Genomic DNA, 72,089 nt, shown 5'->3' with positions numbered 1-72,089 from the left:
TAATAATAATAAATGAAATTGCAAATGTATACCTTACTCAACTTTCTGTCATAACTTTGAAGTGTTGGTCTATCTGTTGGGTCTTGTCAGCCTGTAAAGGAGGTGAGGTGTCCGTAGCTTTGGTGTGAGACGTGCTGCCTGCCGAAGCACAGATGCCCGTCAACGCCGTGACCGCCAAAGCCGTGAACGGGTGCTGGAGAAAGCAGGAGCAGAATGGAAGATGACGGCGTGGGAAGGAGGTGTGGTGTCCATAGGTTCGGGGTCTGAGGTGCTGCCTGCTGAAGCACCGATGCCCGCCAAAGCCGTAAATGGGGTGCTGGAGAAAACAGGAGCAGAACGGAAGATGACGGCGTGGGAAGGAGGCGTGGTGTCCATAGGTTCGGGGTCAGACGTGCTGCCTGCTGAAGCACCGATGCCCGGCAAAGGCGTAAATGGGGTGCTGGGGATAACAGGAGCAGAATGGTAGATGATGGTGTGGGAAGGAGGTGTGGTGTCCATGGGTTCCATATCAGAGCTGCTGCGTGCCTGATCTGAGAGCAGAGAGTGACAGTGGGACAGCTTCTCACTCCTTTTATATCTGACGGCTCCGCCTGCCTCTGTGACATGTCCATTGTACGTGTCACAGAGAAAGGGCGGGCGGGGCAGGGGGTGAGTCAGGGGGCACATGCGAGCCCAGCTGGTGGAGAAACCCCAGCCCAGAGGCAAAAGGCGGGGCCCCTTCTGGACTTTCTAGTGGCTGGGTCTTCTCGCTGTGGGTGGCAGGTGTTTGGCACGGGATGGGCCAGCATGCAGAGACTGTTGGGGACTGTGGAAGCCTTCTCCTTCAGAGCTCACCCTGCCTGGGCACCGGCTCTGCAGGCCCCTCAGCTGCGCGTATGTATCGGCCAGCCCTTCCCCACTACGGGGCCCAGAGGCCAGAGGCTGCTCAGAGCTGAGGGCAGGAGGCACCCAGAGCTTGCCAGGGTGTGGGCCACCTCCTCCGGGGACCTCCCCAGCTTCTCTGCGAGGCCTGGAGACAGGATCGCCTTCTCCAGGGCTGCTCAGCTGCCAGCATCACCGTGAGCCAGGTGGCGAAGGTTTCTGAGCAGGAGATGCAGAGCCCTGATCCGACTGCATGCTGCACCCCACGATGTCCCTTCCTGGCAGGTAGGTTCTTTCTTCACTTCTTTGTTGAAATTTTGTCAGACAACATTTAAACCTTGCACTGTTCTTCAGGGTATACAGATGGTAGTGGCTTAGCTGGGATTCGAAGCAAGCCTGTGTGATTCCAGAGCTCGTGTTCTGGACTGTGGTGCCCCCTTATCATATATGCTTCATGTGTTCCTTGTTTTTCATTTTTTCTTGTAGTCCTTATGGTACTTAGCCCTAAGTGCCATAGCCGTAACGAACAGCTACACTGCCCTGTGGGAGGTCTTCTTCTGTTCAACACATGAATTGGTCATCCACCGCACTGTGTTCTAATCTCAGAAGATACAGGTCAGGGACCACCGGTTGTCAGCTGGTGCTACCATTGGTGCTGCCATTCCACATGTCTAACTGAGGCTTGAAGGCCGGATTTTCCCTTTGTCTGGTTTGAAGGATCCAGATATGTAAAGATTATAGTCTAGATAAATCATGGGCTATCCTGAAAGAAATTCACCAGTGAATTGTTCCGTATGGATTAGAAGCCAGTTTCTCTGGCCTTCCTGGAGTATATCCAGCAAGGCGTCTCATTCATGTCTAGAAAGCCAATATATCCTTTATTGCAACTTCAGCGTGGAGCGATGTATTGGTTTAAAGTACGATCAACACAATTTGGTCATTGTGAGTATGCCAGCTGGGTCCACTCTTTATTACACATATGTAACTCGAGAGATTCTTATGCCCAAGAGAGGAGACGTACTCTTGGGTGTCTAGGACGAGGGAAACATGTGTTGTTATTCAGGAGCTGGAAGCTGATGGTCTACACATCACTTGACCTTGTTTAAAACTTGTGTCTTTGGCTTGCTTCATTGGAGTGTTTTCTCTCTCCTGGGGCTGACATTGTGTGTTATGTATCACACAGGTGACATGTAGAAGTTTCAGAACCCAGAATCGTATAGATCAGTCAAAATGTATTTCTATAGTTTTGTTCAAAGTGTATGGAAAATAACACTGGGCATAATTCATATATTCCAGAATTAGTTGGACCCTCTGCTCATGAGATTCTTTTTATGGTATGTCACAGCAAATTTGGACTTCCATCCCCAATAAACTTTGGGGTTGGAGGACACAAAAAGCTTTTGCTCACACCTAAATTATGTCTGAAAGAAAAGGGTAAATCTTATAAGCCCTTTCTAACCTCTCCAAGAGCAGAAATGATTTACAGCTGTGGCATTGAACCCTAATTCCTCGATCTCATTTGAGGAGAGTTCAGTAAGAAACAATGTCTTGATTTTTGTTTGTTTGGTTTCTTCCCTGTTTTCTCATCTTGCTTACCAACAATCCATTGTAATTCATGAGTTAGTATGGCAGCAGGCTGAGTGTTCCCTGGAGCTCATTAAATGATCTTTTTTTCCTAAAATAACTTTTGTGTCCTTGTTTTCAGCCCCTCTTCTTTCCTCTGCCCTTTACTACAACCAGAGCTCAGCCAAAGCTGACTGGCTTTGTGCAGACCTTACTTAGGGTTAGTCTTTTCTTCATTATTTTATTCATGGCTCCTCCATTTCATTGTTTGCCTTCTCGAAATGTGTTGAAATCTTTCTGTGGTGGATGACTTCCAAAATGTCTTGGCTTTGATTGGTTGATTAAGTTTGGTATTTCTACAGTATTGTTTAAATATGGTTTCAGGAGGAACAGAAAGTGAATATGTTTCCTTGTCTGCCATCTTGAGCTGAAAATCCCTGTGGATTTTAGCATCCAATGTTCCCATGGGAAAAAAACCCAACCTTGGCATTAATAGCTGTGACACTCAAGATTTCAGCTTTTCGTGGGCAATCACTGAGGATTGGAATATGTGGTCATTTCTAAAGGGAAAATAATAACTACCTCATGGAGTAGATTTGAGGATTAAATTAGAGAATGAACATGAAACTGCTTTGTAAGGCTTAAAAATCTATAAAAATGTTTTTTGTTATTATTTGATTTGTTGCTATTTCAACTTTACTCAACAGTTGCTTATGACCTTACTTATGTGATAAAATGGCCCCTGGTTTATTGTTTTGAAAGCCAGAATATATTTTTCAATAGCTCGATGGAAATGGCATCATTTGTGAAGGTTAAGGGTGAAGGGATAAATGTTTCTTGACACCTATCACTTTACAGTGTTTTCAGGAACTAATTGACACTTGTATTCCTCTTCCAAATTTTGTTGAGCACCTCCTACGAGCCACATGCTTTACATCAGGTGTTGCAAAGCATTTTCTGGATTTTAAATATCTTAGGCTTTGTGGGCCATATACAGCTTCTGTAGCTTCTCCTCTTTCTTCTTCAACAAGCTTTCTAAACGTCAGAACCATTATTAGCTCACAGTCCCACAGATCCAGGCTGAGAGCCTGATTTGATTTGTGGCCATGATTTGCCGATTCCTGCTCTGCATCCTCACTGAGGAGGGGGACCATGTTTGAGTAATCACTTCTTTGTATCAACTCTTGGTCTTCTGAGGCTTGTCCTTACTCTCCTACACTCTCTAATCAACATGGCACCCAGAGAGATCCTGTTAAAACATGTCAGATCATGTCACTGAAATCTCTTCAATGGCTTCTTCACAGAAGAATCAAAGTCCTCAAAGTGCCTCCAGAGCCCTAGAAATGTGGACCTCTGTTTCGTGTCTGACTGTTTCCTTCTCCTCTCCACTTTGCTTGCTCTGTTGTCCACACACTGCCATCCTTTCTGCTCCTTGGGTACTCCAGCCTACTCTAGCCTCATTGACTTTCCATCGGACTGTTCCCTCTACCTGTACTATTCACTTCCCAGATATGCTCCTTGCTCCCTCTTAAATTTTATCTTCCCCAGAAAGTCCTCAGGGATCACTTAGTTTCAGCTAGCAGCCTCCTCCTAGCATCTAACCATCTCCATCTCCCTTCCCTGCTTGCTGTTTTTCTCCAGCACTTCCCTTATATATTCCCGCACTGTCACGGCTCAGATTCAGCAAGTGATCATTGCCGCAGCATGGCCTCGGGGACCCTGGCTGCGGACACGATGTCCACACCTGCCTGGTGGCCCCTGCTCGCCTCACGGCCCCTCAGGTGCAGCATGCGCAGGACCCGCATTGCAGGCAGAAGACACAGGGCCACTGGCCCCACCTAGGCAGGCCCTTCGATGCCGTGCTCATGTTGGCTCAGACCTCTTCGCTCTCCGTGCTGCGGTTCAAACCTGTGGGCAGCGCTGTGTGGGCGGGGATCAAAGACCTCTGCCCGCTCCTCAGTGTGTCAGCATGCAGCCCCGCCTCCCATGGGGACCCAGCCTGAGGAGCAGGGGCAGGAGATTCGAGACTAGGGTGGCGCGAAAGGTAGGAGGTGTGGAGAGTATGGGGTTTACAAAATGTGTTTGCTGACTGATCCAAACAAAAGTGAGACATGGTTGTATCAACGCATTTAAAAAGTCATTAAACTGCCGCTAAGTGTCTGTGATCACCCCGCCTAGGAGAGAGCGTGCACTCCGTGAGGGACACATGAAAGGCTGAGTGAACGTCTACCTGTGGTCCGTTACCTGGTGCACGGGTGTGTGAATTTTTGCGGAGAGCTCTTAATTTCTGTTGTCTCTGCTGACTTAACACAGTGGTTGGCAAACAGTGACGTGTTCAGTGTATTCAGGACATGATCATGGTTACTAATAATCACTTTGTTTTGTGCTGACACCTCCACAGAGAATTTACAGAAGAGAAACTGAGGCGTAGGAAGTGAAGTGACTGAGTAAGAGGAATGACTCAGACAATTGGTGTTAGTAAATTAACCCTGCAGGGGGCCGTTAGACTGTGGTGGCTCTAGTGATGCGGCCGCCTATGTAAAGCAAGGAAAATCTAAGCCCGTCCACGGCTCAGGGTGACGGACACCGCTGAGGACAGCCAGTCACAAACCACCAACTAGGCTTTAAAGCTATAGCAAATCAGTCATTTCCTTGCTTTGCTTCTGCTCTTTTAAAATAAACATCTCTGCAGCTCCTGTGGCTGGAGTGCTCCTCACCACTTCCACTTTGGTGGTGCCTGAATTGAATCTAATTTTGCTCACATAAAGTCTTAAAATTTTAAATATGCCTCAGTTTGTCTTTTAGGGCTGGCCGTAGAAGTTGGATTTGTGTCCAGTTTCTAGAACAGTGGTTGTCCTCTAGTCAGGCCTTAGGCGTTCTGTGTACAACGTTCCTCTTCTACCACCACCTTCTGGATGCCTCCACCCTCTACCATCTCCCGCGCATCAGATCCCCTAGATGCTCACATTATAACATCGCAGACACTCCTCTGTCTTCCAGCCAGCGTGTGAACTGAAACATTTCCATTCCTGTTGAAGAGTCTGGTGTGACCACTTTCCCAAACACAGCCACTCCCCAGCTGACCCTGGGTAACCACTCTTCTGAACTTGGTCTCCATCACTGACATGGACGTCTTTCTCTTTATGCTACATTTTTAAGTATTCATAAACCGCATATAGTATTCTATATTTTGTCTTCTTACTTGCTTTATTTAGTGTTATCTTTGCTAGGTTCATCCATGCTGACACGTAAAGATCTGTCTAGTTCACGTACTTTCCTCGCTATGTAGGATTCCCATGTACGGAAATACAATAATTTATATGTGCTTTTTCCTGTTGATGGATATTTAAATTGTTTCCAATTTTCAGTATGATTTCTTTTGAAAACATGTTTATATACTTTTTAAAGGTTACTTTACATTTACAGTTATTACAAAATATTGCCTATATTCCCTGTGTTGTACAATACATCCTTGAGCCTATTGTGGACCTAGTAGTTTACATCTCTCACTTCCCGACCCCTGTATTGCCCCCTCCTCCCCCTCTGCGCTGGCAACCATTAGTTTGTTCTCTATATCTGTAACTCTCCTTCTGTTTTGTTATATTTGCTAGATAGTTGTATTTTTGAGATTCCATATATAGGTGATATCCTACAGTATTTGTTTCTGTTTGACTTATTTCACTTACCACAATGCCCTCCAAGGCCGTCTATGTTGCTGCAAATGGCAAAATTTTGTTCTTTTGTAAGGCTGAGTAGTATGCCATTGGTTATATGTACCACATCTTCTTTATCTGTTCATCTCTTGATGACACTTAGGTTGCTTCCATATCTTGGTAATTGTACACAAGGATGCTGCGAACATTGGGGTGCATGTATCTTTTCCAGTACATGTTATTGAGAACACGTGTTTTTGGTTTTTTCAGATTTATACCTAAGAGTGGAGTTGCGAGGTCATATAGTAGTTCTCTTTTTAGGTCTTGGAGAACCCTCCATACTGTTTTCCACAGTGGCTGCACCAGTTTACATCCCTACCAACAGTGTACCAGGGTTCCCTTTTCTCTCAAAAATTGTAAATTTTCTTCCTAGTGGTAATTGAGATGATAGTTCAATAATAACATAAGATCAGGTGAAGTCTAAAGAAATTTTAGAAAACCTGGATAAAGTAAGAACACATGTGTTCTCTGGCATCTGAATGTTGGAGAGACACCAAGACATGTGGGCCAAGTTGTGGAGAGAAGGGAAACACAGACGCAAGCTTGACATTTGCTGCAGCTTTTCTCCTTGGGGCATTTGCTGATTCAAACGTTACAGCCTAGGAGCTGAAAAGCCAAAGAGTTCAAAAGACTCTAACCACAGAAGCCAAAGAGCAAGAGCCGATTTACATGGATAAAAAGCATTTTAACTATGCCAAAGCAGAAAATGAAAAGAAAGAACTTTGCATTGCATTTAATAAAAGTTTAGGGAGATCTTTGTGGTATATTAGTGAACTTACTGGCGGAAATTTAGCCATGTACATTGTGTTGGAGAGGCACCAAGAGTTCAAGAATTCTCACATTTTGAGTACACAATTACCTTACATGTAGGCCTGGTGGCAGCCACTTACATAACAATGATTTGGAGGATGTGGTGTTAGTCAGCTCTTGCTGTGATAATGCTTTGGAAGAAATCGCCCCAAAACTCAGTTACATAAACAAGAATTTATTTTCCTTGGACCTATGGGCGAGTAGCTGCAGTGGCTCTCTTTTAGACCTCTAGATGGCTGGTTTTGCTCCGTGTTTTGGGTCAGTTTGAGGTGTGTCACACACATCTTCCTCTGGAGCCCGAGTGTGAGGCCGCAGCTCCCAGGCCCTGCCTTCTCACAAAGTTCAGTGAAACATAAGAGGTGCATGCAAATAGCAACCATAAGCATGCTGAAGTGGCTATACTAATACCAGAAAATATAGACTTTAAAACAAACAAAAGAGTTACTAGATATGAAAAGGGACATTTTATGATAAAAAAGGGAAGATACCAAAATTTTTAACATATTTGCCCTGAATAAGATAAAACCAAAGTACATGAAGAAGAAAATACCAACACCCATGAAGAATTGAAGGAAGAAATAGATAATTGCACAATATTAGGTAGAGGCTTCAGTACTCCACGGTCAATAATGGATAGAACAATTAGGCAGAAGATCAACAACGATATAGAAGACTTGGACAAGACTATGAATTAACAAGACCTACTAAATGTCTAGAGAATACTCAACCGAACAGTAAAATGCTCACCCTGCTCAACTACATGTGAAACGTTTCCCAGCATAGACGACATGCTAGGCTGTAAGAAAAGAGATTAAAAGCCACATACATTGCTGGTGGGAATGTAAAATGGCGCGGCCATTTTACAAAACAGCTTGAGAGTTCCTGCAAGTGTTAAACATCGAGTTACCCTATGACCCAGCAGTTCCATTACTAAATATATACCTAAGAGAAATGAAAACTTATGTCTGCACAAAAGCTGGTACGTGAATGTTCAGGGAAACATATTTCTAAAAACAAAAGGTGGAAATAATTCAAATGTCAATCTGATAAATGAAGAAACAAAATGTGGAATAGCCGTACAATAGAATAGCATTCAGCTCTAAAAAGGAATGAAATATTGATCCATGTTACAACATGAATGAACCATGAAAGCATTATGTAAAGTTAAAGCAGCCAATCACAAAAGATCACATATTGTATGGTGCCATTTATATGAAGTGCCCAGAATAGCCACTCTGTAGAGACAGGAAGTCGATTAGTGGTTGCCTAGGGCTGAGAGGGTTGAGGAGAATGACAAAACCTTGTTAATGTGTAATGGGTTTTTTGTGAGGGGACAAAAATCTACAATTGGACTGTCGTGATGGTTCCACAAGTCTTTTAGTGGTTACACTAAGAACCACTGAATTGTATACATAAAAGAGTTGAAATTATGGTATGTAAATTACATCCCAATAAAGCTGTCAAAATTATGATAATTTTATAGTTATAAATTTGAAAATTCATCCAAAATTACACATTCTTAACAAATGCAAACTAACAAGACTAACCCAACAAAGAAAAAATATCTAAAACACCTGTATCTACTCAAAAAGTTGTTTGTATAGTTAAGTACCTTTACAGAAAATGATTTCCAGGGATAAATGGGTTTCCACGTAACTTCTTCCAAATATTTAGGGAAGAAGTATTGGTAATCTTACATAAAAATCTTCCAGGAAACAGAAAACTATATATTGCTCAAAGTATTTATAAGGCCAACATAAGCTTCAGATCAAAACTAAAAAGAAGGGCTTCCCTGATGGTGCAGTGGTTAAGAATCCACCTCCCAATGCAGGGGACACGGGTTCGAGCCCTTGTGGGGGAAGATCCCACATGCCGTGGAGCAGCTACGCCCACGTGCCACAACTGCAGAGCCTGCGAGCCACAACTGCTGAGCCCGTGTGCCGCAACTACTGAAGCCTGCATGCCTAGGCAGGCCACCGCAAGGAGAAGCCTACCCACCACAACAAAGAATAGCCCCCCGCTCACCACAACTACAGAAAGCTCGCGTGCAACAATGAAGACCCAATGCAGCCACAAATAAATAAATAAAAAATAAAGTATAGAATCTTAAAAACAAAACAAAACAAAATCTATAAAGAATATTACAAGAATAGAATCACAGGCCAGTTTCTCTTTTGAAAATGCATGCAAAATGTGTAAACAGAAGCACAAACTGTACCCATGGTATGTAAAACAATCATATATCAGAATCAAAGTAGCTTTATTTTGGTAATGCCAGGTTGCTTTAATGTTCAAACATGAAATCCATCCCAGGAATGAATTAGAGTGGGAAAAGAAGTCATTTTAAACGAAGCCTTGGGAATTCCCTGGTTTTCCAGTGGTTAGAACTTGGCGCTTTCACTGCTGGGGCCCTGGGGTCCAATCCCAGGTCAGGGAAATAAGATCCTCCAAGACATGAGGCAGGGCCCAGAAAAAAAAAATAATGAAGTCTTAACCAGGAGAAGCACAAGATCGAATAAACATAACAGATAACACCTTATGAAAAGTAGGTGAAGATTATGGAATATTCTAAAATTTAAAACAAAAATAAACTTTTAAAGATTCAAAAGGATGTGACTAATATTGTACATAGGCAAAAAATAAAATGAAATAAAATATACAAATGATGGGAGCCCCAGAATCCAGAAGCCCAAGTCCCGTCTCTGAAGATTCTCATTCAGTGGGTTCTGGATTTCCTCTGTGTGTCAAAACCTACCGGTGATTCTGATACGACTCACAGACACAATGTAAAGCTTCTGCTTTGCAGGAGAGAATACCAGATTATTCTGTTATTTTATAGTTATACTAACAGGTTGTACTATTGACGGATAAGTCTGATGTCAAAATGCACTCCCCACTAGGGATAAAAAAGGAACTAGTAGTCTCTACTGCTACTTGGTGGCAGCATGCATGTATTGCAAGAGCAATTATTGTAGGAATCCAAATTAGTGGAACATTTTAGAATTGGAAAACTACATACAGATCATCTAGTCAAGCTTCCAACTGTTATAGTTGTAAAAACGAAGGCCCATATAAATGAAATGATATATCTCCAAAGAGTGTTAGTGAAAGAGTATGAAATAAAAAATATCTCTGAACTTTTAATTTAGTGCTGTTTTTATTAATCTCAAGTACTAGCTTAAACTTCAGTGTGACAGATTTGGGATTGAATTCTTGCTCAGATTGACTGATTGTGTGCCTTTTAGTAAGTTACTAAAACACGCTTTATTTTTTAACAGGTTTATTTATTTATTTATTTTTGGCTGCATAGGCTCTTCATTGCTGTGTGCGGGCTTTCTCTAGTTGCAGTGAGCGGGGGCTACTCTTTGTTGCAGTGCGCAGGCTTCTCATTGGGGTGGCTTCTCGTTGTTGCTGAGCATGGAGTGTAGGTGTGTGGGCTTCAGTAGTTTTGGATCACGGGCTCTAGAGCCCAGGCTCGGTAGTTGTGGCGCACGGTCTTAGTTGCTCCGTGGCATGTGCAGTCTCATTTGCAGGTTCTGGGGAGGATTAAATGAGCTCATATGATATCCAATTGACTGAGGCAGAGTAGGCTTGGGATGAATCTTTGCTTGGTTTTCATTAGCTGCGGAGAAGAGGATGACAGCTTGGTGCCTCTCCAAATTTCACATGGGTGTGCCTCCCTTGGGGATCTTGTTAAATGCAGGCTGGTATTCAGTAGTTCTGGGTGGGGCCTGGATTCTGTCCTGCTAAGAAGCTCCTAGGTGACGGTGATGCTGAGGGCAAGGGTCCAGCTCCTGCATTTCTCCCTTTCCGGAAGAGCAGGACGTCTGCCCCCCGGGAGGAGAAAACATCCACAAAGTGACTACTAGGCCCTACCAGCTTCCCTTACAGGCAAGGGACCTTTACCACTGCTCCCAACCATTGTGTCTGAGGCGCAGCAAGCCAAAACACTGAGATGCTGAGGTTTGCAGCAAAGAGGAGGTTTATTCACAGGGCAGCCATGCGAGGAAGTGACGTGAAAATAGGTCTCCAATCCTCCTTCCCGAAAGCAAGGGGCTTGGGGTATCTGTGGGATAAAGAATAAAGAAGCAGGGCAGTATGGGTCATGGGGAGCTTGAGGCAAGGTGATTGGACAAAGATGTGCTCCTCATTGTTCTGAGCTGGTGTAATAGGCTACAGGGCTCAGCACATTCTCAGGCTGGAGTTTTTGGCCCTCTGATGGCAGAAGGCCAAAAGGCACTTGCCCAGGTGGAAGATCGGTGGTCCTCTCCACTCTAAACCAGCTCCGCCTACCTAGGCACAGCTGATTCCAAGTTCCTGGACAATACCGGGGCAAACATCTTTTTGCTTATGCTACGTGCTACTTGGAGGACGTGCAAGTGTTCAAGGTACCTTGATGAGTGAAGACAGGATTTCACTAATCATGACACATGGTTTCACTTCCAGGTGAGCAGAAGAGACCTGTAGGCTGAGTCTGGCTCCTGGCACCTGGAATTGGAGGCAGATGGTTTAAAAACGGGCTCCCCCACCCTCTGTGTGATCTGAGGTAGATAGACTATTGATCCTTTTCTCCAATTAAAATGTGTGACTGGAAACACACTTAGTGGCATGTCTGACACACAGTAGTTATGCTACCGTAGGTCATTCTTGGAAACTGAAGCCGTGGTTTTGAGGGATCATCAAAACGAGTACAATGCTTGCCATGTTTCTCCTTGTTCATCCTGGTGACAAACCTGGTAGAGAGAGCTCCATCCTTTCCCACAGGACCACACCCCTAGTACTTAGAGTGAAGTGGTTATGTCTCACTTAAGGCACCTTTTCCTTTTCCTTCCTTCTTTTTTCTTCATTAATCTTCATCCAACTGGCCTTTCTAAATTTTACACAAAACAAAACCATTTCTCAATGGATTCAGATACTACCCCAAGTTAGTATTCCAACCAAGTTCTTGATCTTCCGGGTCTCATCATCAGAAATTTCTGAGCCTAAATCTTCTCTAGTTTCTAGGATCACTCATTGTCTCATTTCTCCCTTCTCCTTTGAGTTCAGAGTCTTGCCAATTTAGTCCCTTCCCTAACCACAACTTATAATAAGGTGACACAGCAAAGTGATGAAAGTCTAGACGGTCTGGTTTTACTCCTGGGTTTTTGCCACCTACTTACTGTGTGGCATTAGGCAAGCTATTCAACGTCTCTGGGCCTCAGTTTCCCCCCAAAAGTGAATATTACGAATATGACCTGCCGGGCTTCCATAGTGGTGCAGTGGTTGGGAGTCCGCCTGCTGATGCAGGGGGCACGGGTTCATGCCCCGGTCCGGGAGGATCCCACATGCCGTGGAGCAGTTGGGCCCGTGAGCCATGGCCGCTGAGCCCGCACATCCAGAGCCTGTGATCAGCAGCGGGAGAGGCCACGACAGTGAGAGGCCTGCGTACCACAAAAAAAAAAGAACATTACCTGCCTATAGGGTTGCCATTATGAGGAATATGTGGGTTAATATTTGGTAAGAACTTAGAATAGTACTTGTTATAGTCTAAGCACTACAGTTGTGCTTTTTAATAATAATAAATGAAATTGCAAATGTATACCTTACTCAACTTTCTGTCATAACTTTGAAGTGTTGGTCTATCTGTTGGGTCTTGTCAGCCTGTAAAGGAGGTGAGGTGTCCGTAGCTTTGGTGTGAGACGTGCTGCCTGCCGAAGCACCGATGCCCGTCAACGCCGTGACCGCCAAAGCCGTGAACGGGTGCTGGAGAAAGCAGGAGCAGAATGGAAGATGACGGCGTGGGAAGGAGGTGTGGTGTCCATAGGTTCGGGGTCTGAGGTGCTGCCTGCTGAAGCACCGATGCCCGCCAAAGCCGTAAATGGGGTGCTGGAGAAAACAGGAGCAGAACGGAAGATGACGGCGTGGGAAGGAGGCGTGGTGTCCATAGGTTCGGGGTCAGACGTGCTGCCTGCTGAAGCACCGATGCCCGGCAAAGGCGTAAATGGGGTGCTGGGGAAAACAGGAGCAGAATGGTAGATGATGGCGTGGGAAGGAGGTGTGGTGTCCATGGGTTCCATATCAGAGCTGCTGCGTGCCTGATCTGAGGGCAGAGAGTGACAGTGGGACAGCTTCTCACTCCTTTTATATCTGATGGCTCCGCCTGCCTCTGTGACATGTCCATTGTACGTGTCACAGAGAAAGGGCGGGCGGGGCAGGGGGTGAGTCAGGGGGCACATGCGAGCCCAGCTGGTGGAGAAACCCCAGCCCAGAGGCAAAAGGCGGGGCCCCTTCTGGACTTTCTAGTGGCTGGGTCTTCTCGCTGTGGGTGGCAGGTGTTTGGCACGGGATGGGCCACCATGCAGAGACTGTTGGGGACTGTGGAAGCCTTCTCCTTCAGAGCTCACCCTGCCTGGGCACCGGCTCTGCAGGCCCCTCAGCTGCGCGTATGTATCTGCCAGCCCTTCCCCACTACGGAGCCCAGAGGCCAGAGGCTGCTCAGAGCTGAGGGCAGGAGGCACCCAGAGCTTGCCGGGGTGTGGGCCACCTGTCCTGGGACCTCCCCAGCTTCTCTGCGAGGCCTGGAGACAGGATCGTCTTCTCCAGGGCTGCTCAGCTGCCAGCATCACCGTGAGCCAGGTGGTGAAGGTTTCTGAGCAGGAGATGCAGAGCCCTGATCCGACTGCATGCTGTACCCCACGATGTCCCTTCCTGGCAGGTAGGTTCTTTCTTCACTTCTTTGTTGAAATTTGGTCAGACAACATTTAAACCTTGCACTGTTCTTCAGGGTATACAGATGGTAGTGGTTTAGCCGGGATTCGAAGCAAGCCTGTGTGATTCCAGAGCTCGTGTTCTGGACTGTGGTGCCCCCTTATCATATATGCTTCATGTGTTCCTTGTTTTTCATTTTTTCTTGTAGTCCTTATGGTACTTAGCCCTAAGTGCCATAGCCGTAACGAACAGCTACACTGCCCTGTGGGAGGTCTTCTTCTGTTCAACACATGAATTGGTCATCCACCGCACTGTGTTCTAATCTCAGAAGATACAGGTCAGGGACCACCGGTTGTCAGCTGGTGCTACCATTGGTGCTGCCATTCCACATGTCTAACTGAGGCTTGAAGGCCGGATTTTCCCTTTGTCTGGTTTGAAGGATCCAGATATGTAAAGATTATAGTCTAGATAAAACATGGGCTATCCTGAAAGAAATTCACCAGTGAATTGTTCCATATGGATTAGAAGCCAGTTTCTCTGGCCTTCCTGGAATATATCCAGCAAGGCGTCTCATTCATGTCTAGAAAGCCAATATATCCTTTATTGCAACTTCAGCGTGGAGCGATGTATTGGTTTAAAGTACGATCAACACAATTTGGTCATTGTGAGTATGCCAGCTGGGTCCACTCTTTATTACACATATGTAACTCGAGAGATTCTTATGCCCAAGAGAGGAGACGTACTCTTGGGTGTCTAGGACGAGGGAAACATGTGTTGTTATTCAGGAGCTGGAAGCTGATGGTCTACACATCACTTGACCTTGTTTAAAACTTGTGTCTTTGGCTTGCTTCATTGGAGTGTTTTCTCTCTCCTGGGGCTGACATTGTGTGTTATGTATCACACAGGTGACATGTAGAAGTTTCAGAACCCAGAATCGTATAGATCAGTCAAAATGTATTTCTATAGTTTTGTTCAAAGTGTATAGAAAATAACACTGGGCATAATTCATATATTCCAGAATTAGTTGGACCCTCTGCTCGTGAGATTCTTTTTATGGTATGTCACAGCAAATTTGGACTTCCATCCCCAATAAACTTTGGGGTTGGAGGACACAAAAAGCTTTTGCTCACATCTAAATTATGTCTGAATGAAAAGGGTAAATATTATAAGCCCCTTCTAACATCTCCAAGAGCAGAAATGATTTACAGCTGTGGCATTGAACCCTAATTCCTCGATCTCATTTGAGGAGAGTTCAGTAAGAAACAATGTCTTGATTTTTGTTTGTTTGGTTTCTTCCCTGTTTTCTCATCTTGCTTACCAACAATCCATTGTAATTCATGAGTTAGTATGGCAGCAGGCTGAGTGTTCCCTGGAGCTCATTAAATGATCTTTTTTTCCTAAAATAACTTTTGTGTCCTTGTTTTCAGCCCCTCTTCTTTCCTCTGCCCTTTACTACAACCAGAGCTCAGCCAAAGCTGACTGGCTTTGTGCAGACCTTACTTAGGGTTAGTCTTTTCTTCATTATTTTATTCATGGCTCCTCCATTTCATTGTTTGCCTTCTCGAAATGTGTTGAAATCTTTCTGTGGTGGATGACTTCCAAAATGTCTTGGCTTTGATTGGTTGATTAAGTTTGGTATTTCTACAGTATTGTTTAAATATGGTTTCAGGAGGAACAGAAAGTGAATATGTTTCCTTGTCTGCCATCTTGAGCTGAAAATCCCTGTGGATTTTAGCATCCAATGTTCCCATGGTAAAAAAACCCAACCTTGGCATTAATAGATGTGACACTCAAGATTTCAGCTTTTCGTGGGCAATCACTGAGGATTGGAATATGTGGTCATTTCTAAAGGGAAAATAATAACTACCTCATGGAGTAGATTTGAGGATTAAATTAGAGAATGAACATGAAAATGCTTTGTAAGGCTTAAAAATCTATAAAAATGTTTTTTGTTATTATTTGATTTGTTGCTATTTCAACTTTACTCAACAGTTGCTTATGACCTTACTTATGTGATAAAATGGCCCCTGGTTTATTGTTTTGAAAGCCAGAATATATTTTTCAATAGCTCGATGGAAATGGCATCATTTGTGAAGGTTAAGGGTGAAGGGATAAATGTTTCTTGACACCTATCACTTTACAGTGTTTTCAGGAACTAATTGACACTTGTATTCCTCTTCCAAATTTTGTTGAGCACCTCCTACGAGCCACATGCTTTACATCAGGTGTTGCAAAGCATTTTCTGGATTTTAAATATCTTAGGCTTTGTGGGCCATATACAGCTTCTGTAGCTTCTCCTCTTTCTTCTTCAACAAGCTTTCTAAACGTGAGAACCATTATTAGCTCACAGTCCCACAGATCCAGGCTGAGAGCCTGATTTGATTTGTGGCCATGATTTGCCGATTCCTGCTCTGCATCCTCACTGAGGAGGGGGACCATGTTTGAGTAATCACTTCTTTGTATCAACTCTTGGTCTTCTGAGGCTTGTCCTTACTCTCCTACACTCTCTAATCAACATGGCACCCAGAGAGATCCTGTTAAAACATGTCAGATCATGTCACTGAAATCTCTTCAATGGCTTCTTCACAGAAGAATCAAAGTCCTCAAAGTGCCTCCAGAGCCCTAGAAATGTGGACCTCTGTTTCGTGTCTGACTGTTTCCTTCTCCTCTCCACTTTGCTTGCTCTGTTGTCCACACACTGCCATCCTTTCTGCTCCTTGGGTACTCCAGCCTACTCTAGCCTCATTGACTTTCCATCGGACTGTTCCCTCTACCTGTACTATTCACTTCCCAGATATGCTCCTTGCTCCCTCTTAAATTTTATCTTCCCCAGAAAGTCCTCAGGGATCACTTAGTTTCAGCTAGCAGCCTCCTCCTAGCATCTAACCATCTCCATCTCCCTTCCCTGCTTGCTGTTTTTCTCCAGCACTTCCCTTATATATTCCCGCACTGTCACGGCTCAGATTCAGCAAGTGATCATTGCCGCAGCATGGCCTCGGGGACCCTGGCTGCGGACACGATGTCCACACCTGCCTGGTGGCCCCTGCTCGCCTCACGGCCCCTCAGGTGCAGCATGCGCAGGACCCGCATTGCAGGCAGAAGACACAGGGCCACTGGCCCCACCTAGGCAGGCCCTTCGATGCCGTGCTCATGTTGGCTCAGACCTCTTCGCTCTCCGTGCTGCGGTTCAAACCTGTGGGCAGCGCTGTGTGGGCGGGGATCGAAGACCTCTGCCCGCTCCTCAGTGTGTCAGCATGCAGCCCCGCCTCCCATGGGGACCCAGCCTGAGGAGCAGGGGCAGGAGATTCGAGACTAGGGTGGCGCGAAAGGTAGGAGGTGTGGAGAGTATGGGGTTTACAAAATGTGTTTGCTGACTGATCCAAACAAAAGTGAGACATGGTTGTATCAACGCATTTAAAAAGTCATTAAACTGCCGCTAAGTGTCTGTGATCACCCCGCCTAGGAGAGAGCGTGCACTCCGTGAGGGACACATGAAAGGCTGAGTGAACGTCTACCTGTGGTCCGTTACCTGGTGCACGGGTGTGTGAATTTTTGCGGAGAGCTCTTAATTTCTGTTGTCTCTGCTGACTTAACACGGTGGTTGGCAAACAGTGACGTGTTCAGTGTATTCAGGACATGATCATGGTTACTAATAATCACTTTGTTTTGTGCTGACACCTCCACAGAGAATTTACAGAAGAGAAACTGAGGTGTAGGAAGTGAAGTGACTGAGTAAGAGGAATGACTCAGACAATTGGTGTTAGTAAATTAACCCTGCAGGGGGCCGTTAGACTGTGGTGGCTCTAGTGATGCGGCCGCCTATGTAAAGCAAGGAAAATCTAAGCCTGTCCACGGCTCAGGGTGACGGACACCGCTGAGGACAGCCAGTCACAAACCACCAACTAGGCTTTAAAGCTATAGCAAATCAGTCATTTCCTTGCTTTGCTTCTGCTCTTTTAAAATAAACATCTCTGCAGCTCCTGTGGCTGGAGTGCTCCTCACCACTTCCACTTTGGTGGTGCCTGAATTGAATCTAATTTTGCTCACATAAAGTCTTAAAATTTTAAATATGCCTCAGTTTGTCTTTTAGGGCTGGCCGTAGAAGTTGGATTTGTGTCCAGTTTCTAGAACAGTGGTTGTCCTCTAGTCAGGCCTTAGGCGTTCTGTGTACAACGTTCCTCTTCTACCACCACCTTCTGGATGCCTCCACCCTCTACCATCTCCCGCGCATCAGATCCCCTAGATGCTCACATTATAACATCACAGACACTCCTCTGTCTTCCAGCCAGCGTGTGAACTGAAACATTTCCATTCCTGTTGAAGAGTCTGGTGTGACCACTTTCCCAAACACAGCCACTCCCCAGCTGACCCTGGGTAACCACTCTTCTGAACTTGGTCTCCATCACTGACATGGACGTCTTTCTCTTTATGCTACATTTTTAAGTATTCATAAACCGCATATAGTATTCTATATTTTGTCTTCTTACTTGCTTTATTTAGTGTTATCTTTGCTAGGTTCATCCATGCTGACACGTAAAGATCTGTCTAGTTCACGTACTTTCCTCGCTATGTAGGATTCCCATGTACGGAAATACAATAATTTATATGTGCTTTTTCCTGTTGATGGATATTTAAATTGTTTCCAATTTTCAGTATGATTTCTTTTAAAAACATGTTTATATACTTTTTAAAGGTTACTTTACATTTACAGTTATTACAAAATATTGCCTATATTCCCTTTGTTGTACAATACATCCTTGAGCCTATTGTGGACCTAGTAGTTTACATCTCTCACTTCCCGACCCCTGTATTGCCCCCTCCTCCCCCTCTGCGCTGGCAACCATTAGTTTGTTCTCTATATCTGTAACTCTCCTTCTGTTTTGTTATATTTGCTAGATAGTTGTATTTTTTAGATTCCATATATAGGTGATATCCTACAGTATTTGTTTCTGTTTGACTTATTTCACTTACCACAATGCCCTCCAAGGCCGTCTATGTTGCTGCAAATGGCAAAATTTTGTTCTTTTGTAAGGCTGAGTAGTATGCCATTGGTTATATGTACCACATCTTCTTTATCTGTTCATCTCTTGATGACACTTAGGTTGCTTCCATATCTTGGTAATTGTACACAAGGATGCTGCGAACATTGGGGTGCATGTATCTTTTCCAGTACATGTTATTGAGAACACGTGTTTTTGGTTTTTTCAGATTTATACCTAAGAGTGGAGTTGCGAGGTCATATAGTAGTTCTCTTTTTAGGTCTTGGAGAACCCTCCATACTGTTTTCCCCAGTGGCTGCACCAGTTTACATCCCTACCAACAGTGTACCAGGGTTCCCTTTTCTCTCAAAAATTGTAAATTTTCTTCCTAGTGGTAATTGAGATGATAGTTCAATAATAACATAAGATCAGGTGAAGTCTAAAGAAATTTTAGAAAACCTGGATAAAGTAAGAACACATGTGTTCTCTGGCATCTGAATGTTGGAGAGACACCAAGACATGTGGGCCAAGTTGTGGAGAGAAGGGAAACACAGACGCAAGCTTGACATTTGCTGCAGCTTTTCTCCTTGGGGCATTTGCTGATTCAAACGTTACAGCCTAGGAGCTGAAAAGCCAAAGAGTTCAAAAGACTCTAACCACAGAAGCCAAAGAGCAAGAGCCGATTTACATGGATAAAAAGCATTTTAACTATGCCAAAGCAGAAAATGAAAAGAAAGAACTTTGCATTGCATTTAATAAAAGTTTAGGGAGATCTTTGTGGTATATTAGTGAACTTACTGGCGGAAATTTAGCCATGTACATTGTGTTGGAGAGGCACCAAGAGTTCAAGAATTCTCACATTTTGAGTACACAATTACCTTACATGTAGGCCTGGTGGCAGCCACTTACATAACAATGATTTGGAGGATGTGGTGTTAGTCAGCTCTTGCTGTGATAATGCTTTGGAAGAAATCGCCCCAAAACTCAGTTACATAAACAAGAATTTATTTTCCTTGGACCTATGGGCGAGTAGCTGCAGTGGCTCTCTTTTAGACCTCTAGATGGCTGGTTTTGCTCCGTGTTTTGGGTCAGTTTGAGGTGTGTCACACACATCTTCCTCTGGAGCCCGAGTGTGAGGCCGCAGCTCCCAGGCCCTGCCTTCTCACAAAGTTCAGTGAAACATAAGAGGTGCATGCAAATAGCAACCATAAGCATGCTGAAGTGGCTATACTAATACCAGAAAATATAGACTTTAAAACAAACAAAAGAGTTACTAGATATGAAAAGGGACATTTTATGATAAAAAAGGGAAGATACCAAAATTTTTAACATATTTGCCCTGAATAAGATAAAACCAAAGTACATGAAGAAGAAAATACCAACACCCATGAAGAATTGAAGGAAGAAATAGATAATTGCACAATATTAGGTAGAGGCTTCAGTACTCCACGGTCAATAATGGATAGAACAATTAGGCAGAAGATCAACAACGATATAGAAGACTTGGACAAGACTATGAATTAACAAGACCTACTAAATGTCTAGAGAATACTCAACCGAACAGTAAAATGCTCACCCTGCTCAACTACATGTGAAACGTTTCCCAGCATAGACGACATGCTAGGCTGTAAGAAAAGAGATTAAAAGCCACATACATTGCTGGTGGGAATGTAAAATGGCGCGGCCATTTTACAAAACAGCTTGAGAGTTCCTGCAAGTGTTAAACATCGAGTTACCCTATGACCCAGCAGTTCCATTACTAAATATATACCTAAGAGAAATGAAAACTTATGTCTGCACAAAAGCTTGTACGTGAATGTTCAGGGAAACCTATTTCTAAAAACAAAAGGTGGAAATAATTCAAATGTCAATCTGATAAATGAAGAAACAAAATGTGGAATAGCCGTACAATAGAATAGCATTCAGCTCTAAAAAGGAATGAAATATTGATCCATGTTACAACATGAATGAACCATGAAAGCATTATGTAAAGTTAAAGCAGCCAATCACAAAAGATCACATATTGTATGGTGCCATTTATATGAAGTGCCCAGAATAGCCACTCTGTAGAGACAGGAAGTCGATTAGTGGTTGCCTAGGGCTGAGAGGGTTGAGGAGAATGACAAAACCTTGTTAATGTGTAATGGGTTTTTTGTGAGGGGACAAAAATCTACAATTGGACTGTCGTGATGGTTCCACAAGTCTTTTAGTGGTTACACTAAGAACCACTGAATTGTATACATAAAAGAGTTGAAATTATGGTATGTAAATTACATCCCAATAAAGCTGTCAAAATTATGATAATTTTATAGTTATAAATTTGAAAATTCATCCAAAATTACACATTCTTAACAAATGCAAACTAACAAGACTAACCCAACAAAGAAAAAATATCTAAAACACCTGTATCTACTCAAAAAGTTGTTTGTATAGTTAAGTACCTTTACAGAAAATGATTTCCAGGGATAAATGGGTTTCCACGTAACTTCTTCCAAATATTTAGGGAAGAAGTATTGGTAATCTTACATAAAAATCTTCCAGGAAACAGAAAACTATATATTGCTCAAAGTATTTATAAGGCCAACATAAGCTTCAGATCAAAACTAAAAAGAAGGGCTTCCCTGATGGTGCAGTGGTTAAGAATCCACCTCCCAATGCAGGGGACACGGGTTCGAGCCCTTGTGGGGGAAGATCCCACATGCCGTGGAGCAGCTACGCCCACGTGCCACAACTGCAGAGCCTGCGAGCCACAACTGCTGAGCCCGTGTGCCGCAACTACTGAAGCCTGCATGCCTAGGCAGGCCACCGCAAGGAGAAGCCTACCCACCACAACAAAGAATAGCCCCCCGCTCACCACAACTACAGAAAGCTCGCGTGCAACAATGAAGACCCAATGCAGCCACAAATAAATAAATAAAAAATAAAGTATAGAATCTTAAAAACAAAACAAAACAAAATCTATAAAGAATATTACAAGAATAGAATCACAGGCCAGTTTCTCTTTTGAAAATGCATGCAAAATGTGTAAACAGAAGCACAAACTGTACCCATGGTATGTAAAACAATCATATATCAGAATCAAAGTAGCTTTATTTTGGTAATGCCAGGTTGCTTTAATGTTCAAACATGAAATCCATCCCAGGAATGAATTAGAGTGGGAAAAGAAGTCATTTTAAACGAAGCCTTGGGAATTCCCTGGTTTTCCAGTGGTTAGAACTTGGCGCTTTCACTGCTGGGGCCCTGGGGTCCAATCCCAGGTCAGGGAAATAAGATCCTCCAAGACATGAGGCAGGGCCCAGAAAAAAAAAATAATGAAGTCTTAACCAGGAGAAGCACAAGATCGAATAAACATAACAGATAACACCTTATGAAAAGTAGGTGAAGATTATGGAATATTCTAAAATTTAAAACAAAAATAAACTTTTAAAGATTCAAAAGGATGTGACTAATATTGTACATAGGCAAAAAATAAAATGAAATAAAATATACAAATGATGGGAGCCCCAGAATCCAGAAGCCCAAGTCCCGTCTCTGAAGATTCTCATTCAGTGGGTTCTGGATTTCCTCTGTGTGTCAAAACCTACCGGTGATTCTGATACGACTCACAGACACAATGTAAAGCTTCTGCTTTGCAGGAGAGAATACCAGATTATTCTGTTATTTTATAGTTATACTAACAGGTTGTACTATTGACGGATAAGTCTGATGTCAAAATGCACTCCCCACTAGGGATAAAAAAGGAACTAGTAGTCTCTACTGCTACTTGGTGGCAGCATGCATGTATTGCAAGAGCAATTATTGTAGGAATCCAAATTAGTGGAACATTTTAGAATTGGAAAACTACATACAGATCATCTAGTCAAGCTTCCAACTGTTATAGTTGTAAAAACGAAGGCCCATATAAATGAAATGATATATCTCCAAAGAGTGTTAGTGAAAGAGTATGAAATAAAAAATATCTCTGAACTTTTAATTTAGTGCTGTTTTTATTAATCTCAAGTACTAGCTTAAACTTCAGTGTGACAGATTTGGGATTGAATTCTTGCTCAGATTGACTGATTGTGTGCCTTTTAGTAAGTTACTAAAACACGCTTTATTTTTTAACAGGTTTATTTATTTATTTATTTTTGGCTGCATAGGCTCTTCATTGCTGTGTGCGGGCTTTCTCTAGTTGCAGTGAGCGGGGGCTACTCTTTGTTGCAGTGCGCAGGCTTCTCATTGGGGTGGCTTCTCGTTGTTGCTGAGCATGGAGTGTAGGTGTGTGGGCTTCAGTAGTTTTGGATCACGGGCTCTAGAGCCCAGGCTCGGTAGTTGTGGCGCACGGTCTTAGTTGCTCCGTGGCATGTGCAGTCTCATTTGCAGGTTCTGGGGAGGATTAAATGAGCTCATATGATATCCAATTGACTGAGGCAGAGTAGGCTTGGGATGAATCTTTGCTTGGTTTTCATTAGCTGCGGAGAAGAGGATGACAGCTTGGTGCCTCTCCAAATTTCACATGGGTGTGCCTCCCTTGGGGATCTTGTTAAATGCAGGCTGGTATTCAGTAGTTCTGGGTGGGGCCTGGATTCTGTCCTGCTAAGAAGCTCCTAGGTGACGGTGATGCTGAGGGCAAGGGTCCAGCTCCTGCATTTCTCCCTTTCCGGAAGAGCAGGACGTCTGCCCCCCGGGAGGAGAAAACATCCACAAAGTGACTACTAGGCCCTACCAGCTTCCCTTACAGGCAAGGGACCTTTACCACTGCTCCCAACCATTGTGTCTGAGGCGCAGCAAGCCAAAACACTGAGATGCTGAGGTTTGCAGCAAAGAGGAGGTTTATTCACAGGGCAGCCATGCGAGGAAGTGACGTGAAAATAGGTCTCCAATCCTCCTTCCCGAAAGCAAGGGGCTTGGGGTATCTGTGGGATAAAGAATAAAGAAGCAGGGCAGTATGGGTCATGGGGAGCTTGAGGCAAGGTGATTGGACAAAGATGTGCTCCTCATTGTTCTGAGCTGGTGTAATAGGCTACAGGGCTCAGCACATTCTCAGGCTGGAGTTTTTGGCCCTCTGATGGCAGAAGGCCAAAAGGCACTTGCCCAGGTGGAAGATCGGTGGTCCTCTCCACTCTAAACCAGCTCCGCCTACCTAGGCACAGCTGATTCCAAGTTCCTGGACAATACCGGGGCAAACATCTTTTTGCTTATGCTACGTGCTACTTGGAGGACGTGCAAGTGTTCAAGGTACCTTGATGAGTGAAGACAGGATTTCACTAATCATGACACATGGTTTCACTTCCAGGTGAGCAGAAGAGACCTGTAGGCTGAGTCTGGCTCCTGGCACCTGGAATTGGAGGCAGATGGTTTAAAAACGGGCTCCCCCACCCTCTGTGTGATCTGAGGTAGATAGACTATTGATCCTTTTCTCCAATTAAAATGTGTGACTGGAAACACACTTAGTGGCATGTCTGACACACAGTAGTTATGCTACCGTAGGTCATTCTTGGAAACTGAAGCCGTGGTTTTGAGGGATCATCAAAACGAGTACAATGCTTGCCATGTTTCTCCTTGTTCATCCTGGTGACAAACCTGGTAGAGAGAGCTCCATCCTTTCCCACAGGACCACACCCCTAGTACTTAGAGTGAAGTGGTTATGTCTCACTTAAGGCACCTTTTCCTTTTCCTTCCTTCTTTTTTCTTCATTAATCTTCATCCAACTGGCCTTTCTAAATTTTACACAAAACAAAACCATTTCTCAATGGATTCAGATACTACCCCAAGTTAGTATTCCAACCAAGTTCTTGATCTTCCGGGTCTCATCATCAGAAATTTCTGAGCCTAAATCTTCTCTAGTTTCTAGGATCACTCATTGTCTCATTTCTCCCTTCTCCTTTGAGTTCAGAGTCTTGCCAATTTAGTCCCTTCCCTAACCACAACTTATAATAAGGTGACACAGCAAAGTGATGAAAGTCTAGACGGTCTGGTTTTACTCCTGGGTTTTTGCCACCTACTTACTGTGTGGCATTAGGCAAGCTATTCAACGTCTCTGGGCCTCAGTTTCCCCCCAAAAGTGAATATTACGAATATGACCTGCCGGGCTTCCATAGTGGTGCAGTGGTTGGGAGTCCGCCTGCTGATGCAGGGGGCACGGGTTCATGCCCCGGTCCGGGAGGATCCCACATGCCGTGGAGCAGTTGGGCCCGTGAGCCATGGCCGCTGAGCCCGCACATCCAGAGCCTGTGATCAGCAGCGGGAGAGGCCACGACAGTGAGAGGCCTGCGTACCACAAAAAAAAAAGAACATTACCTGCCTATAGGGTTGCCATTATGAGGAATATGTGGGTTAATATTTGGTAAGAACTTAGAATAGTACTTGTTATAGTCTAAGCACTACAGTTGTGCTTTTTAATAATAATAAATGAAATTGCAAATGTATACCTTACTCAACTTTCTGTCATAACTTTGAAGTGTTGGTCTATCTGTTGGGTCTTGTCAGCCTGTAAAGGAGGTGAGGTGTCCGTAGCTTTGGTGTGAGACGTGCTGCCTGCCGAAGCACCGATGCCCGTCAACGCCGTGACCGCCAAAGCCGTGAACGGGTGCTGGAGAAAGCAGGAGCAGAATGGAAGATGACGGCGTGGGAAGGAGGTGTGGTGTCCATAGGTTCGGGGTCTGAGGTGCTGCCTGCTGAAGCACCGATGCCCGCCAAAGCCGTAAATGGGGTGCTGGAGAAAACAGGAGCAGAACGGAAGATGACGGCGTGGGAAGGAGGCGTGGTGTCCATAGGTTCGGGGTCAGACGTGCTGCCTGCTGAAGCACCGATGCCCGGCAAAGGCGTAAATGGGGTGCTGGGGAAAACAGGAGCAGAATGGTAGATGATGGCGTGGGAAGGAGGTGTGGTGTCCATGGGTTCCATATCAGAGCTGCTGCGTGCCTGATCTGAGGGCAGAGAGTGACAGTGGGACAGCTTCTCACTCCTTTTATATCTGATGGCTCCGCCTGCCTCTGTGACATGTCCATTGTACGTGTCACAGAGAAAGGGCGGGCGGGGCAGGGGGTGAGTCAGGGGGCACATGCGAGCCCAGCTGGTGGAGAAACCCCAGCCCAGAGGCAAAAGGCGGGGCCCCTTCTGGACTTTCTAGTGGCTGGGTCTTCTCGCTGTGGGTGGCAGGTGTTTGGCACGGGATGGGCCACCATGCAGAGACTGTTGGGGACTGTGGAAGCCTTCTCCTTCAGAGCTCACCCTGCCTGGGCACCGGCTCTGCAGGCCCCTCAGCTGCGCGTATGTATCTGCCAGCCCTTCCCCACTACGGAGCCCAGAGGCCAGAGGCTGCTCAGAGCTGAGGGCAGGAGGCACCCAGAGCTTGCCAGGGTGTGGGCCACCTGTCCGGGGACCTCCCCAGCTTCTCTGCGAGGCCTGGAGACAGGATCGCCTTCTCCAGGGCTGCTCAGCTGCCAGCATCACCGTGAGCCAGGTGGCGAAGGTTTCTGAGCAGGAGATGCAGAGCCCTGATCCGACTGCATGCTGCACCCCACGATGTCCCTTCCTGGCAGGTAGGTTCTTTCTTCACTTCTTTTTTGAAATTTGGTCAGACAACATTTAAACCTTGCACTGTTCTTCAGGGTATACAGATGGTAGTGGCTTAGCCGGAATTTGAAGCAAGCCTGTGTGATTGCAGAGCTTGTGTTCTGGACTGTGGTGCCCCCTTATCATATATGCTTCATGTGTTCCTTGTTTTTCATTTTTTCTTGTAGTCCTTATGGTACTTAGCCCTAAGTGCCATAGCCGTAACGAACAGCTACACTGCCCTGTGGGAGGTCTTCTTCTGTTCAACACATGAATTGGTCATCCACCGCACTCTGTTCTAATCTCAGTAGATACAGGTCAGGGACCACCGGTTGTCAGCTGGTGCTACCATTGGTGCTGCCATTCCACATGTCTAACTGAGGCTTGAAGGCCGGATTTTCCCTTTGTCTGGTTTGAAGGATCCAGATATGTAAAGATTATAGTCTAGATAAAACATGGGCTATCCTGAAAGAAATTCACCAGTGAATTGTTCCATATGGATTAGAAGCCAGTTTCTCTGGCCTTCCTGGAATATATCCAGCAAGGCGTCTCATTCATGTCTAGAAAGCCAATATATCCTTTATTGCAACTTCAGCGTGGAGCGATGTATTGGTTTAAAGTACGATCAACACAATTTGGTCATTGTGAGTATGCCAGCTGGGTCCACTCTTTATTACACATATGTAACTCGAGAGATTCTTATGCCCAAGAGAGGAGACGTACTCTTGGGTGTCTAGGACGAGGGAAACATGTGTTGTTATTCAGGAGCTGGAAGCTGATGGTCTACACATCACTTGACCTTGTTTAAAACTTGTGTCTTTGGCTTGCTTCATTGGAGTGTTTTCTCTCTCCTGGGGCTGACATTGTGTGTTATGTATCACACAGGTGACATGTAGAAGTTTCAGAACCCAGAATCGTATAGATCAGTCAAAATGTATTTCTATAGTTTTGTTCAAAGTGTATAGAAAATAACACTGGGCATAATTCATATATTCCAGAATTAGTTGGACCCTCTGCTCGTGAGATTCTTTTTATGGTATGTCACAGCAAATTTGGACTTCCATCCCCAATAAACTTTGGGGTTGGAGGACACAAAAAGCTTTTGCTCACATCTAAATTATGTCTGAATGAAAAGGGTAAATATTATAAGCCCCTTCTAACATCTCCAAGAGCAGAAATGATTTACAGCTGTGGCATTGAACCCTAATTCCTCGATCTCATTTGAGGAGAGTTCAGTAAGAAACAATGTCTTGATTTTTGTTTGTTTGGTTTCTTCCCTGTTTTCTCATCTTGCTTACCAACAATCCATTGTAATTCATGAGTTAGTATGGCAGCAGGCTGAGTGTTCCCTGGAGCTCATTAAATGATCTTTTTTTCCTAAAATAACTTTTGTGTCCTTGTTTTCAGCCCCTCTTCTTTCCTCTGCCCTTTACTACAACCAGAGCTCAGCCAAAGCTGACTGGCTTTGTGCAGACCTTACTTAGGGTTAGTCTTTTCTTCATTATTTTATTCATGGCTCCTCCATTTCATTGTTTGCCTTCTCGAAATGTGTTGAAATCTTTCTGTGGTGGATGACTTCCAAAATGTCTTGGCTTTGATTGGTTGATTAAGTTTGGTATTTCTACAGTATTGTTTAAATATGGTTTCAGGAGGAACAGAAAGTGAATATGTTTCCTTGTCTGCCATCTTGAGCTGAAAATCCCTGTGGATTTTAGCATCCAATGTTCCCATGGGAAAAAAACCCAACCTTGGCATTAATAGATGTGACACTCAAGATTTCAGCTTTTCGTGGGCAATCACTGAGGATTGGAATATGTGGTCATTTCTAAAGGGAAAATAATAACTACCTCATGGAGTAGATTTGAGGATTAAATTAGAGAATGAACATGAAAATGCTTTGTAAGGCTTAAAAATCTATAAAAATGTTTTTTGTTATTATTTGATTTGTTGCTATTTCAACTTTACTCAACAGTTGCTTATGACCTTACTTATGTGATAAAATGGCCCCTGGTTTATTGTTTTGAAAGCCAGAATATATTTTTCAATAGCTCGATGGAAATGGCATCATTTGTGAAGGTTAAGGGTGAAGGGATAAATGTTTCTTGACACCTATCACTTTACAGTGTTTTCAGGAACTAATTGACACTTGTATTCCTCTTCCAAATTTTGTTGAGCACCTCCTACGAGCCACATGCTTTACATCAGGTGTTGCAAAGCATTTTCTGGATTTTAAATATCTTAGGCTTTGTGGGCCATATACAGCTTCTGTAGCTTCTCCTCTTTCTTCTTCAACAAGCTTTCTAAACGTGAGAACCATTATTAGCTCACAGTCCCACAGATCCAGGCTGAGAGCCTGATTTGATTTGTGGCCATGATTTGCCGATTCCTGCTCTGCATCCTCACTGAGGAGGGGGACCATGTTTGAGTAATCACTTCTTTGTATCAACTCTTGGTCTTCTGAGGCTTGTCCTTACTCTCCTACACTCTCTAATCAACATGGCACCCAGAGAGATCCTGTTAAAACATGTCAGATCATGTCACTGAAATCTCTTCAATGGCTTCTTCACAGAAGAATCAAAGTCCTCAAAGTGCCTCCAGAGCCCTAGAAATGTGGACCTCTGTTTCGTGTCTGACTGTTTCCTTCTCCTCTCCACTTTGCTTGCTCTGTTGTCCACACACTGCCATCCTTTCTGCTCCTTGGGTACTCCAGCCTACTCTAGCCTCATTGACTTTCCATCGGACTGTTCCCTCTACCTGTACTATTCACTTCCCAGATATGCTCCTTGCTCCCTCTTAAATTTTATCTTCCCCAGAAAGTCCTCAGGGATCACTTAGTTTCAGCTAGCAGCCTCCTCCTAGCATCTAACCATCTCCATCTCCCTTCCCTGCTTGCTGTTTTTCTCCAGCACTTCCCTTATATATTCCCGCACTGTCACGGCTCAGATTCAGCAAGTGATCATTGCCGCAGCATGGCCTCGGGGACCCTGGCTGCGGACACGATGTCCACACCTGCCTGGTGGCCCCTGCTCGCCTCACGGCCCCTCAGGTGCAGCATGCGCAGGACCCGCATTGCAGGCAGAAGACACAGGGCCACTGGCCCCACCTAGGCAGGCCCTTCGATGCCGTGCTCATGTTGGCTCAGACCTCTTCGCTCTCCGTGCTGCGGTTCAAACCTGTGGGCAGCGCTGTGTGGGCGGGGATCGAAGACCTCTGCCCGCTCCTCAGTGTGTCAGCATGCAGCCCCGCCTCCCATGGGGACCCAGCCTGAGGAGCAGGGGCAGGAGATTCGAGACTAGGGTGGCGCGAAAGTTAGGAGGTGTGGAGAGTATGGGGTTTACAAAATGTGTTTGCTGACTGATCCAAACAAAAGTGAGACATGGTTGTATCAACGCATTTAAAAAGTCATTAAACTGCCGCTAAGTGTCTGTGATCACCCCGCCTAGGAGAGAGCGTGCACTCCGTGAGGGACACATGAAAGGCTGAGTGAACGTCTACCTGTGGTCCGTTACCTGGTGCACGGGTGTGTGAATTTTTGCGGAGAGCTCTTAATTTCTGTTGTCTCTGCTGACTTAACACGGTGGTTGGCAAACAGTGACGTGTTCAGTGTATTCAGGACATGATCATGGTTACTAATAATCACTTTGTTTTGTGCTGACACCTCCACAGAGAATTTACAGAAGAGAAACTGAGGTGTAGGAAGTGAAGTGACTGAGTAAGAGGAATGACTCAGACAATTGGTGTTAGTAAATTAACCCTGCAGGGGGCCGTTAGACTGTGGTGGCTCTAGTGATGCGGCCGCCTATGTAAAGCAAGGAAAATCTAAGCCTGTCCACGGCTCAGGGTGACGGACACCGCTGAGGACAGCCAGTCACAAACCACCAACTAGGCTTTAAAGCTATAGCAAATCAGTCATTTCCTTGCTTTGCTTCTGCTCTTTTAAAATAAACATCTCTGCAGCTCCTGTGGCTGGAGTGCTCCTCACCACTTCCACTTTGGTGGTGCCTGAATTGAATCTAATTTTGCTCACATAAAGTCTTAAAATTTTAAATATGCCTCAGTTTGTCTTTTAGGGCTGGCCGTAGAAGTTGGATTTGTGTCCAGTTTCTAGAACAGTGGTTGTCCTCTAGTCAGGCCTTAGGCGTTCTGTGTACAACGTTCCTCTTCTACCACCACCTTCTGGATGCCTCCACCCTCTACCATCTCCCGCGCATCAGATCCCCTAGATGCTCACATTATAACATCGCAGACACTCCTCTGTCTTCCAGCCAGCGTGTGAACTGAAACATTTCCATTCCTGTTGAAGAGTCTGGTGTGACCACTTTCCCAAACACAGCCACTCCCCAGCTGACCCTGGGTAACCACTCTTCTGAACTTGGTCTCCATCACTGACATGGACGTCTTTCTCTTTATGCTACATTTTTAAGTATTCATAAACCGCATATAGTATTCTATATTTTGTCTTCTTACTTGCTTTATTTAGTGTTATCTTTGCTAGGTTCATCCATGCTGACACGTAAAGATCTGTCTAGTTCACGTACTTTCCTCGCTATGTAGGATTCCCATGTACGGAAATACAATAATTTATATGTGCTTTTTCCTGTTGATGGATATTTAAATTGTTTCCAATTTTCAGTATGATTTCTTTTAAAAACATGTTTATATACTTTTTAAAGGTTACTTTACATTTACAGTTATTACAAAATATTGCCTATATTCCCTTTGTTGTACAATACATCCTTGATCCTATTGTGGACCTAGTAGTTTACATCTCTCACTTCCCGACCCCTGTATTGCCCCCTCCTCCCCCTCTGCGCTGGCAACCATTAGTTTGTTCTCTATATCTGTAACTCTCCTTCTGTTTTGTTATATTTGCTAGATAGTTGTATTTTTTAGATTCCATATATAGGTGATATCCTACAGTATTTGTTTCTGTTTGACTTATTTCACTTACCACAATGCCCTCCAAGGCCGTCTATGTTGCTGCAAATGGCAAAATTTTGTTCTTTTGTAAGGCTGAGTAGTATGCCATTGGTTATATGTACCACATCTTCTTTATCTGTTCATCTCTTGATGACACTTAGGTTGCTTCCATATCTTGGTAATTGTACACAAGGATGCTGCGAACATTGGGGTGCATGTATCTTTTCCAGTACATGTTATTGAGAACACGTGTTTTTGGTTTTTTCAGATTTATACCTAAGAGTGGAGTTGCGAGGTCATATAGTAGTTCTCTTTTTAGGTCTTGGAGAACCCTCCATACTGTTTTCCACAGTGGCTGCACCAGTTTACATCCCTACCAACAGTGTACCAGGGTTCCCTTTTCTCTCAAAAATTGTAAATTTTCTTCCTAGTGGTAATTGAGATGATAGTTCAATAATAACATAAGATCAGGTGAAGTCTAAAGAAATTTTAGAAAACCTGGATAAAGTAAGAACACATGTGTTCTCTGGCATCTGAATGTTGGAGAGACACCAAGACATGTGGGCCAAGTTGTGGAGAGAAGGGAAACACAGACGCAAGCTTGACATTTGCTGCAGCTTTTCTCCTTGGGGCATTTGCTGATTCAAACGTTACAGCCTAGGAGCTGAAAAGCCAAAGAGTTCAAAAGACTCTAACCACAGAAGCCAAAGAGCAAGAGCCGATTTACATGGATAAAAAGCATTTTAACTATGCCAAAGCAGAAAATGAAAAGAAAGAACTTTGCATTGCATTTAATAAAAGTTTAGGGAGATCTTTGTGGTATATTAGTGAACTTACTGGCGGAAATTTAGCCATGTACATTGTGTTGGAGAGGCACCAAGAGTTCAAGAATTCTCACATTTTGAGTACACAATTACCTTACATGTAGGCCTGGTGGCAGCCACTTACATAACAATGATTTGGAGGATGTGGTGTTAGTCAGCTCTTGCTGTGATAATGCTTTGGAAGAAATCGCCCCAAAACTCAGTTACATAAACAAGAATTTATTTTCCTTGGACCTATGGGCGAGTAGCTGCAGTGGCTCTCTTTTAGACCTCTAGATGGCTGGTTTTGCTCCGTGTTTTGGGTCAGTTTGAGGTGTGTCACACACATCTTCCTCTGGAGCCCGAGTGTGAGGCCGCAGCTCCCAGGCCCTGCCTTCTCACAAAGTTCAGTGAAACATAAGAGGTGCATGCAAATAGCAACCATAAGCATGCTGAAGTGGCTATACTAATACCAGAAAATATAGACTTTAAAACAAACAAAAGAGTTACTAGATATGAAAAGGGACATTTTATGATAAAAAAGGGAAGATACCAAAATTTTTAACATATTTGCCCTGAATAAGATAAAACCAAAGTACATGAAGAAGAAAATACCAACACCCATGAAGAATTGAAGGAAGAAATAGATAATTGCACAATATTAGGTAGAGGCTTCAGTACTCCACGGTCAATAATGGATAGAACAATTAGGCAGAAGATCAACAACGATATAGAAGACTTGGACAAGACTATGAATTAACAAGACCTACTAAATGTCTAGAGAATACTCAACCGAACAGTAAAATGCTCACCCTGCTCAACTACATGTGAAACGTTTCCCAGCATAGACGACATGCTAGGCTGTAAGAAAAGAGATTAAAAGCCACATACATTGCTGGTGGGAATGTAAAATGGCGCGGCCATTTTACAAAACAGCTTGAGAGTTCCTGCAAGTGTTAAACATCGAGTTACCCTATGACCCAGCAGTTCCATTACTAAATATATACCTAAGAGAAATGAAAACTTATGTCTGCACAAAAGCTTGTACGTGAATGTTCAGGGAAACCTATTTCTAAAAACAAAAGGTGGAAATAATTCAAATGTCAATCTGATAAATGAAGAAACAAAATGTGGAATAGCCGTACAATAGAATAGCATTCAGCTCTAAAAAGGAATGAAATATTGATCCATGTTACAACATGAATGAACCATGAAAGCATTATGTAAAGTTAAAGCAGCCAATCACAAAAGATCACATATTGTATGGTGCCATTTATATGAAGTGCCCAGAATAGCCACTCTGTAGAGACAGGAAGTCGATTAGTGGTTGCCTAGGGCTGAGAGGGTTGAGGAGAATGACAAAACCTTGTTAATGTGTAATGGGTTTTTTGTGAGGGGACAAAAATCTACAATTGGACTGTCGTGATGTTTCCACAAGTCTTTTAGTGGTTACACTAAGAACCACTGAATTGTATACATAAAAGAGTTGAAATTATGGTATGTAAATTACATCCCAATAAAGCTGTCAAAATTATGATAATTTTATAGTTATAAATTTGAAAATTCATCCAAAATTACACATTCTTAACAAATGCAAACTAACAAGACTAACCCAACAAAGAAAAAATATCTAAAACACCTGTATCTACTCAAAAAGTTGTTTGTATAGTTAAGTACCTTTACAGAAAATGATTTCCAGGGATAAATGGGTTTCCACGTAACTTCTTCCAAATATTTAGGGAAGAAGTATTGGTAATCTTACATAAAAATCTTCCAGGAAACAGAAAACTATATATTGCTCAAAGTATTTATAAGGCCAACATAAGCTTCAGATCAAAACTAAAAAGAAGGGCTTCCCTGATGGTGCAGTGGTTAAGAATCCACCTCCCAATGCAGGGGACACGGGATCGAGCCCCTGTGGGGGAAGATCCCACATGCCGTGGAGCAGCTACGCCCACGTGCCACAACTGCAGAGCCTGCGAGCCACAACTGCTGAGCCCGTGTGCCGCAACTACTGAAGCCTGCATGCCTAGGCAGGCCACCGCAAGGAGAAGCCTACCCACCACAACAAAGAATAGCCCCCCGCTCACCACAACTACAGAAAGCTCGCGTGCAACAATGAAGACCCAATGCAGCCACAAATAAATAAATAAAAAATAAAGTATAGAATCTTAAAAACAAAACAAAACAAAATCTATAAAGAATATTACAAGAATAGAATCACAGGCCAGTTTCTCTTTTGAAAATGCATGCAAAATGTGTAAACAGAAGCACAAACTGTACCCATGGTATGTAAAACAATCATATATCAGAATCAAAGTAGCTTTATTTTGGTAATGCCAGGTTGCTTTAATGTTCAAACATGAACTCCATCCCAGGAATGAATTAGAGTGGGAAAAGAAGTCATTTTAAACGAAGCCTTGGGAATTCCCTGGTTTTCCAGTGGTTAGAACTTGGCGCTTTCACTGCTGGGGCCCTGGGGTCCAATCCCAGGTCAGGGAAATAAGATCCTCCAAGACATGAGGCAGGGCCCCGAAAAAAAAATAATGAAGTCTTAACCAGGAGAAGCACAAGATCGAATAAACATAACAGATAACACCTTATGAAAAGTAGGTGAAGATTATGGAATATTCTAAAATTTAAAACAAAAAGAAACTTTTAAAGATTCAAAAGGATGTGACTAATATTGTACATAGGCAAAAAATAAAATGAAATAAAATATACAAATGATGGGAGCCCCAGAATCCAGAAGCCCAAGTCCCGTCTCTGAAGATTCTCATTCAGTGGGTTCTGGATTTCCTCTGTGTGTCAAAACCTACCGGTGATTCTGATACGACTCACAGACACAATGTAAAGCTTCTGCTTTGCAGGAGAGAATACCAGATTATTCTGTTATTTTATAGTTATACTAACAGGTTGTACTATTGACGGATAAGTCTGATGTCAAAATGCACTCCCCACTAGGGATAAAAAAGGAACTAGTAGTCTCTACTGCTACTTGGTGGCAGCATGCATGTATTGCAAGAGCAATTATTGTAGGAATCCAAATTAGTGGAACATTTTAGAATTGGAAAACTACATACAGATCATCTAGTCAAGCTTCCAACTGTTATAGTTGTAAAAACGAAGGCCCATATAAATGAAATGATATATCTCCAAAGAGTGTTAGTGAAAGAGTATGAAATAAAAAATATCTCTGAACTTTTAATTTAGTGCTGTTTTTATTAATCTCAAGTACTAGCTTAAACTTCAGTGTGACAGATTTGGGATTGAATTCTTGCTCAGATTGACTGATTGTGTGCCTTTTAGTAAGTTACTAAAACACGCTTTATTTTTTAACAGGTTTATTTATTTATTTATTTTTGGCTGCATAGGCTCTTCATTGCTGTGTGCGGGCTTTCTCTAGTTGCAGTGAGCGGGGGCTACTCTTTGTTGCAGTGCGCAGGCTTCTCATTGGGGTGGATTCTCGTTGTTGCTGAGCATGGAGTGTAGGTGTGTGGGCTTCAGTAGTTTTGGATCACGGGCTCTAGAGCCCAGGCTCGGTAGTTGTGGCGCACGGTCTTAGTTGCTCCGTGGCATGTGCAGTCTCATTTGCAGGTTCTGGGGAGGATTAAATGAGCTCATATGATATCCAATTGACTGAGGCAGAGTAGGCTTGGGATGAATCTTTGCTTGGTTTTCATTAGCTGCGGAGAAGAGGATGACAGCTTGGTGCCTCTCCAAATTTCACATGGGTGTGCCTCCCTTGGGGATCTTGTTAAATGCAGGCTGGTATTCAGTAGTTCTGGGTGGGGCCTGGATTCTGTCCTGCTAAGAAGCTCCTAGGTGACGGTGATGCTGAGGGCAAGGGTCCAGCTCCTGCATTTCTCCCTTTCCGGAAGAGCAGGACGTCTGCCCCCCGGGAGGAGAAAACATCCACAAAGTGACTACTAGGCCCTACCAGCTTCCCTTACAGGCAAGGGACCTTTACCACTGCTCCCAACCATTGTGTCTGAGGCGCAGCAAGCCAAAACACTGAGATGCTGAGGTTTGCAGCAAAGAGGAGGTTTATTCACAGGGCAGCCATGCGAGGAAGTGACGTGAAAATAGGTCTCCAATCCTCCTTCCCGAAAGCAAGGGGCTTGGGGTATCTGTGGGATAAAGAATAAAGAAGCAGGGCAGTATGGGTCATGGGGAGCTTGAGGCAAGGTGATTGGACAAAGATGTGCTCCTCATTGTTCTGAGCTGGTGTAATAGGCTACAGGGCTCAGCACATTCTCAGGCTGGAGTTTTTGGCCCTCTGATGGCAGAAGGCCAAAAGGCACTTGCCCAGGTGGAAGATCGGTGGTCCTCTCCACTCTAAACCAGCTCCGCCTACCTAGGCACAGCTGATTCCAAGTTCCTGGACAATACCGGGGCAAACATCTTTTTGCTTATGCTACGTGCTACTTGGAGGACGTGCAAGTGTTCAAGGTACCTTGATGAGTGAAGACAGGATTTCACTAATCATGACACATGGTTTCACTTCCAGGTGAGCAGAAGAGACCTGTAGGCTGAGTCTGGCTCCTGGCACCTGGAATTGGAGGCAGATGGTTTAAAAACGGGCTCCCCCACCCTCTGTGTGATCTGAGGTAGATAGACTATTGATCCTTTTCTCCAATTAAAATGTGTGACTGGAAACACACTTAGTGGCATGTCTGACACACAGTAGTTATGCTACCGTAGGTCATTCTTGGAAACTGAAGCCGTGGTTTTGAGGGATCATCAAAACGAGTACAATGCTTGCCATGTTTCTCCTTGTTCATCCTGGTGACAAACCTGGTAGAGAGAGCTCCATCCTTTCCCACAGGACCACACCCCTAGTACTTAGAGTGAAGTGGTTATGTCTCACTTAAGGCACCTTTTCCTTTTCCTTCCTTCTTTTTTCTTCATTAATCTTCATCCAACTGGCCTTTTTAAATTTTACACAAAACAAAACCATTTCTCAATGGATTCAGATACTACCCCAAGTTAGTATTCCAACCAAGTTCTTGATCTTCCGGGTCTCATCATCAGAAATTTCTGAGCCTAAATCTTCTCTAGTTTCTAGGATCACTCATTGTCTCATTTCTCCCTTCTCCTTTGAGTTCAGAGTCTTGCCAATTTAGTCCCTTCCCTAACCACAACTTATAATAAGGTGACACAGCAAAGTGATGAAAGTCTAGACGGTCTGGTTTTACTCCTGGGTTTTTGCCACCTACTTACTGTGTGGCATTAGGCAAGCTATTCAACGTCTCTGGGCCTCAGTTTCCCCCCAAAAGTGAATATTACGAATATGACCTGCCGGGCTTCCATAGTGGTGCAGTGGTTGGGAGTCCGCCTGCTGATGCAGGGGGCACGGGTTCATGCCCCGGTCCGGGAGGATCCCACATGCCGTGGAGCAGTTGGGCCCGTGAGCCATGGCCGCTGAGCCCGCACATCCAGAGCCTGTGATCAGCAGCGGGAGAGGCCACGACAGTGAGAGGCCTGCGTACCACAAAAAAAAAAGAACATTACCTGCCTATAGGGTTGCCATTATGAGGAATATGTGGGTTAATATTTGGTAAGAACTTAGAATAGTACTTGTTATAGTCTAAGCACTACAGTTGTGCTTTTTAATAATAATAAATGAAATTGCAAATGTATACCTTACTCAACTTTCTGTCATAACTTTGAAGTGTTGGTCTATCTGTTGGGTCTTGTCAGCCTGTAAAGGAGGTGAGGTGTCCGTAGCTTTGGTGTGAGATGTGCTGCCTGCCGAAGCACCGATGCCCGTCAACGCCGTGACCGCCAAAGCCGTGAACGGGTGCTGGAGAAAGCAGGAGCAGAATGGAAGATGACGGCGTGGGAAGGAGGTGTGGTGTCCATAGGTTCGGGGTCTGAGGTGCTGCCTGCTGAAGCACCGATGCCCGCCAAAGCCGTAAATGGGGTGCTGGAGAAAACAGGAGCAGAACGGAAGATGACGGCGTGGGAAGGAGGCGTGGTGTCCATAGGTTCGGGGTCAGACGTGCTGCCTGCTGAAGCACCGATGCCCGGCAAAGGCGTAAATGGGGTGCTGGGGAAAACAGGAGCAGAATGGTAGATGATGGCATGGGAAGGAGGTGTGGTGTCCATGGGTTCCATATCAGAGCTGCTGCGTGCCTGATCTGAGGGCAGAGAGTGACAGTGGGACAGCTTCTCACTCCTTTTATATCTGACGGCTCCGCCTGCCTCTGTGACATGTCCATTGTACGTGTCACAGAGAAAGGGCGGGCGGGGCAGGGGGTGAGTCAGGGGGCACATGCGAGCCCAGCTGGTGGAGAAACCCCAGCCCAGAGGCAAAAGGCGGGGCCCCTTCTGGACTTTCTAGTGGCTGGGTCTTCTCGCTGTGGGTGGCAGGTGTTTGGCACGGGATGGGCCACCATGCAGAGACTGTTGGGGACTGTGGAAGCCTTCTCCTTCAGAGCTCACCCTGCCTGGGCACCGGCTCTGCAGGCCCCTCAGCTGCGCGTATGTATCTGCCAGCCCTTCCCCACTACGGAGCCCAGAGGCCAGAGGCTGCTCAGAGCTGAGGGCAGGAGGCACCCAGAGCTTGCCAGGGTGTGGGCCACCTGTCCGGGGACCTCCCCAGCTTCTCTGCGAGGCCTGGAGACAGGATCGCCTTCTCCAGGGCTGCTCAGCTGCCAGCATCACCGTGAGCCAGGTGGCGAAGGTTTCTGAGCAGGAGATGCAGAGCCCTGATCCGACTGCATGCTGCACCCCACGATGTCCCTTCCTGGCAGGTAGGTTCTTTCTTCACTTCTTTGTTGAAATTTGGTCAGACAACATTTAAACCTTGCACTGTTCTTCAGGGTATACAGATGGTAGTGGCTTAGCCGGGATTCGAAGCAAGCCTGTGTGATTCCAGAGCTCGTGTTCTGGACTGTGGTGCCCCCTTATCATATATGCTTCATGTGTTCCTTGTTTTTCATTTTTTCTTGTAGTCCTTATGGTACTTAGCCCTAAGTGCCATACCCGTAACGAACAGCTACACTGCCCTGTGGGAGGTCTTCTTCTGTTCAACACATGAATTGGTCATCCACCGCACTGTGTTCTAATCTCAGAAGATACAGGTCAGGGACCACCGGTTGTCAGCTGGTGCTACCATTGGTGCTGCCTTTCCACATGTCTAACTGAGGCTTGAAGGCCGGATTTTCCCTTTGTCTGGTTTGAAGGATCCAGATATGTAAAGATTATAGTCTAGATAAAACATGGGCTATCCTGAAAGAAATTCACCAGTGAATTGTTCCATATGGATTAGAAGCCAGTTTCTCTGGCCTTCCTGGAATATATCCAGCAAGGCGTCTCATTCATGTCTAGAAAGCCAATATATCCTTTATTGCAACTTCAGCGTGGAGCGATGTATTGGTTTAAAGTACGATCAACACAATTTGGTCATTGTGAGTATGCCAGCTGGGTCCACTCTTTATTACACATATGTAACTCGAGAGATTCTTATGCCCAAGAGAGGAGACGTACTCTTGGGTGTCTAGGACGAGGGAAACATGTGTTGTTATTCAGGAGCTGGAAGCTGATGGTCTACACATCACTTGACCTTGTTTAAAACTTGTGTCTTTGGCTTGCTTCATTGGAGTGTTTTCTCTCTCCTGGGGCTGACATTGTGTGTTATGTATCACACAGGTGACATGTAGAAGTTTCAGAACCCAGAATCGTATAGATCAGTCAAAATGTATTTCTATAGTTTTGTTCAAAGTGTATAGAAAATAACACTGGGCATAATTCATATATTCCAGAATTAGTTGGACCCTCTGCTCGTGAGATTCTTTTTATGGTATGTCACAGCAAATTTGGACTTCCATCCCCAATAAACTTTGGGGTTGGAGGACACAAAAAGCTTTTGCTCACATCTAAATTATGTCTGAATGAAAAGGGTAAATATTATAAGCCCCTTCTAACATCTCCAAGAGCAGAAATGATTTACAGCTGTGGCATTGAACCCTAATTCCTCGATCTCATTTGAGGAGAGTTCAGTAAGAAACAATGTCTTGATTTTTGTTTGTTTGGTTTCTTCCCTGTTTTCTCATCTTGCTTACCAACAATCCATTGTAATTCATGAGTTAGTATGGCAGCAGGCTGAGTGTTCCCTGGAGCTCATTAAATGATCTTTTTTTCCTAAAATAACTTTTGTGTCCTTGTTTTCAGCCCCTCTTCTTTCCTCTGCCCTTTACTACAACCAGAGCTCAGCCAAAGCTGACTGGCTTTGTGCAGACCTTACTTAGGGTTAGTCTTTTCTTCATTATTTTATTCATGGCTCCTCCATTTCATTGTTTGCCTTCTCGAAATGTGTTGAAATCTTTCTGTGGTGGATGACTTCCAAAATGTCTTGGCTTTGATTGGTTGATTAAGTTTGGTATTTCTACAGTATTGTTTAAATATGGTTTCAGGAGGAACAGAAAGTGAATATGTTTCCTTGTCTGCCATCTTGAGCTGAAAATCCCTGTGGATGTTAGCATCCAATGTTCCCATGGGAAAAAAACCCAACCTTGGCATTAATAGCTGTGACACTCAAGATTTCAGCTTTTCGTGGGCAATCACTGAGGATTGGAATATGTGGTCATTTCTAAAGGGAAAATAATAACTACCTCATGGAGTAGATTTGAGGATTAAATTAGAGAATGAACATGAAAATGCTTTGTAAGGCTTAAAAATCTATAAAAATGTTTTTTGTTATTATTTGATTTGTTGCTATTTCAACTTTACTCAACAGTTGCTTATGACCTTACTTATGTGATAAAATGGCCCCTGGTTTATTGTTTTGAAAGCCAGAATATATTTTTCAATAGCTCGATGGAAATGGCATCATTTGTGAAGGTTAAGGGTGAAGGGATAAATGTTTCTTGACACCTATCACTTTACAGTGTTTTCAGGAACTAATTGACACTTGTATTCCTCTTCCAAATTTTGTTGAGCACCTCCTACGAGCCACATGCTTTACATCAGGTGTTGCAAAGCATTTTCTGGATTTTAAATATCTTAGGCTTTGTGGGCCATATACAGCTTCTGTAGCTTCTCCTCTTTCTTCTTCAACAAGCTTTCTAAACGTCAGAACCATTATTAGCTCACAGTCCCACAGATCCAGGCTGAGAGCCTGATTTGATTTGTGGCCATGATTTGCCGATTCCTGCTCTGCATCCTCACTGAGGAGGGGGACCATGTTTGAGTAATCACTTCTTTGTATCAACTCTTGGTCTTCTGAGGCTTGTCCTTACTCTCCTACACTCTCTAATCAACATGGCACCCAGAGAGATCCTGTTAAAACATGTCAGATCATGTCACTGAAATCTCTTCAATGGCTTCTTCACAGAAGAATCAAAGTCCTCAAAGTGCCTCCAGAGCCCTAGAAATGTGGACCTCTGTTTCGTGTCTGACTGTTTCCTTCTCCTCTCCACTTTGCTTGCTCTGTTGTCCACACACTGCCATCCTTTCTGCTCCTTGGGTACTCCAGCCTACTCTAGCCTCATTGACTTTCCATCGGACTGTTCCCTCTACCTGTACTATTCACTTCCCAGATATGCTCCTTGCTCCCTCTTAAATTTTATCTTCCCCAGAAAGTCCTCAGGGATCACTTAGTTTCAGCTAGCAGCCTCCTCCTAGCATCTAACCATCTCCATCTCCCTTCCCTGCTTGCTGTTTTTCTCCAGCACTTCCCTTATATATTCCCGCACTGTCACGGCTCAGATTCAGCAAGTGATCATTGCCGCAGCATGGCCTCGGGGACCCTGGCTGTGGACACGATGTCCACACCTGCCTGGTGGCCCCTGCTCGCCTCATGGCCCCTCAGGTGCAGCATGCGCAGGACCCGCATTGCCGGCAGAAGACACAGGGCCACTGGCCCCACCTAGGCAGGCCCTTCGATGCCGTGCTCATGTTGGCTCAGACCTCTTCGCTCTCCGTGCTGCGGTTCAAACCTGTGGGCAGCGCTGTGTGGGCGGGGATCGAAGACCTCTGCCCGCTCCTCAGTGTGTCAGCATGCAGCCCCGCCTCCCATGGGGACCCAGCCTGAGGAGCAGGGGCAGGAGATTCGAGACTAGGGTGGCGCGAAAGGTAGGAGGTGTGGAGAGTATGGGGTTTACAAAAAGTGTTTGCTGACTGATCCAAACAAAAGTGAGACATGGTTGTATCAACGCATTTAAAAAGTCATTAAACTGCCGCTAAGTGTCTGTGATCACCCCGCCTAGGAGAGAGCGTGCACTCCGTGAGGGACACATGAAAGGCTGAGTGAACGTCTACCTGTGGTCCGTTACCTGGTGCACGGGTGTGTGAATTTTTGCGGAGAGCTCTTAATTTCTTTTGTCTCTGCTGACTTGACACGGTTGTTGGCAAAGAGTGACGTGTTCAGTGTATTCAGGACATGATCATGGTTACTAATAATCACTTTGTTTTGTGCTGACACCTCCACAGAGAATTTACAGAAGAGAAACTGAGGCGTAGGAAGTGAAGTGACTGAGTAAGAGGAATGACTCAGACAATTGGTGTTAGTAAATTAACCCTGCAGGGGGCCGTTAGACTGTGGTGGCTCTAGTGATGCGGCCGCCTATGTAAAGCAAGGAAAATCTAAGCCCGTCAACGGCTCAGGGTGACGGACACCGCTGAGGACAGCCAGTCACAAACCACCAACTAGGCTTTAAAGCTATAGCAAATCAGTCATTTCCTTGCTTTGCTTCTGCTCTTTTAAAATAAACATCTCTGCAGCTCCTGTGGCTGGAGTGCTCCTCACCACTTCCACTTTGGTGGTGCCTGAATTGAATCTAATTTTGCTCACATAAAGTCTTAAAATTTTAAATATGCCTCAGTTTGTCTTTTAGGGCTGGCCGTAGAAGTTGGATTTGTGTCCATTTTCTAGGACAGTGGTTGTCCTCTAGTCAGGCCTTAGGCGTTCTGTGTACAACGTTCCTCTTCTACCACCACCTTCTGGATGCCTCCACCCTCTACCATCTCCCGCGCATCAGATCCCCTAGATGCTCACATTATAACATCGCAGACACTCCTCTGTCTTCCAGCCAGCGTGTGAACTGAAACATTTCCATTCCTGTTGAAGAGTCTGGTGTGACCACTTTCCCAAACACAGCCACTCCCCAGCTGACCCTGGGTAACCACTCTTCTGAACTTGGTCTCCATCACTGACATGGACGTCTTTCTCTTTATGCTACATTTTTAAGTATTCATAAACCGCATATAGTATTCTATATTTTGTCTTCTTACTTGCTTTATTTAGTGTTATCTTTGCTAGGTTCATCCATGCTGACACGTAAAGATCTGTCTAGTTCACGTACTTTCCTCGCTATGTAGGATTCCCATGTACGGAAATACAATAATTTATATGTGCTTTTTCCTGTTGATGGATATTTAAATTGTTTCCAATTTTCAGTATGATTTCTTTTAAAAACATGTTTATATACTTTTTAAAGGTTACTTTACATTTACAGTTATTACAAAATATTGCCTATATTCCCTGTGTTGTACAATACATCCTTGAGCCTATTGTGGACCTAGTAGTTTACATCTCTCACTTCCCGACCCCTGTATTGCCCCCTCCTCCCCCTCTGCGCTGGCAACCATTAGTTTGTTCTCTATATCTGTAACTCTCCTTCTGTTTTGTTATATTTGCTAGATAGTTGTATTTTTGAGATTCCATATATAGGTGATATCCTACAGTATTTGTTTCTGTTTGACTTATTTCACTTACCACAATGCCCTCCAAGGCCGTCTATGTTGCTGCAAATGGCAAAATTTTGTTCTTTTGTAAGGCTGAGTAGTATGCCATTGGTTATATGTACCACATCTTCTTTATCTGTTCATCTCTTGATGACACTTAGGTTGCTTCCATATCTTGGTAATTGTACACAAGGATGCTGCGAACATTGGGGTGCATGTATCTTTTCCAGTACATGTTATTGAGAACACGTGTTTTTGGTTTTTTCAGATTTATACCTAAGAGTGGAGTTGCGAGGTCATATAGTAGTTCTCTTTTTAGGTTTTGGAGAACCCTCCATACTGTTTTCCACAGTGGCTGCACCAGTTTACATCCCTACCAACAGTGTACCAGGGTTCCCTTTTCTCTCAAACATTGTAAATTTTCTTCCTAGTGGTAATTGAGATGATAGTTCAATAATAACATAAGATCAGGTGAAGTCTAAAGAAATTTTAGAAAACCTGGATAAAGTAAGAACACATGTGTTCTCTGGCATCTGAATGTTGGAGAGACACCAAGACATGTGGGCCAAGTTGTGGAGAGAAGGGAAACACAGACGCAAGCTTGACATTTGCTGCAGCTTTTCTCCTTGGGGCATTTGCTGATTCAAACGTTACAGCCTAGGAGCTGAAAAGCCAAAGAGTTCAAAAGACTCTAACCACAGAAGCCAAAGAGCAAGAGCCGATTTACATGGATAAAAAGCATTTTAACTATGCCAAAGCAGAAAATGAAAAGAAAGAACTTTGCATTGCATTTAATAAAAGTTTAGGGAGATCTTTGTGGTATATTAGTGAACTTACTGGCGGAAATTTAGCCATGTACATTGTGTTGGAGAGGCACCAAGAGTTCAAGAATTCTCACATTTTGAGTACACAATTACCTTACATGTAGGCCTGGTGGCAGCCATTTACATAACAATGATTTGGAGGATGTGGTGTTAGTCAGCTCTTGCTGTGATAATGCTTTGGAAGAAATCGCCCCAAAACTCAGTTACATAAACAAGAATTTATTTTCCTTGGACCTACGGGCTAGTAGCTGCAGTGGCTCTCTTTTAGACCTCTAGATGGCTGGTTTTGCTCCGTGTTTTGGGTCAGTTTGAGGTGTGTCACACACATCTTCCTCTGGAGCCCGAGTGTGAGGCCGCAGCTCCCAGGCCCTGCCTTCTCACAAAGTTCAGTGAAACATAAGAGGTGCATGCAAATAGCAACCATAAGCATGCTGAAGTGGCTATACTAATACCAGAAAATATAGACTTTAAAACAAACAAAAGAGTTACTAGATATGAAAAGGGACATTTTATGATAAAAAAGGGAAGATACCAAAATTTTTAACATATTTGCCCTGAATAAGATAAAACCAAAGTACATGAAGAAGAAAATACCAACACCCATGAAGAATTGAAGGAAGAAATAGATAATTGCACAATATTAGGTAGAGGCTTCAGTACTCCACGGTCAATAATGGATAGAACAATTAGGCAGAAGATCAACAACGATATAGAAGACTTGGACAAGACTATGAATTAACAAGACCTACTAAATGTCTAGAGAATACTCAACCGAACAGTAAAATGCTCACCCTGCTCAACTACATGTGAAACGTTTCCCAGCATAGACGACATGCTAGGCTGTAAGAAAAGAGATTAAAAGCCACATACATTGCTGGTGGGAATGTAAAATGGCGCGGCCATTTTACAAAACAGCTTGAGAGTTCCTGCAAGTGTTAAACATCGAGTTACCCTATGACCCAGCAGTTCCATTACTAAATATATACCTAAGAGAAATGAAAACTTATGTCTGCACAAAAGCTTGTACGTGAATGTTCAGGGAAACCTATTTCTAAAAACAAAAGGTGGAAATAATTCAAATGTCAATCTGATAAATGAAGAAACAAAATGTGGAATAGCCGTACAATAGAATAGCATTCAGCTCTAAAAAGGAATGAAATATTGATCCATGTTACAACATGAATGAACCATGAAAGCATTATGTAAAGTTAAAGCAGCCAATCACAAAAGATCACATATTGTATGGTGCCATTTATATGAAGTGCCCAGAATAGCCAATCTGTAGAGACAGGAAGTCGATTAGTGGTTGCCTAGGGCTGAGAGGGTTGAGGAGAATGACAAAACCTTGTTAATGTGTAATGGGTTTTTTGTGAGGGGACAAAAATCTACAATTGGACTGTCGTGATGGTTCCACAAGTCTTTTAGTGGTTACACTAAGAACCACTGAATTGTATACATAAAAGAGTTGAAATTATGGTATGTAAATTACATCCCAATAAAGCTGTCAAAATTATGATAATTTTATAGTTATAAATTTGAAAATTCATCCAAAATTACACATTCTTAACAAATGCAAACTAACAAGACTAACCCAACAAAGAAAAAATATCTAAAACACCTGTATCTACTCAAAAAGTTGTTTGTATAGTTAAGTACCTTTACAGGAAATGATTTCCAGGGATAAATGGGTTTCCACGTAACTTCTTCCAAATATTTAGGGAAGAAGTATTGGTAATCTTACATAAAAATCTTCCAGGAAACAGAAAACTATATATTGCTCAAAGTATTTATAAGGCCAACATAAGCTTCAGATCAAAAGTAAAAAGAAGGGCTTCCCTGATGGTGCAGTGGTTAAGAATCCACCTCCCAATGCAGGGGACACGGGATCGAGCCCCTGTGGGGGAAGATCCCACATGCCGTGGAGCAGCTACGCCCACGTGCCACAACTGCTGAGCCTGCGAGCCACAACTGCTGAGCCCGTGTGCCGCAACTACTGAAGCCTGCATGCCTAGAACCCGTGCTCCACAACAAGACAGGCCACCGCAAGGAGAAGCCTACCCACCACAACAAAGAATAGCCCCCCGCTCACCACAACTACAGAAAGCTCGCGTGCAACAATGAAGACCCAATGCAGCCACAAATAAATAAATAAAAAATAAAGTATAGAATCTTAAAAACAAAACAAAACAAAATCTATAAAGAATATTACAAGAATAGAATCACAGGCCAGTTTCTCTTTTGAAAATGCATGCAAAATGTGTAAACAGAAGCACAAACTGTACCCATGGTATGTAAAACAATCATATATCAGAATCAAAGTAGCTTTATTTTGGTAATGCCAGGTTGCTTTAATGTTCAAACATGAACTCCATCCCAGGAATGAATTAGAGTGGGAAAAGAAGTCATTTTAAACGAAGCCTTGGGAATTCCCTGGTTTTCCAGTGGTTAGAACTTGGCGCTTTCACTGCTGGGGCCCTGGGGTCCAATCCCAGGTCAGGGAAATAAGATCCTCCAAGACATGAGGCAGGGCCCCGAAAAAAAAATAATGAAGTCTTAACCAGGAGAAGCACAAGATCGAATAAACATAACAGATAACACCTTATGAAAAGTAGGTGAAGATTATGGAATATTCTAAAATTTAAAACAAAAAGAAACTTTTAAAGATTCAAAAGGATGTGACTAATATTGTACATAGGCAAAAAATAAAATGAAATAAAATATACAAATGATGGGAGCCCCAGAATCCAGAAGCCCAAGTCCCGTCTCTGAAGATTCTCATTCAGTGGGTTCTGGATTTCCTCTGTGTGTCAAAACCTACCGGTGATTCTGATACGACTCACAGACACAATGTAAAGCTTCTGCTTTGCAGGAGAGAATACCAGATTATTCTGTTATTTTATAGTTATACTAACAGGTTGTACTATTGACGGATAAGTCTGATGTCAAAATGCACTCCCCACTAGGGATAAAAAAGGAACTAGTAGTCTCTACTGCTACTTGGTGGCAGCATGCATGTATTGCAAGAGCAATTATTGTAGGAATCCAAATTAGTGGAACATTTTAGAATTGGAAAACTACATACAGATCATCTAGTCAAGCTTCCAACTGTTATAGTTGTAAAAACGAAGGCCCATATAAATGAAATGATATATCTCCAAAGAGTGTTAGTGAAAGAGTATGAAATAAAAAATATCTCTGAACTTTTAATTTAGTGCTGTTTTTATTAATCTCAAGTACTAGCTTAAACTTCAGTGTGACAGATTTGGGATTGAATTCTTGCTCAGATTGACTGATTGTGTGCCTTTTAGTAAGTTACTAAAACACGCTTTATTTTTTAACAGGTTTATTTATTTATTTATTTTTGGCTGCATAGGCTCTTCATTGCTGTGTGCGGGCTTTCTCTAGTTGCAGTGAGCGGGGGCTACTCTTTGTTGCAGTGCGCAGGCTTCTCATTGGGGTGGATTCTCGTTGTTGCTGAGCATGGAGTGTAGGTGTGTGGGCTTCAGTAGTTTTGGATCACGGGCTCTAGAGCCCAGGCTCGGTAGTTGTGGCGCACGGTCTTAGTTGCTCCGTGGCATGTGCAGTCTCATTTGCAGGTTCTGGGGAGGATTAAATGAGCTCATATGATATCCAATTGACTGAGGCAGAGTAGGCTTGGGATGAATCTTTGCTTGGTTTTCATTAGCTGCGGAGAAGAGGATGACAGCTTGGTGCCTCTCCAAATTTCACATGGGTGTGCCTCCCTTGGGGATCTTGTTAAATGCAGGCTGGTATTCAGTAGTTCTGGGTGGGGCCTGGATTCTGTCCTGCTAAGAAGCTCCTAGGTGACGGTGATGCTGAGGGCAAGGGTCCAGCTCCTGCATTTCTCCCTTTCCGGAAGAGCAGGACGTCTGCCCCCCGGGAGGAGAAAACATCCACAAAGTGACTACTAGGCCCTACCAGCTTCCCTTACAGGCAAGGGACCTTTACCACTGCTCCCAACCATTGTGTCTGAGGCGCAGCAAGCCAAAACACTGAGATGCTGAGGTTTGCAGCAAAGAGGAGGTTTATTCACAGGGCAGCCATGCGAGGAAGTGACGTGAAAATAGGTCTCCAATCCTCCTTCCCGAAAGCAAGGGGCTTGGGGTATCTGTGGGATAAAGAATAAAGAAGCAGGGCAGTATGGGTCATGGGGAGCTTGAGGCAAGGTGATTGGACAAAGATGTGCTCCTCATTGTTCTGAGCTGGTGTAATAGGCTACAGGGCTCAGCACATTCTCAGGCTGGAGTTTTTGGCCCTCTGATGGCAGAAGGCCAAAAGGCACTTGCCCAGGTGGAAGATCGGTGGTCCTCTCCACTCTAAACCAGCTCCGCCTACCTAGGCACAGCTGATTCCAAGTTCCTGGACAATACCGGGGCAAACATCTTTTTGCTTATGCTACGTGCTACTTGGAGGACGTGCAAGTGTTCAAGGTACCTTGATGAGTGAAGACAGGATTTCACTAATCATGACACATGGTTTCACTTCCAGGTGAGCAGAAGAGACCTGTAGGCTGAGTCTGGCTCCTGGCACCTGGAATTGGAGGCAGATGGTTTAAAAACGGGCTCCCCCACCCTCTGTGTGATCTGAGGTAGATAGACTATTGATCCTTTTCTCCAATTAAAATGTGTGACTGGAAACACACTTAGTGGCATGTCTGACACACAGTAGTTATGCTACCGTAGGTCATTCTTGGAAACTGAAGCCGTGGTTTTGAGGGATCATCAAAACGAGTACAATGCTTGCCATGTTTCTCCTTGTTCATCCTGGTGACAAACCTGGTAGAGAGAGCTCCATCCTTTCCCACAGGACCACACCCCTAGTACTTAGAGTGAAGTGGTTATGTCTCACTTAAGGCACCTTTTCCTTTTCCTTCCTTCTTTTTTCTTCATTAATCTTCATCCAACTGGCCTTTCTAAATTTTACACAAAACAAAACCATTTCTCAATGGATTCAGATACTACCCCAAGTTAGTATTCCAACCAAGTTCTTGATCTTCCGGGTCTCATCATCAGAAATTTCTGAGCCTAAATCTTCTCTAGTTTCTAGGATCACTCATTGTCTCATTTCTCCCTTCTCCTTTGAGTTCAGAGTCTTGCCAATTTAGTCCCTTCCCTAACCACAACTTATAATAAGGTGACACAGCAAAGTGATGAAAGTCTAGACGGTCTGGTTTTACTCCTGGGTTTTTGCCACCTACTTACTGTGTGGCATTAGGCAAGCTATTCAACGTCTCTGGGCCTCAGTTTCCCCCCAAAAGTGAATATTACGAATATGACCTGCCGGGCTTCCATAGTGGTGCAGTGGTTGGGAGTCCGCCTGCTGATGCAGGGGGCACGGGTTCATGCCCCGGTCCGGGAGGATCCCACATGCCGTGGAGCAGTTGGGCCCGTGAGCCATGGCCGCTGAGCCCGCACATCCAGAGCCTGTGATCAGCAGCGGGAGAGGCCACGACAGTGAGAGGCCTGCGTACCACAAAAAAAAAAGAACATTACCTGCCTATAGGGTTGCCATTATGAGGAATATGTGGGTTAATATTTGGTAAGAACTTAGAATAGTACTTGTTATAGTCTAAGCACTACAGTTGTGCTTTTTAATAATAATAAATGAAATTGCAAATGTATACCTTACTCAACTTTCTGTCATAACTTTGAAGTGTTGGTCTATCTGTTGGGTCTTGTCAGCCTGTAAAGGAGGTGAGGTGTCCGTAGCTTTGGTGTGAGACGTGCTGCCTGCCGAAGCACCGATGCCCGTCAACGCCGTGACCGCCAAAGCCGTGAACGGGTGCTGGAGAAAGCAGGAGCAGAATGGAAGATGACGGCGTGGGAAGGAGGTGTGGTGTCCATAGGTTCGGGGTCTGAGGTGCTGCCTGCTGAAGCACCGATGCCCGCCAAAGCCGTAAATGGGGTGCTGGAGAAAACAGGAGCAGAACGGAAGATGACGGCGTGGGAAGGAGGCGTGGTGTCCATAGGTTCGGGGTCAGACGTGCTGCCTGCTGAAGCACCGATGCCCGGCAAAGGCGTAAATGGGGTGCTGGGGAAAACAGGAGCAGAATGGTAGATGATGGCGTGGGAAGGAGGTGTGGTGTCCATGGGTTCCATATCAGAGCTGCTGCGTGCCTGATCTGAGGGCAGAGAGTGACAGTGGGACAGCTTCTCACTCCTTTTATATCTGACGGCTCCGCCTGCCTCTGTGACATGTCCATTGTACGTGTCACAGAGAAAGGGCGGGCGGGGCAGGGGGTGAGTCAGGGGGCACATGCGAGCCCAGCTGGTGGAGAAACCCCAGCCCAGAGGCAAAAGGCGGGGCCCCTTCTGGACTTTCTAGTGGCTGGGTCTTCTCGCTGTGGGTGGCAGGTGTTTGGCACGGGATGGGCCACCATGCAGAGACTGTTGGGGACTGTGGAAGCCTTCTCCTTCAGAGCTCACCCTGCCTGGGCACCGGCTCTGCAGGCCCCTCAGCTGCGCGTATGTATCTGCCAGCCCTTCCCCACTACGGAGCCCAGAGGCCAGAGGCTGCTCAGAGCTGAGGGCAGGAGGCACCCAGAGCTTGCCAGGGTGTGGGCCACCTGTCCGGGGACCTCCCCAGCTTCTCTGCGAGGCCTGGAGACAGGATCGCCTTCTCCAGGGCTGCTCAGCTGCCAGCATCACCGTGAGCCAGGTGGCGAAGGTTTCTGAGCAGGAGATGCAGAGCCCTGATCCGACTGCATGCTGCACCCCACGATGTCCCTTCCTGGCAGGTAGGTTCTTTCTTCACTTCTTTGTTGAAATTTGGTCAGACAACATTTAAACCTTGCACTGTTCTTCAGGGTATACAGATGGTAGTGGCTTAGCCGGGATTCGAAGCAAGCCTGTGTGATTCCAGAGCTCGTGTTCTGGACTGTGGTGCCCCCTTATCATATATGCTTCATGTGTTCCTTGTTTTTCATTTTTTCTTGTAGTCCTTATGGTACTTAGCCCTAAGTGCCATACCCGTAACGAACAGCTACACTGCCCTGTGGGAGGTCTTCTTCTGTTCAACACATGAATTGGTCATCCACCGCACTGTGTTCTAATCTCAGAAGATACAGGTCAGGGACCACCGGTTGTCAGCTGGTGCTACCATTGGTGCTGCCTTTCCACATGTCTAACTGAGGCTTGAAGGCCGGATTTTCCCTTTGTCTGGTTTGAAGGATCCAGATATGTAAAGATTATAGTCTAGATAAAACATGGGCTATCCTGAAAGAAATTCACCAGTGAATTGTTCCATATGGATTAGAAGCCAGTTTCTCTGGCCTTCCTGGAATATATCCAGCAAGGCGTCTCATTCATGTCTAGAAAGCCAATATATCCTTTATTGCAACTTCAGCGTGGAGCGATGTATTGGTTTAAAGTACGATCAACACAATTTGGTCATTGTGAGTATGCCAGCTGGGTCCACTCTTTATTACACATATGTAACTCGAGAGATTCTTATGCCCAAGAGAGGAGACGTACTCTTGGGTGTCTAGGACGAGGGAAACATGTGTTGTTATTCAGGAGCTGGAAGCTGATGGTCTACACATCACTTGACCTTGTTTAAAACTTGTGTCTTTGGCTTGCTTCATTGGAGTGTTTTCTCTCTCCTGGGGCTGACATTGTGTGTTATGTATCACACAGGTGACATGTAGAAGTTTCAGAACCCAGAATCGTATAGATCAGTCAAAATGTATTTCTATAGTTTTGTTCAAAGTGTATAGAAAATAACACTGGGCATAATTCATATATTCCAGAATTAGTTGGACCCTCTGCTCGTGAGATTCTTTTTATGGTATGTCACAGCAAATTTGGACTTCCATCCCCAATAAACTTTGGGGTTGGAGGACACAAAAAGCTTTTGCTCACATCTAAATTATGTCTGAATGAAAAGGGTAAATATTATAAGCCCCTTCTAACATCTCCAAGAGCAGAAATGATTTACAGCTGTGGCATTGAACCCTAATTCCTCGATCTCATTTGAGGAGAGTTCAGTAAGAAACAATGTCTTGATTTTTGTTTGTTTGGTTTCTTCCCTGTTTTCTCATCTTGCTTACCAACAATCCATTGTAATTCATGAGTTAGTATGGCAGCAGGCTGAGTGTTCCCTGGAGCTCATTAAATGATCTTTTTTTCCTAAAATAACTTTTGTGTCCTTGTTTTCAGCCCCTCTTCTTTCCTCTGCCCTTTACTACAACCAGAGCTCAGCCAAAGCTGACTGGCTTTGTGCAGACCTTACTTAGGGTTAGTCTTTTCTTCATTATTTTATTCATGGCTCCTCCATTTCATTGTTTGCCTTCTCGAAATGTGTTGAAATCTTTCTGTGGTGGATGACTTCCAAAATGTCTTGGCTTTGATTGGTTGATTAAGTTTGGTATTTCTACAGTATTGTTTAAATATGGTTTCAGGAGGAACAGAAAGTGAATATGTTTCCTTGTCTGCCATCTTGAGCTGAAAATCCCTGTGGATGTTAGCATCCAATGTTCCCATGGGAAAAAAACCCAACCTTGGCATTAATAGCTGTGACACTCAAGATTTCAGCTTTTCGTGGGCAATCACTGAGGATTGGAATATGTGGTCATTTCTAAAGGGAAAATAATAACTACCTCATGGAGTAGATTTGAGGATTAAATTAGAGAATGAACATGAAAATGCTTTGTAAGGCTTAAAAATCTATAAAAATGTTTTTTGTTATTATTTGATTTGTTGCTATTTCAACTTTACTCAACAGTTGCTTATGACCTTACTTATGTGATAAAATGGCCCCTGGTTTATTGTTTTGAAAGCCAGAATATATTTTTCAATAGCTCGATGGAAATGGCATCATTTGTGAAGGTTAAGGGTGAAGGGATAAATGTTTCTTGACACCTATCACTTTACAGTGTTTTCAGGAACTAATTGACACTTGTATTCCTCTTCCAAATTTTGTTGAGCACCTCCTACGAGCCACATGCTTTACATCAGGTGTTGCAAAGCATTTTCTGGATTTTAAATATCTTAGGCTTTGTGGGCCATATACAGCTTCTGTAGCTTCTCCTCTTTCTTCTTCAACAAGCTTTCTAAACGTCAGAACCATTATTAGCTCACAGTCCCACAGATCCAGGCTGAGAGCCTGATTTGATTTGTGGCCATGATTTGCCGATTCCTGCTCTGCATCCTCACTGAGGAGGGGGACCATGTTTGAGTAATCACTTCTTTGTATCAACTCTTGGTCTTCTGAGGCTTGTCCTTACTCTCCTACACTCTCTAATCAACATGGCACCCAGAGAGATCCTGTTAAAACATGTCAGATCATGTCACTGAAATCTCTTCAATGGCTTCTTCACAGAAGAATCAAAGTCCTCAAAGTGCCTCCAGAGCCCTAGAAATGTGGACCTCTGTTTCGTGTCTGACTGTTTCCTTCTCCTCTCCACTTTGCTTGCTCTGTTGTCCACACACTGCCATCCTTTCTGCTCCTTGGGTACTCCAGCCTACTCTAGCCTCATTGACTTTCCATCGGACTGTTCCCTCTACCTGTACTATTCACTTCCCAGATATGCTCCTTGCTCCCTCTTAAATTTTATCTTCCCCAGAAAGTCCTCAGGGATCACTTAGTTTCAGCTAGCAGCCTCCTCCTAGCATCTAACCATCTCCATCTCCCTTCCCTGCTTGCTGTTTTTCTCCAGCACTTCCCTTATATATTCCCGCACTGTCACGGCTCAGATTCAGCAAGTGATCATTGCCGCAGCATGGCCTCGGGGACCCTGGCTGTGGACACGATGTCCACACCTGCCTGGTGGCCCCTGCTCGCCTCATGGCCCCTCAGGTGCAGCATGCGCAGGACCCGCATTGCCGGCAGAAGACACAGGGCCACTGGCCCCACCTAGGCAGGCCCTTCGATGCCGTGCTCATGTTGGCTCAGACCTCTTCGCTCTCCGTGCTGCGGTTCAAACCTGTGGGCAGCGCTGTGTGGGCGGGGATCGAAGACCTCTGCCCGCTCCTCAGTGTGTCAGCATGCAGCCCCGCCTCCCATGGGGACCCAGCCTGAGGAGCAGGGGCAGGAGATTCGAGACTAGGGTGGCGCGAAAGGTAGGAGGTGTGGAGAGTATGGGGTTTACAAAAAGTGTTTGCTGACTGATCCAAACAAAAGTGAGACATGGTTGTATCAACGCATTTAAAAAGTCATTAAACTGCCGCTAAGTGTCTGTGATCACCCCGCCTAGGAGAGAGCGTGCACTCCGTGAGGGACACATGAAAGGCTGAGTGAACGTCTACCTGTGGTCCGTTACCTGGTGCACGGGTGTGTGAATTTTTGCGGAGAGCTCTTAATTTCTTTTGTCTCTGCTGACTTGACATGGTTGTTGGCAAAGAGTGACGTGTTCAGTGTATTCAGGACATGATCATGGTTACTAATAATCACTTTGTTTTGTGCTGACACCTCCACAGAGAATTTACAGAAGAGAAACTGAGGCGTAGGAAGTGAAGTGACTGAGTAAGAGGAATGACTCAGACAATTGGTGTTAGTAAATTAACCCTGCAGGGGGCCGTTAGACTGTGGTGGCTCTAGTGATGCGGCCGCCTATGTAAAGCAAGGAAAATCTAAGCCCGTCAACGGCTCAGGGTGACGGACACCGCTGAGGACAGCCAGTCACAAACCACCAACTAGGCTTTAAAGCTATAGCAAATCAGTCATTTCCTTGCTTTGCTTCTGCTCTTTTAAAATAAACATCTCTGCAGCTCCTGTGGCTGGAGTGCTCCTCACCACTTCCACTTTGGTGGTGCCTGAATTGAATCTAATTTTGCTCACATAAAGTCTTAAAATTTTAAATATGCCTCAGTTTGTCTTTTAGGGCTGGCCGTAGAAGTTGGATTTGTGTCCATTTTCTAGGACAGTGGTTGTCCTCTAGTCAGGCCTTAGGCGTTCTGTGTACAACGTTCCTCTTCTACCACCACCTTCTGGATGCCTCCACCCTCTACCATCTCCCGCGCATCAGATCCCCTAGATGCTCACATTATAACATCGCAGACACTCCTCTGTCTTCCAGCCAGCGTGTGAACTGAAACATTTCCATTCCTGTTGAAGAGTCTGGTGTGACCACTTTCCCAAACACAGCCACTCCCCAGCTGACCCTGGGTAACCACTCTTCTGAACTTGGTCTCCATCACTGACATGGACGTCTTTCTCTTTATGCTACATTTTTAAGTATTCATAAACCGCATATAGTATTCTATATTTTGTCTTCTTACTTGCTTTATTTAGTGTTATCTTTGCTAGGTTCATCCATGCTGACACGTAAAGATCTGTCTAGTTCACGTACTTTCCTCGCTATGTAGGATTCCCATGTACGGAAATACAATAATTTATATGTGCTTTTTCCTGTTGATGGATATTTAAATTGTTTCCAATTTTCAGTATGATTTCTTTTAAAAACATGTTTATATACTTTTTAAAGGTTACTTTACATTTACAGTTATTACAAAATATTGCCTATATTCCCTGTGTTGTACAATACATCCTTGAGCCTATTGTGGACCTAGTAGTTTACATCTCTCACTTCCCGACCCCTGTATTGCCCCCTCCTCCCCCTCTGCGCTGGCAACCATTAGTTTGTTCTCTATATCTGTAACTCTCCTTCTGTTTTGTTATATTTGCTAGATAGTTGTATTTTTGAGATTCCATATATAGGTGATATCCTACAGTATTTGTTTCTGTTTGACTTATTTCACTTACCACAATGCCCTCCAAGGCCGTCTATGTTGCTGCAAATGGCAAAATTTTGTTCTTTTGTAAGGCTGAGTAGTATGCCATTGGTTATATGTACCACATCTTCTTTATCTGTTCATCTCTTGATGACACTTAGGTTGCTTCCATATCTTGGTAATTGTACACAAGGATGCTGCGAACATTGGGGTGCATGTATCTTTTCCAGTACATGTTATTGAGAACACGTGTTTTTGGTTTTTTCAGATTTATACCTAAGAGTGGAGTTGCGAGGTCATATAGTAGTTCTCTTTTTGGGTCTTGGAGAACCCTCCATACTGTTTTCCACAGTGGCTGCACCAGTTTACATCCCTACCAACAGTGTACCAGGGTTCCCTTTTCTCTCAAAAATTGTAAATTTTCTTCCTAGTGGTAATTGAGATGATAGTTCAATAATAACATAAGATCAGGTGAAGTCTAAAGAAATTTTAGAAAACCTGGATAAAGTAAGAACACATGTGTTCTCTGGCATCTGAATGTTGGAGAGACACCAAGACATGTGGGCCAGGTTGTGGAGAGAAGGGAAACACGGACGCAAGCTTGACATTTGCTGCAGCTTTTCTCCTTGGGGCATTTGCTGATTCAAACGTTACAGCCTAGGAGCTGAAAAGCCAAAGAGTTCAAAAGACTCTAACCACAGAAGCCAAAGAGCAAGAGCCGATTTACATGGATAAAAAGCATTTTAACTATGCCAAAGCAGAAAATGAAAAGAAAGAACTTTGCATTGCATTTAATAAAAGTTTAGGGAGATCTTTGTGGTATATTAGTGAACTTACTGGCGGAAATTTAGCCATGTACATTGTGTTGGAGAGGCACCAAGAGTTCAAGAATTCTCACATTTTGAGTACACAATTACCTTACATGTAGGCCTGGTGGCAGCCATTTACATAACAATGATTTGGAGGATGTGGTGTTAGTCAGCTCTTGCTGTGATAATGCTTTGGAAGAAATCGCCCCAAAACTCAGTTACATAAACAAGAATTTATTTTCCTTGGACCTACGGGCTAGTAGCTGCAGTGGCTCTCTTTTAGACCTCTAGATGGCTGGTTTTGCTCCGTGTTTTGGGTCAGTTTGAGGTGTGTCACACACATCTTCCTCTGGAGCCCGAGTGTGAGGCCGCAGCTCCCAGGCCCTGCCTTCTCACAAAGTTCAGTGAAACATAAGAGGTGCATGCAAATAGCAACCATAAGCATGCTGAAGTGGCTATACTAATACCAGAAAATATAGACTTTAAAACAAACAAAAGAGTTACTAGATATGAAAAGGGACATTTTATGATAAAAAAGGGAAGATACCAAAATTTTTAACATATTTGCCCTGAATAAGATAAAACCAAAGTACATGAAGAAGAAAATACCAACACCCATGAAGAATTGAAGGAAGAAATAGATAATTGCACAATATTAGGTAGAGGCTTCAGTACTCCACGGTCAATAATGGATAGAACAATTAGGCAGAAGATCAACAACGATATAGAAGACTTGGACAAGACTATGAATTAACAAGACCTACTAAATGTCTAGAGAATACTCAACCGAACAGTAAAATGCTCACCCTGCTCAACTACATGTGAAACGTTTCCCAGCATAGACGACATGCTAGGCTGTAAGAAAAGAGATTAAAAGCCACATACATTGCTGGTGGGAATGTAAAATGGCGCGGCCATTTTACAAAACAGCTTGAGAGTTCCTGCAAGTGTTAAACATCGAGTTACCCTATGACCCAGCAGTTCCATTACTAAATATATACCTAAGAGAAATGAAAACTTATGTCTGCACAAAAGCTTGTACGTGAATGTTCAGGGAAACCTATTTCTAAAAACAAAAGGTGGAAATAATTCAAATGTCAATCTGATAAATGAAGAAACAAAATGTGGAATAGCCGTACAATAGAATAGCATTCAGCTCTAAAAAGGAATGAAATATTGATCCATGTTACAACATGAATGAACCATGAAAGCATTATGTAAAGTTAAAGCAGCCAATCACAAAAGATCACATATTGTATGGTGCCATTTATATGAAGTGCCCAGAATAGCCAATCTGTAGAGACAGGAAGTCGATTAGTGGTTGCCTAGGGCTGAGAGGGTTGAGGAGAATGACAAAACCTTGTTAATGTGTAATGGGTTTTTTGTGAGGGGACAAAAATCTACAATTGGACTGTCGTGATGGTTCCACAAGTCTTTTAGTGGTTACACTAAGAACCACTGAATTGTATACATAAAAGAGTTGAAATTATGGTATGTAAATTACATCCCAATAAAGCTGTCAAAATTATGATAATTTTATAGTTATAAATTTGAAAATTCATCCAAAATTACACATTCTTAACAAATGCAAACTAACAAGACTAACCCAACAAAGAAAAAATATCTAAAACACCTGTATCTACTCAAAAAGTTGTTTGTATAGTTAAGTACCTTTACAGGAAATGATTTCCAGGGATAAATGGGTTTCCACGTAACTTCTTCCAAATATTTAGGGAAGAAGTATTGGTAATCTTACATAAAAATCTTCCAGGAAACAGAAAACTATATATTGCTCAAAGTATTTATAAGGCCAACATAAGCTTCAGATCAAAAGTAAAAAGAAGGGCTTCCCTGATGGTGCAGTGGTTAAGAATCCACCTCCCAATGCAGGGGACACGGGATCGAGCCCCTGTGGGGGAAGATCCCACATGCCGTGGAGCAGCTACGCCCACGTGCCACAACTGCTGAGCCTGCGAGCCACAACTGCTGAGCCCGTGTGCCGCAACTACTGAAGCCTGCATGCCTAGAACCCGTGCTCCACAACAAGACAGGCCACCGCAAGGAGAAGCCTACCCACCACAACAAAGAATAGCCCCCCGCTCACCACAACTACAGAAAGCTCGCGTGCAACAATGAAGACCCAATGCAGCCACAAATAAATAAATAAAAAATAAAGTATAGAATCTTAAAAACAAAACAAAACAAAATCTATAAAGAATATTACAAGAATAGAATCACAGGCCAGTTTCTCTTTTGAAAATGCATGCAAAATGTGTAAACAGAAGCACAAACTGTACCCATGGTATGTAAAACAATCATATATCAGAATCAAAGTAGCTTTATTTTGGTAATGCCAGGTTGCTTTAATGTTCAAACATGAACTCCATCCCAGGAATGAATTAGAGTGGGAAAAGAAGTCATTTTAAACGAAGCCTTGGGAATTCCCTGGTTTTCCAGTGGTTAGAACTTGGCGCTTTCACTGCTGGGGCCCTGGGGTCCAATCCCAGGTCAGGGAAATAAGATCCTCCAAGACATGAGGCAGGGCCCCGAAAAAAAAATAATGAAGTCTTAACCAGGAGAAGCACAAGATCGAATAAACATAACAGATAACACCTTATGAAAAGTAGGTGAAGATTATGGAATATTCTAAAATTTAAAACAAAAAGAAACTTTTAAAGATTCAAAAGGATGTGACTAATATTGTACATAGGCAAAAAATAAAATGAAATAAAATATACAAATGATGGGAGCCCCAGAATCCAGAAGCCCAAGTCCCGTCTCTGAAGATTCTCATTCAGTGGGTTCTGGATTTCCTCTGTGTGTCAAAACCTACCGGTGATTCTGATACGACTCACAGACACAATGTAAAGCTTCTGCTTTGCAGGAGAGAATACCAGATTATTCTGTTATTTTATAGTTATACTAACAGGTTGTACTATTGACGGATAAGTCTGATGTCAAAATGCACTCCCCACTAGGGATAAAAAAGGAACTAGTAGTCTCTACTGCTACTTGGTGGCAGCATGCATGTATTGCAAGAGCAATTATTGTAGGAATCCAAATTAGTGGAACATTTTAGAATTGGAAAACTACATACAGATCATCTAGTCAAGCTTCCAACTGTTATAGTTGTAAAAACGAAGGCCCATATAAATGAAATGATATATCTCCAAAGAGTGTTAGTGAAAGAGTATGAAATAAAAAATATCTCTGAACTTTTAATTTAGTGCTGTTTTTATTAATCTCAAGTACTAGCTTAAACTTCAGTGTGACAGATTTGGGATTGAATTCTTGCTCAGATTGACTGATTGTGTGCCTTTTAGTAAGTTACTAAAACACGCTTTATTTTTTAACAGGTTTATTTATTTATTTATTTTTGGCTGCATAGGCTCTTCATTGCTGTGTGCGGGCTTTCTCTAGTTGCAGTGAGCGGGGGCTACTCTTTGTTGCAGTGCGCAGGCTTCTCATTGGGGTGGATTCTCGTTGTTGCTGAGCATGGAGTGTAGGTGTGTGGGCTTCAGTAGTTTTGGATCACGGGCTCTAGAGCCCAGGCTCGGTAGTTGTGGCGCACGGTCTTAGTTGCTCCGTGGCATGTGCAGTCTCATTTGCAGGTTCTGGGGAGGATTAAATGAGCTCATATGATATCCAATTGACTGAGGCAGAGTAGGCTTGGGATGAATCTTTGCTTGGTTTTCATTAGCTGCGGAGAAGAGGATGACAGCTTGGTGCCTCTCCAAATTTCACATGGGTGTGCCTCCCTTGGGGATCTTGTTAAATGCAGGCTGGTATTCAGTAGTTCTGGGTGGGGCCTGGATTCTGTCCTGCTAAGAAGCTCCTAGGTGACGGTGATGCTGAGGGCAAGGGTCCAGCTCCTGCATTTCTCCCTTTCCGGAAGAGCAGGACGTCTGCCCCCCGGGAGGAGAAAACATCCACAAAGTGACTACTAGGCCCTACCAGCTTCCCTTACAGGCAAGGGACCTTTACCACTGCTCCCAACCATTGTGTCTGAGGCGCAGCAAGCCAAAACACTGAGATGCTGAGGTTTGCAGCAAAGAGGAGGTTTATTCACAGGGCAGCCATGCGAGGAAGTGACGTGAAAATAGGTCTCCAATCCTCCTTCCCGAAAGCAAGGGGCTTGGGGTATCTGTGGGATAAAGAATAAAGAAGCAGGGCAGTATGGGTCATGGGGAGCTTGAGGCAAGGTGATTGGACAAAGATGTGCTCCTCATTGTTCTGAGCTGGTGTAATAGGCTACAGGGCTCAGCACATTCTCAGGCTGGAGTTTTTGGCCCTCTGATGGCAGAAGGCCAAAAGGCACTTGCCCAGGTGGAAGATCGGTGGTCCTCTCCACTCTAAACCAGCTCCGCCTACCTAGGCACAGCTGATTCCAAGTTCCTGGACAATACCGGGGCAAACATCTTTTTGCTTATGCTACGTGCTACTTGGAGGACGTGCAAGTGTTCAAGGTACCTTGATGAGTGAAGACAGGATTTCACTAATCATGACACATGGTTTCACTTCCAGGTGAGCAGAAGAGACCTGTAGGCTGAGTCTGGCTCCTGGCACCTGGAATTGGAGGCAGATGGTTTAAAAACGGGCTCCCCCACCCTCTGTGTGATCTGAGGTAGATAGACTATTGATCCTTTTCTCCAATTAAAATGTGTGACTGGAAACACACTTAGTGGCATGTCTGACACACAGTAGTTATGCTACCGTAGGTCATTCTTGGAAACTGAAGCCGTGGTTTTGAGGGATCATCAAAACGAGTACAATGCTTGCCATGTTTCTCCTTGTTCATCCTGGTGACAAACCTGGTAGAGAGAGCTCCATCCTTTCCCACAGGACCACACCCCTAGTACTTAGAGTGAAGTGGTTATGTCTCACTTAAGGCACCTTTTCCTTTTCCTTCCTTCTTTTTTCTTCATTAATCTTCATCCAACTGGCCTTTCTAAATTTTACACAAAACAAAACCATTTCTCAATGGATTCAGATACTACCCCAAGTTAGTATTCCAACCAAGTTCTTGATCTTCCGGGTCTCATCATCAGAAATTTCTGAGCCTAAATCTTCTCTAGTTTCTAGGATCACTCATTGTCTCATTTCTCCCTTCTCCTTTGAGTTCAGAGTCTTGCCAATTTAGTCCCTTCCCTAACCACAACTTATAATAAGGTGACACAGCAAAGTGATGAAAGTCTAGACGGTCTGGTTTTACTCCTGGGTTTTTGCCACCTACTTACTGTGTGGCATTAGGCAAGCTATTCAACGTCTCTGGGCCTCAGTTTCCCCCCAAAAGTGAATATTACGAATATGACCTGCCGGGCTTCCATAGTGGTGCAGTGGTTGGGAGTCCGCCTGCTGATGCAGGGGGCACGGGTTCATGCCCCGGTCCGGGAGGATCCCACATGCCGTGGAGCAGTTGGGCCCGTGAGCCATGGCCGCTGAGCCCGCACATCCAGAGCCTGTGATCAGCAGCGGGAGAGGCCACGACAGTGAGAGGCCTGCGTACCACAAAAAAAAAAGAACATTACCTGCCTATAGGGTTGCCATTATGAGGAATATGTGGGTTAATATTTGGTAAGAACTTAGAATAGTACTTGTTATAGTCTAAGCACTACAGTTGTGCTTTTTAATAATAATAAATGAAATTGCAAATGTATACCTTACTCAACTTTCTGTCATAACTTTGAAGTGTTGGTCTATCTGTTGGGTCTTGTCAGCCTGTAAAGGAGGTGAGGTGTCCGTAGCTTTGGTGTGAGACGTGCTGCCTGCCGAAGCACCGATGCCCGTCAACGCCGTGACCGCCAAAGCCGTGAATGGGTGCTGGAGAAAGCAGGAGCAGAATGGAAGATGACGGCGTGGGAAGGAGGTGTGGTGTCCATAGGTTCGGGGTCTGAGGTGCTGCCTGCTGAAGCACCGATGCCCGCCAAAGCCGTAAATGGGGTGCTGGAGAAAACAGGAGCAGAACGGAAGATGACGGCGTGGGAAGGAGGCGTGGTGTCCATAGGTTCGGGGTCAGACGTGCTGCCTGCTGAAGCACCGATGCCCGGCAAAGGCGTAAATGGGGTGCTGGGGAAAACAGGAGCAGAATGGTAGATGATGGCGTGGGAAGGAGGTGTGGTGTCCATGGGTTCCATATCAGAGCTGCTGCGTGCCTGATCTGAGAGCAGAGAGTGACAGTGGGACAGCTTCTCACTCCTTTTATATCTGACGGCTCCGCCTGCCTCTGTGACATGTCCATTGTACGTGTCACAGAGAAAGGGCGGGCGGGGCAGGGGGTGAGTCAGGGGGCACATGCGAGCCCAGCTGGTGGAGAAACCCCAGCCCAGAGGCAAAAGGCGGGGCCCCTTCTGGACTTTCTAGTGGCTGGGTCTTCTCGCTGTGGGTGGCAGGTGTTTGGCACGGGATGGGCCACCATGCAGAGACTGTTGGGGACTGTGGAAGCCTTCTCCTTCAGAGCTCACCCTGCCTGGGCACCGGCTCTGCAGGCCCCTCAGCTGCGCGTATGTATCTGCCAGCCCTTCCCCACTACGGAGCCCAGAGGCCAGAGGCTGCTCAGAGCTGAGGGCAGGAGGCACCCAGAGCTTGCCAGGGTGTGGGCCACCTGTCCGGGGACCTCCCCAGCTTCTCTGCGAGGCCTGGAGACAGGATCGCCTTCTCCAGGGCTGCTCAGCTGCCAGCATCACCGTGAGCCAGGTGGCGAAGGTTTCTGAGCAGGAGATGCAGAGCCCTGATCCGACTGCATGCTGCACCCCACGATGTCCCTTCCTGGCAGGTAGGTTCTTTCTTCACTTCTTTGTTGAAATTTGGTCAGACAACATTTAAACCTTGCACTGTTCTTCAGGGTATACAGATGGTAGTGGCTTAGCCGGGATTCGAAGCAAGCCTGTGTGATTCCAGAGCTCGTGTTCTGGACTGTGGTGCCCCCTTATCATATATGCTTCATGTGTTCCTTGTTTTTCATTTTTTCTTGTAGTCCTTATGGTACTTAGCCCTAAGTGCCATACCCGTAACGAACAGCTACACTGCCCTGTGGGAGGTCTTCTTCTGTTCAACACATGAATTGGTCATCCACCGCACTGTGTTCTAATCTCAGAAGATACAGGTCAGGGACCACCGGTTGTCAGCTGGTGCTACCATTGGTGCTGCCTTTCCACATGTCTAACTGAGGCTTGAAGGCCGGATTTTCCCTTTGTCTGGTTTGAAGGATCCAGATATGTAAAGATTATAGTCTAGATAAAACATGGGCTATCCTGAAAGAAATTCACCAGTGAATTGTTCCATATGGATTAGAAGCCAGTTTCTCTGGCCTTCCTGGAATATATCCAGCAAGGCGTCTCATTCATGTCTAGAAAGCCAATATATCCTTTATTGCAACATCAGCGTGGAGCGATGTATTGGTTTAAAGTACGATCAACACAATTTGGTCATTGTGAGTATGCCAGCTGGGTCCACTCTTTATTACACATATGTAACTCGAGAGATTCTTATGCCCAAGAGAGGAGACGTACTCTTGGGTGTCTAGGACGAGGGAAACATGTGTTGTTATTCAGGAGCTGGAAGCTGATGGTCTACACATCACTTGACCTTGTTTAAAACTTGTGTCTTTGGCTTGCTTCATTGGAGTGTTTTCTCTCTCCTGGGGCTGACATTGTGTGTTATGTATCACACAGGTGACATGTAGAAGTTTCAGAACCCAGAATCGTATAGATCAGTCAAAATGTATTTCTATAGTTTTGTTCAAAGTGTATAGAAAATAACACTGGGCATAATTCATATATTCCAGAATTAGTTGGACCCTCTGCTCGTGAGATTCTTTTTATGGTATGTCACAGCAAATTTGGACTTCCATCCCCAATAAACTTTGGGGTTGGAGGACACAAAAAGCTTTTGCTCACATCTAAATTATGTCTGAATGAAAAGGGTAAATATTATAAGCCCCTTCTAACATCTCCAAGAGCAGAAATGATTTACAGCTGTGGCATTGAACCCTAATTCCTCGATCTCATTTGAGGAGAGTTCAGTAAGAAACAATGTCTTGATTTTTGTTTGTTTGGTTTCTTCCCTGTTTTCTCATCTTGCTTACCAACAATCCATTGTAATTCATGAGTTAGTATGGCAGCAGGCTGAGTGTTCCCTGGAGCTCATTAAATGATCTTTTTTTCCTAAAATAACTTTTGTGTCCTTGTTTTCAGCCCCTCTTCTTTCCTCTGCCCTTTACTACAACCAGAGCTCAGCCAAAGCTGACTGGCTTTGTGCAGACCTTACTTAGGGTTAGTCTTTTCTTCATTATTTTATTCATGGCTCCTCCATTTCATTGTTTGCCTTCTCGAAATGTGTTGAAATCTTTCTGTGGTGGATGACTTCCAAAATGTCTTGGCTTTGATTGGTTGATTAAGTTTGGTATTTCTACAGTATTGTTTAAATATGGTTTCAGGAGGAACAGAAAGTGAATATGTTTCCTTGTCTGCCATCTTGAGCTGAAAATCCCTGTGGATGTTAGCATCCAATGTTCCCATGGGAAAAAAACCCAACCTTGGCATTAATAGCTGTGACACTCAAGATTTCAGCTTTTCGTGGGCAATCACTGAGGATTGGAATATGTGGTCATTTCTAAAGGGAAAATAATAACTACCTCATGGAGTAGATTTGAGGATTAAATTAGAGAATGAACATGAAAATGCTTTGTAAGGCTTAAAAATCTATAAAAATGTTTTTTGTTATTATTTGATTTGTTGCTATTTCAACTTTACTCAACAGTTGCTTATGACCTTACTTATGTGATAAAATGGCCCCTGGTTTATTGTTTTGAAAGCCAGAATATATTTTTCAATAGCTCGATGGAAATGGCATCATTTGTGAAGGTTAAGGGTGAAGGGATAAATGTTTCTTGACACCTATCACTTTACAGTGTTTTCAGGAACTAATTGACACTTGTATTCCTCTTCCAAATTTTGTTGAGCACCTCCTACGAGCCACATGCTTTACATCAGGTGTTGCAAAGCATTTTCTGGATTTTAAATATCTTAGGCTTTGTGGGCCATATACAGCTTCTGTAGCTTCTCCTCTTTCTTCTTCAACAAGCTTTCTAAACGTCAGAACCATTATTAGCTCACAGTCCCACAGATCCAGGCTGAGAGCCTGATTTGATTTGTGGCCATGATTTGCCGATTCCTGCTCTGCATCCTCACTGAGGAGGGGGACCATGTTTGAGTAATCACTTCTTTGTATCAACTCTTGGTCTTCTGAGGCTTGTCCTTACTCTCCTACACTCTCTAATCAACATGGCACCCAGAGAGATCCTGTTAAAACATGTCAGATCATGTCACTGAAATCTCTTCAATGGCTTCTTCACAGAAGAATCAAAGTCCTCAAAGTGCCTCCAGAGCCCTAGAAATGTGGACCTCTGTTTCGTGTCTGACTGTTTCCTTCTCCTCTCCACTTTGCTTGCTCTGTTGTCCACACACTGCCATCCTTTCTGCTCCTTGGGTACTCCAGCCTACTCTAGCCTCATTGACTTTCCATCGGACTGTTCCCTCTACCTGTACTATTCACTTCCCAGATATGCTCCTTGCTCCCTCTTAAATTTTATCTTCCCCAGAAAGTCCTCAGGGATCACTTAGTTTCAGCTAGCAGCCTCCTCCTAGCATCTAACCATCTCCATCTCCCTTCCCTGCTTGCTGTTTTTCTCCAGCACTTCCCTTATATATTCCCGCACTGTCACGGCTCAGATTCAGCAAGTGATCATTGCCGCAGCATGGCCTCGGGGACCCTGGCTGTGGACACGATGTCCACACCTGCCTGGTGGCCCCTGCTCGCCTCATGGCCCCTCAGGTGCAGCATGCGCAGGACCCGCATTGCCGGCAGAAGACACAGGGCCACTGGCCCCACCTAGGCAGGCCCTTCGATGCCGTGCTCATGTTGGCTCAGACCTCTTCGCTCTCCGTGCTGCGGTTCAAACCTGTGGGCAGCGCTGTGTGGGCGGGGATCGAAGACCTCTGCCCGCTCCTCAGTGTGTCAGCATGCAGCCCCGCCTCCCATGGGGACCCAGCCTGAGGAGCAGGGGCAGGAGATTCGAGACTAGGGTGGCGCGAAAGGTAGGAGGTGTGGAGAGTATGGGGTTTACAAAAAGTGTTTGCTGACTGATCCAAACAAAAGTGAGACATGGTTGTATCAACGCATTTAAAAAGTCATTAAACTGCCGCTAAGTGTCTGTGATCACCCCGCCTAGGAGAGAGCGTGCACTCCGTGAGGGACACATGAAAGGCTGAGTGAACGTCTACCTGTGGTCCGTTACCTGGTGCACGGGTGTGTGAATTTTTGCGGAGAGCTCTTAATTTCTTTTGTCTCTGCTGACTTGACACGGTTGTTGGCAAAGAGTGACGTGTTCAGTGTATTCAGGACATGATCATGGTTACTAATAATCACTTTGTTTTGTGCTGACACCTCCACAGAGAATTTACAGAAGAGAAACTGAGGCGTAGGAAGTGAAGTGACTGAGTAAGAGGAATGACTCAGACAATTGGTGTTAGTAAATTAACCCTGCAGGGGGCCGTTAGACTGTGGTGGCTCTAGTGATGCGGCCGCCTATGTAAAGCAAGGAAAATCTAAGCCCGTCAACGGCTCAGGGTGACGGACACCGCTGAGGACAGCCAGTCACAAACCACCAACTAGGCTTTAAAGCTATAGCAAATCAGTCATTTCCTTGCTTTGCTTCTGCTCTTTTAAAATAAACATCTCTGCAGCTCCTGTGGCTGGAGTGCTCCTCACCACTTCCACTTTGGTGGTGCCTGAATTGAATCTAATTTTGCTCACATAAAGTCTTAAAATTTTAAATATGCCTCAGTTTGTCTTTTAGGGCTGGCCGTAGAAGTTGGATTTGTGTCCATTTTCTAGGACAGTGGTTGTCCTCTAGTCAGGCCTTAGGCGTTCTGTGTACAACGTTCCTCTTCTACCACCACCTTCTGGATGCCTCCACCCTCTACCATCTCCCGCGCATCAGATCCCCTAGATGCTCACATTATAACATCGCAGACACTCCTCTGTCTTCCAGCCAGCGTGTGAACTGAAACATTTCCATTCCTGTTGAAGAGTCTGGTGTGACCACTTTCCCAAACACAGCCACTCCCCAGCTGACCCTGGGTAACCACTCTTCTGAACTTGGTCTCCATCACTGACATGGACGTCTTTCTCTTTATGCTACATTTTTAAGTATTCATAAACCGCATATAGTATTCTATATTTTGTCTTCTTACTTGCTTTATTTAGTGTTATCTTTGCTAGGTTCATCCATGCTGACACGTAAAGATCTGTCTAGTTCACGTACTTTCCTCGCTATGTAGGATTCCCATGTACGGAAATACAATAATTTATATGTGCTTTTTCCTGTTGATGGATATTTAAATTGTTTCCAATTTTCAGTATGATTTCTTTTAAAAACATGTTTATATACTTTTTAAAGGTTACTTTACATTTACAGTTATTACAAAATATTGCCTATATTCCCTGTGTTGTACAATACATCCTTGAGCCTATTGTGGACCTAGTAGTTTACATCTCTCACTTCCCGACCCCTGTATTGCCCCCTCCTCCCCCTCTGCGCTGGCAACCATTAGTTTGTTCTCTATATCTGTAACTCTCCTTCTGTTTTGTTATATTTGCTAGATAGTTGTATTTTTGAGATTCCATATATAGGTGATATCCTACAGTATTTGTTTCTGTTTGACTTATTTCACTTACCACAATGCCCTCCAAGGCCGTCTATGTTGCTGCAAATGGCAAAATTTTGTTCTTTTGTAAGGCTGAGTAGTATGCCATTGGTTATATGTACCACATCTTCTTTATCTGTTCATCTCTTGATGACACTTAGGTTGCTTCCATATCTTGGTAATTGTACACAAGGATGCTGCGAACATTGGGGTGCATGTATCTTTTCCAGTACATGTTATTGAGAACACGTGTTTTTGTTTTTTTCAGATTTATACCTAAGAGTGGAGTTGCGAGGTCATATAGTAGTTCTCTTTTTAGGTTTTGGAGAACCCTCCATACTGTTTTCCACAGTGGCTGCACCAGTTTACATCCCTACCAACAGTGTACCAGGGTTCCCTTTTCTCTCAAAAATTGTAAATTTTCTTCCTAGTGGTAATTGAGATGATAGTTCAATAATAACATAAGATCAGGTGAAGTCTAAAGAAATTTTAGAAAACCTGGATAAAGTAAGAACACATGTGTTCTCTGGCATCTGAATGTTGGAGAGACACCAAGACATGTGGGCCAAGTTGTGGAGAGAAGGGAAACACAGACGCAAGCTTGACATTTGCTGCAGCTTTTCTCCTTGGGGCATTTGCTGATTCAAACGTTACAGCCTAGGAGCTGAAAAGCCAAAGAGTTCAAAAGACTCTAACCACAGAAGCCAAAGAGCAAGAGCCGATTTACATGGATAAAAAGCATTTTAACTATGCCAAAGCAGAAAATGAAAAGAAAGAACTTTGCATTGCATTTAATAAAAGTTTAGGGAGATCTTTGTGGTATATTAGTGAACTTACTGGCGGAAATTTAGCCATGTACATTGTGTTGGAGAGGCACCAAGAGTTCAAGAATTCTCACATTTTGAGTACACAATTACCTTACATGTAGGCCTGGTGGCAGCCACTTACATAACAATGATTTGGAGGATGTGGTGTTAGTCAGCTCTTGCTGTGATAATGCTTTGGAAGAAATCGCCCCAAAACTCAGTTACATAAACAAGAATTTATTTTCCTTGGACCTATGGGCGAGTAGCTGCAGTGGCTCTCTTTTAGACCTCTAGATGGCTGGTTTTGCTCCGTGTTTTGGGTCAGTTTGAGGTGTGTCACACACATCTTCCTCTGGAGCCCGAGTGTGAGGCCGCAGCTCCCAGGCCCTGCCTTCTCACAAAGTTCAGTGAAACATAAGAGGTGCATGCAAATAGCAACCATAAGCATGCTGAAGTGGCTATACTAATACCAGAAAATATAGACTTTAAAACAAACAAAAGAGTTACTAGATATGAAAAGGGACATTTTATGATAAAAAAGGGAAGATACCAAAATTTTTAACATATTTGCCCTGAATAAGATAAAACCAAAGTACATGAAGAAGAAAATACCAACACCCATGAAGAATTGAAGGAAGAAATAGATAATTGCACAATAATAGGTAGAGGCTTCAGTACTCCACGGTCAATAATGGATAGAACAATTAGGCAGAAGATCAACAACGATATAGAAGACTTGGACAAGACTATGAATTAACAAGACCTACTAAATGTCTAGAGAATACTCAACCGAACAGTAAAATGCTCACCCTGCTCAACTACATGTGAAACGTTTCCCAGCATAGACGACATGCTAGGCTGTAAGAAAAGAGATTAAAAGCCACATACATTGCTGGTGGGAATGTAAAATGGCGCGGCCATTTTACAAAACAGCTTGAGAGTTCCTGCAAGTGTTAAACATCGAGTTACCCTATGACCCAGCAGTTCCATTACTAAATATATACCTAAGAGAAATGAAAACTTATGTCTGCACAAAAGCTTGTACGTGAATGTTCAGGGAAACATATTTCTAAAAACAAAAGGTGGAAATAATTCAAATGTCAATCTGATAAATGAAGAAACAAAATGTGGAATAGCCGTACAATAGAATAGCATTCAGCTCTAAAAAGGCATGAAATATTGATCCATGTTACAACATGAATAAACCATGAAAGCATTATGTAAAGTTAAAGCAGCCAATCACAAAAGATCACATATTGTATGGTGCCATTTATATGAAGTGCCCAGAATAGCCAATCTGTAGAGACAGGAAGTCGATTAGTGGTTGCCTAGGGCTGAGAGGGTTGAGGAGAATGACAAAACCTTGTTAATGTGTAATGGGTTTTTTGTGAGGGGACAAAAATCTACAATTGGACTGTCGTGATGGTTCCACAAGTCTTTTAGTGGTTACACTAAGAACCACTGAATTGTATACATAAAAGAGTTGAAATTATGGTATGTAAATTACATCCCAATAAAGCTGTCAAAATTATGATAATTTTATAGTTATAAATTTGAAAATTCATCCAAAATTACACATTCTTAACAAATGCAAACTAACAAGACTAACCCAACAAAGAAAAAATATCTAAAACACCTGTATCTACTCAAAAAGTTGTTTGTATAGTTAAGTACCTTTACAGGAAATGATTTCCAGGGATAAATGGGTTTCCACGTAACTTCTTCCAAATATTTAGGGAAGAAGTATTGGTAATCTTACATAAAAATCTTCCAGGAAACAGAAAACTATATATTGCTCAAAGTATTTATAAGGCCAACATAAGCTTCAGATCAAAAGTAAAAAGAAGGGCTTCCCTGATGGTGCAGTGGTTAAGAATCCACCTCCCAATGCAGGGGACACGGGATCGAGCCCCTGTGGGGGAAGATCCCACATGCCGTGGAGCAGCTACGCCCACGTGCCACAACTGCTGAGCCTGCGAGCCACAACTGCTGAGCCCGTGTGCCGCAACTACTGAAGCCTGCATGCCTAGAACCCGTGCTCCACAACAAGACAGGCCACCGCAAGGAGAAGCCTACCCACCACAACAAAGAATAGCCCCCCGCTCACCACAACTACAGAAAGCTCGCGTGCAACAATGAAGACCCAATGCAGCCACAAATAAATAAATAAAAAATAAAGTATAGAATCTTAAAAACAAAACAAAACAAAATCTATAAAGAATATTACAAGAATAGAATCACAGGCCAGTTTCTCTTTTGAAAATGCATGCAAAATGTGTAAACAGAAGCACAAACTGTACCCATGGTATGTAAAACAATCATATATCAGAATCAAAGTAGCTTTATTTTGGTAATGCCAGGTTGCTTTAATGTTCAAACATGAACTCCATCCCAGGAATGAATTAGAGTGGGAAAAGAAGTCATTTTAAACGAAGCCTTGGGAATTCCCTGGTTTTCCAGTGGTTAGAACTTGGCGCTTTCACTGCTGGGGCCCTGGGGTCCAATCCCAGGTCAGGGAAATAAGATCCTCCAAGACATGAGGCAGGGCCCCGAAAAAAAAATAATGAAGTCTTAACCAGGAGAAGCACAAGATCGAATAAACATAACAGATAACACCTTATGAAAAGTAGGTGAAGATTATGGAATATTCTAAAATTTAAAACAAAAAGAAACTTTTAAAGATTCAAAAGGA

Source organism: Mesoplodon mirus, assembly GCF_964341445.2.
Source record: "Mesoplodon mirus genome assembly, contig: SUPER_3_unloc_2, whole genome shotgun sequence".
Lineage (NCBI taxonomy): Eukaryota > Metazoa > Chordata > Mammalia > Artiodactyla > Ziphiidae > Mesoplodon > Mesoplodon mirus.
This window is presented reverse-complemented; position numbering follows the sequence as displayed.